Here is a 72089-nt window from a genome sequence, read left to right on the forward strand (position 1 = left end):
TTTAAGAGTAAAATTTAGAGGATAAACGACTAAGGTTAATTAGATGACTAAAGAAAATGCAAAATGACGCGCATAAAATATTTTAGAGCTCAAGAATTAAAGTAAATAAAAGAATAAAATGTGGCACATTCGAACGTGGATTTGATGCATCCAAACGGCCTTAAATGGTCGCGCGTCTGGACGCCAGACCAGATGCGTACAGACGACATGCTTTTGGGCGCACGTTCTAATGGGGCGCGCGTCCGGACAGCACTTGAGGCCCGTCTGGACGGGACCTGACTTAAAGAGTCAGGTCGCCTCTTTTCTTCTTGGCAGCTCGATTTTTCTCCCCTTTCTCTACGGTTTTTCACTTAAAACCCATGATTTCTCAAAATCCAGCCGTCCAATCTTAGATCCGACTTCGGTAACGTAATCCTCGAAGCCCGATCTATGTTTTGACTGAACGTTTTGAGGTAAATCGCTAAACTCACATTTTTAGAGATTTTTAATAAATCTTGTAGAAATGAGTTTAACTAGTGTTTTCTCTATATTTTGTGTGGTTTGGAGTTGCAAGGAGCTTCCCGAGCATTTGGTCTTGGCTTGGTGAACTTTTGGTAAGTTTTTCATATATAGACCCTAACTTTTGGGTATTTTGTTAAAATGTTATTTTTGTGTGATTAACCCTAAGTAATGCTTATGGGTTAACAATATTATGTTTAAGAAGTGATTAGGAATCATGGAAAAATATTTAGAAATTTTAAGATTTAATGGGTAAATTAGTAATGTAGCTTTTGAGCGATTCAAAATGCTACCCAGAGTGGTTATTGGTTAGAATACTAAATAATACAATGTATTGTATTTTTAGCGGTACTTTGCGGTTGAACTTAGAGTCGTTTGTAAGTGGGAGTACAAGCGATTTTCAGTGAGTATTCTACTCACTAAAAATATATATTTTTATATATTATGGATTTGTAAAATGTATATTTTTTTATAATTTCAAACCAACCATATGATGAATTATATGTTTTGGATAATTTGAATAGGTTTAATTACGTTCAAATTACATCAATGATGTTTAAGAAATAATGCATGAATGACGAGTGTTGAATTGATTTAAAGTGTTTGAGTGTGTGCAGCGGTTGAGATTTAAATTATGCAAATTGTTTGAGAACATGTCATGTTGAACTGTTTATATTTTATGAAGAAAACATGATTTGAATGATTTCAAAGTGTTTAATGAAATGTTGGATTGTTTAGTTTTAAGAGAACATGATTTAGCAAAGCATGATTTTACAACATGATACAGTAGTGAAACATATACTGATCAAGTACAGAACATAGAGCATGTAGATAGAGCATACATACAAAAGTAGCTTAACAGCAACAGAACGCAATAAACACAGTAAAATAGCAACAAACACAGTAAACAGTAAACAGCAGTTTATCAGCAACAGGGGGACCCAAGCCCCAATAAACTAATTTCATGTATAACATATATAGCATTGTTTTGTGAGTGCGATGTTTTTATACTATGAGCAGTTTTACTAGACGTGTTAGTATGTATAAGAGTCTTAAATGAAAAGAGCTTATGTATATTTCTATCGGATGGTTGCATGTGTTTAAGAAACTTTGAACTTGAATGTACAAGGATGTTCATGTTGCCCAAATGCGAGTAATGGCATGTCTATGAGTAAGTAGATTGACTGTTATTGTTATTCAGGAAAGATGTGCTAGCATAATAGAGTTTCACTCTAGTGCTCACATGATCTACTGACGTTCAAGGCATGAAGCTGAAATACGATTAGAGATGGTGTTGCGAGTATTTTGTTGAAGGATAATATCCTAGTATAGAAGAGTAAGATGCCATGTTTTCTTGCTTAAGACCTATGTGTAGGCGTGATATCAATAATGGAGTGATCGTGTGCACATATGTCTGAGCCACCATTCAAAAGTATTATTGTAGAGGGTTCTATATGTAGAAACTTCCAAGTGATAGACTGAAACTTTTACATATGTTCACAGCTATATAGTATATCTTAAATATCGTCTGGATTGTTGGTATTTACTGTATTAGCTATTGGTAAATTGTGGCTAATATAGTGTTTGCATAACTAAAAATAAAGGAAAGGTTGATTCTTTGTGAAAACTCAGTTAGTTTAATATCACTAAGGTCTTAGTATGTTTTATATTGAGATGGTGGACTCATTCTTTTATCTATGCGGATGTGGATACCACCACAACCGTGTAGATGATGCTCTTATGATTGTAGGTACTACTGAGGCGGATGATGATCCGGTAACATTCTATTTGGATTACTACAATTGAAGCCTGTAGCGACAATCGTAGTGGGATGGACTATGGTGTCCTTATTTTCAATACTTTTGTTTATGGCTTGTGACGTATGTGTCATGTATTCTTTTGTATAAGCCATTATTTTGTAATAGTTATATGTTATTAAGCCTTAAACAATTAGACTTGTGTTATGGCTCACTTTTGTATAGATAAAAGGTTTATTTATAGTTATGCTTTTCCGTTATGATTGATGGTATCATGATGTATTTCGCCGTAGATATAACTTTGTTTATCAGGTGCATGTTATGGGGCATGTGCCATATGTTGGCTAAGCGACAAGTAGTTGTGCCACTGTGGTGACTTGATTTACATTTGTATTAAAAAAAAAAAAAAAGGTTCGTCACAGAAGTAATTGCAAGATTCATAGTTGAATGTGCCATTGAAAAAATGCAGAATATTTGTGTAAGAATTGTTGGAAATCAAGATGTGGAACTACAGAAATTGAAGAAAGCAAAAAATACAAATTGTATGGAAAATCATTGAACTCTTAGGGTCCATTTGGGATTGCAATTTGAATAAGTGCAATTTTAAAAAAGTGCAATTTCAAAACGCAGTTTAGAAAAAAAGTAATTTTTGAAATCGCACTTGGCATTTGGTAATATATATTAAAAAGTTCTTTTTTCTGTCAATTGCATATTTGGATAACATTAATATAAAAGTGAGATTTTATAAACAAATTACCAACAAGGATATTTGTTTATAACAATAAAATAACTAACATTGTTAAGCATCCATTTCAACGCCTCTGCAAACTAACGTATGATTTATTAATTATTATTTTTGTGTACAAACTATTACAAAATATCCTCTAACTTATTTTTGTAAAGTGAGTATTTGATCCATTACCTTAAAATACTTCATCCACAGAGATTTCACAAAAAATTGTAGTAAATTGGACTGTCACAAATGACTGTACTGTTCTTGTTCAATGAACAATGATGTGAACAGTGACTTGCGCAGTGAGCCAGTGACCAATTGATTTTCAGTAAAAAGAAATTACTGTGCTGATCACTGTTTATAATTTAAAAAAAAAAAAAAAAAGTTCACGTGCTTCCTTCAACGTTCACTGAAAGCCTGTCTCTTCAAAGTTTAATCATTTACAGCATTTCAAGATTCAAGAGCATTTCACCTACCATTTTATCTTCTTTTTCAACATACACGCATATCAAAGCTTCTACCCTTCTTTCTCAACATCCGCACTTCTTTCTCGACATATGCCATTTCATCTTTCTTTTTCATGATATACGCATATCAAAGCTACTACCCTTCTATCCTTTCTTTCTTAACATATTTCTCAAAGCCTTTTCATTTGTTCAAACAAAACCAAGCCTTTTCATTTGTTCAAACGAAACCGCACAAACAGACAATAAAATGCTAAACTTTGCAAAAGCAGGATCAAGTGAGAAAGGGAACGGGAATCTGGAGCAAGCCAACACCGGTGCGAAAAAGAAGAAAGGCAGAGAGAAGAACAAGAAAAGAAGAAAAAACATGGGTTTTAACATATTTTAGGTTGGTATTCTTGGAATTTTTTTCTTTCCTAGTCGAAAAATTGATAACTGTGGCCCCAAATATTTGCTATGCGAAATCGTGGTTTTGGTTTAAATTCGTGCTTCTTCAATTAAGCACCTCCTATCCTGTTGCCAAAAATCATGTTTTTTTCCTCAATTTTAGAAAATGCGATTTTAAATCGCAATCCCCAAACGCTTCACTTTTTGCGATTTCCTTTAAAATCGCAAATTATTGTTGCAAATAAGCAATCCCAAACAGGCACTTAAATAATAAAGCGAATATTAATCTGTCTCTTAGATAAATATTGCCTCCCACTTAAACTATAAGTTTTGCAAAAGGGAATACGACAATTCTATCCTTATGATATAATACTGCCCGAATGTAATGTTCAGATTGTAAATTTTGAACACTACCCTGAATAAAAAATTTTGTAGCAGCAAAGAAGAAGAAGAAGAGAAGGAAAAAAGCTCCTATAAATTACAGAAACAGTTTATAGGAGTTTATTACATTTTCTAACTGTTGAAAAAGCAGTTAGAAAATATAGTTTTTGACAGTTGAGAAAACAATTAAGTATTCAAAAATATTAATGTTAAAAAAGCAGTTGTACACATAAGAAAAATACACAAGTAAACAATAAGCTCGTGTGTGACGATGCGCACGTGTGAAATGCTAAGTGTGACTAAAGCATCAAAGCGACAAAACGATACCCGTGCGTGCGGTGATCAGTGCTTCGCACTAGGTAACAAAACTAGCACATGTGTATTCAAAATCCTGTTTAGTATAAGAGCAAGATAAATGCTTATAAAGCACACAAAAAACTCATAGCTTTTCAATATAAGACAAAGAGTAATTGAAAAAATAGAGGGAAAGTTGAAATATTCAAATTAGAGATAAACTTAAATTTTTATGAAATAATTTTTAACAAAGTTTGGGTATGGCAAGGCTTTAAAAGCCCAATCCTTTATCAACTAAACTTATTAGATTTGATTTTACAACATTTAAGAGTGTATATAGTATCACAAGCGCATGCATAAAAGTACGGTTGAAAAAGCAAGCAGTTATTAACTGCCTTAAACTGCTAATCGCCAAACCACTTTTGTAGGCAGTTAGTAAAAAACTGCTAATCGCTTAGGACGGGGCGGATAGCGGTTTTAAGAGTAGGCGAATACGGTTCATAACTTCTAATCGCCTACCCATACATATAGAACGGCGTTGTTTCATATAGGGTTTTAGATAAGTCTCATACTCTCCTCGTTACTTTCTCATTCTCAATTTCTCACTTATGCGCCGCACAACCGTGCGCTGCCTCTCTTCTCTCTGCCTCTCGGCGTCGTCCTCTTCTCTTTGCCTCTCAGCGTTGTTCTCTTTACCTCGGTTACAACTTTCAAATAAGGTTCTCTTCAATCTCTTTGATCTTCACTTCCATTTCTCTTATTCTTGTCATTTGTCCTAAAGCTGATGTGGTTGTTTTTGTAACGTCAATAATAAATACCAATTGCAATAGTACGAATTATTGTAGGATAGTCTATAGAGAGGGTGTTGAACCTCAAGGACTGCGTTGGTTGTATTATCAAGTCTTAATAAAATTTACTCAAACTTAACTCCACAGAAAAATGATTTGTGATTTTGTTTTGAAACTAACTGCTGAAATATAAATTGAATGCAACTAAATGAGAGTAGAGGACAGGGAATTGATTTCACCACTAACCTTGTAACTATGGCTATCATACTTCATAAGGGAGACTCATTCTATGCATAATTTTACTTGTGTGTTTGTCAAGCACACATTCAACAATGTTGTCAAGAAGACACTATTATCGAAAAATAAGTATAACCCATATTCGATTTGCAGGAATTTTCTACCTAAGCATGGATTATCAAATTTCTCCACTTAGTTACAAAAAATCAAGGATTAAGCATAACTCATTTTTGGTTAGTACAAATCGTCTACCTACATTACACTAAACTAGGGTATAGTACGATTTGTCTTCCTTAAGTATGGGCTATCAAATTCTCGTAATTGCACATCAAAGAAAATTGTTGCATAACCATCATGCTCATATTCACAGAAAACAAGAATGATTTAAGTAAAATCAGGATAAAAAAGACCCTCTAAGACAAGATAAGTATTTCATCAAGATTGCATATAATCATTAAAACCAATCACAAAAGTTGCAATCCTTTAGGCTAAACAACCATCATGCATATATAGAAAATCCAAAAGAGAAAATACAATTTAAGCCATTGATACTTGGAAAGTGTTACATCAAAACTCTATGAAGAGATTGGCTATTCATGGAGGAGTTGGAATTCACTTTGGTTGAAGAGAAATCAATCAAAGAGTTGTTGCCCACGACTTTCTACAGAGAGAAGCTAAAAAAACTAAGAAAAACTGAAAACCCTCTCTTTTTTCTCTTCCTCTCCAACTCTCTCTCTCTAAAATTGTACGTTAATATTCTATTTAAAGGCAAATGAGATTTCCTCTTCATGAAGAAAGGCATATTCTTCTTTGTTTCTGCACTGTAGGAGTTCTAGATTCTTTGTCGAGCCTGTTTTTATTCTTTTCTTCTTTTTCTTTGCATTTCTGCAGCAGTTCTGCATTTCAGCGCTGCAAAATGCGCTCGATCACATTTTGACTACGCTCGAGCCCGAATTTTTGTGCGCTAGAGTCGACCACGCTGGCTAGTTGGATTCCTTACACTCGATCATATCGCTGTGAGCGCGAGCACGTGTGCTCGAGCCCTTCTAGTTGTGAACTTGAGCGTATTACCTTGGTAGAAAACTTGTTGTACTTTTAAGCTCAAAATTGATGGTTTTACTTGTCTTTCTTCTTAGAAACCTGAAAATGCTTAAAATGCAAAAGCGACGCAAATCATTATATTACAAAGAAGCTAAGGAGTTAACAAGTGTGAGTTAAGGGGCTTGAATATGCATTCAACGCTTATCAGAAATAAATTAGAGTTTTCAATTTTTCAGTTTCGTTTTTCTCAGACTCTCTGTGTCTATTTCTCTATTTCTCCACATTGGCTACCACTTCAAGTAAGGATTTCTTTGATCTCTTAAATCTTTGCTTTCCTTTCTCTTATTCTTGTTTTGAATTAAGTTACATTCATTGGTTTCAATTGATTTGCTTATTTCACTTTTTTGGTTGAACTAAGCAAAGTGATCGAGAACACTTTGGTAGTCGATGAGCTTCCTATATAAGTGAGACCCTATATAAGTGAGACCAATTTATATGTTTTTGGTATTATTTGGTATATGTTTCCCAATACAAAGCACAGAAGCAGGGAGAAGCATAACCCTGAGCAGTTTTATGTCAGCCCAAACAGAACCTGCCATTCTAAAATCGGCTGAGGTATGCTTTCCCTATTATTTCCCTGAATGTTTTCCTCAGCCAGTAGGTGGTGACAATTTTCTCACCTGGGTGTTTGTGTTTTTGTCTTAAAGAGTGAACAACCTACGACAAAACGCTTTGGTTGTAATATAATTGTAATGCTTTAGGTTCATACTTGAATCTGACTCCAGAAAATGTAAAGGATTTCTCTCTTCAGCCAGAAGGAGGCTGAAGAAGAGAATTGATGCAGGAGGAAATCGGACGCAACTATAGAATTAATTAGTCTATGATGTGGCGATGTGATTGGTTTGATTTAAGCAAGAAAAGGAATGGTCAACTACTCAAGAAAGAAATAAGAGACCTTTGACAAATTGTGATTTAGAATATATTCTCTATCGAGTTGTCAACATCCATCAAGAGAAAGACCAAGAAGGAAAGAAAAGACTATCGACAAATCTCTTGATTCATCTTTTAAAGAATTCCCATATTTATATTTACGTTGTCGTCAAGTAATATTATAGTTATTATTTTTTTTCCCCTAAAATATGGTCATTCTTTGGCACCAAGTATTTTCCATTAATTTGGAGATATTCTTTGGTACAAAGTATTTCCATAATATGTTTATTTGTATTTATTTCAAGTCTTAAGAGATTTATTAGGCTTTTCGGGATTTTGCTATTTTTGGCAAAATTCTTCTAAAGACCTAATTTTCAGCTATTTAAGCCCGGCTTGTGGGCATTTTTCAGGAGATTATTGTTATTGATTAATTATCAAAATTCAGAGTTTTCTCTCTGTTTTTGGGTGATTTTCTTGTTTCTTCCTTGCAAATTACTTGTTAATTAGCCTACAGAATAATCGCTATTTTGTTCCGGCGTCAATTGGTATCAGAGCTTCAGCACTTTCCTGAGACGATTTCTTCATCAATTTCGATGGCTGGTGGTTGTAGTCGTGGTGGTCGTCGTGAGCAAGTTCTGAATGAGGAAGCTCCGCACCATGATAGTTCTTCATCAGTTTCGATGGTTGGTGGTCATAGTCGTGGTGGTCGTCGTGAGCAGATTCCGAATGAGGAAGCTCCCCACCATGATCGTAACGTTCAGGATATGATGATTGAGGATTTGCAGAGGCAAGTTGCAGAGTTAGCCCTACGCCTAGCGGCGCAGGAAGTCGGCAATCGTGAGAAGAACTCCGATTCCGATTTCACCTTCGACATCCCGTATCACAATCCTGCTCTATACCGGGAACAACGTGGTCGGGATGAAGAAATTGTTGATGAAGAGTTCCAAGAAGACGAGTTCGTTGATGAGGAGTTCATACATGGAGATGTTCATGATGATGTTGAACATGAAGATGTTGAAAATCCTTCACAAGGATTTGTGGATTGGAATTCTTCCCCAATTTATGATGTCTATCATGAAGAAGAAGATTTATTGAAAGAGGTAAGTTTTGTGGGTGATACAATAAAATTTATTGAAGAAAATAATGACTACCATGTGTTTGATGAAAGTCCACATGACGAGGGATTTCAGTTGAGTAATGAGGAAATTAGTTATGTTGATTTTCTTGGGATTGAAAATTTTCTATCAAGTTCTTCTAGTAATAATTTGAATGTTAGTTTTGGTATGATGGATGACAATTTTAATTTTTGCGGTAAAAAAAGAATTGATAATTCATTGAAGACTTTTATGGAGCGTGAATTAGAGAAAATAAATAAAAGACGTGAGAAGATTGAATTATTTCAATTTAGTGTGAGGCTAGTTGTTGTAATGAGTTGCAATTTATTTATCTTCTGGTTTCAAGTTATTTTGGTATTGAGGAATACGAGATGGAATGAATTAATCGGCCTTCCAAAAGATCGAGGTAAAAAAGATTCGAATTCGAGGACGAATTCTTTCCAACCCGATGAGACTGATGCAGGAGGAAATCGGACGCAACTATAGAATTAATTAGTCTATGATGTGGCGATGTGATTGGTTTGATTTAAGCAAGAAAAGGAATGGTCAACTACTCAAGAAAGAAAGAAGAAACCTTTGGCAAATTGTGATTTAGAATATATTCTCTACCAAGTTGTCAACATCCATCAAGAGAAAGACCAAGAAGGAAAGAAGAGACTATCGACAAATCTTTTGATTCATCTTTTAAAGAATTCCCATATTTATATTTACGTTGTCGTCAAGTAATATTATAGTTATTATTTTTTTTCCCTAAAATATGGTCTTTCTTTGGCACCAAGTATTTTTCATTAATTTGGAGATATTCTTTGGTACAAAGTATTTCCATAATATGCTTATTTGTATTTATTTCAAGTCTTAGGAGATTTATTAGGCTTTTCGAAATTTTGCTATTTTTGGCAAAATTCTTCTAAAGACCTAATTTTCAGCTATTTAAACCCGGCTTGTGGGCGTTTTTCAGGAGATTATTGTTATTGATTAATTATCAAAATTCAGAATTTTTTCTCTATTTTTGGGTGATTTTCTTGTTTCTTCCTTGCAAATTACTTGTTAATTAGCCTACAGAATAATCGTTATTCTGTTCCGGCGTCAAGAATTCTCAAGAATTCTAAAAGATTAACCCAACCAAACAGCTAGAACATGTGATTTTCCGAAGCAAAGGGATTTCTCATTAAAAGGCTCTACTAAATTGGCCGGCTGAGTGCATGCAAGCATTGCATTAGATCGACTCCAAAGTTAGATACTTTAGGTAGAGAAACATATAAAAAAGAAAAGGGACATTCACAAATTACAAATGAGGGCAAAAGTAATAAATAACTTTGGTGTTAGATCATGCTTGGTGAATATTGTGGATTGCAGCGCTGATGCTTTTGCAGTCAAACTCCATGGTCTTCATCCAATTCTCAAAGTCTCCAATTTCCTATCACACAATCAAACCCACCACCAGAAGTCAATAATATTAACACATAAAGAAACAACAGAAAAATAAGTTAACTCCATATTAAACTTCGTAAAATCTTAATCATTATATCTTTTAATTTTTTTAAGAAAAATCTTCAGGATATTACAGTACTTTTTACTACTTCTTATTCCAAACTTACAACTCCTTACATAGTAGACCGTTATACAATTTTCATATAATTTAATGATGAGACATTGAAAAATCAGTTCTTGGATCGGTATTCGTAAAAAAAACAAAAGAAAAAATGATTAATTTTCATTACTTCGTCATCCTAGTTGTATAGCAACTGTATAACAGTCTACTAAATACTATTACTCTTAAACAACATAGACGATCAAGCAAACACATTTAAGCGGTTAACGTAATATATGACACGACTGTCACATCAAATTATAAACATGATAAGTGTCTTTAACTGCCATGGAATAGAATCCTCTTCATTTTAAATGAAATTGATATTATCCCTTTCAAATAAAAAGTCAAAATTTAAAGTTAATACATCTAATGATATAAATAAAATAATACCAAAATATAAAATCTACACCATTGAAAAATAATAATTATTAGGATTCGATCCGCTTCTCGTTGATGAAGGCCCCTTGCACTCCACCGTTCACAGCGTCCACCAACAGATCCGAAACTCGCCCCGCGTTTCGAATCGCTTCCTTCCTCGCTCTCTCTGTCCCAATTAGATCACAAAAATTAAAAAATTTGCAATTGGGGGAAAATTGTAAACCCTATCAGATCACAACTTTTAATTTAGGGATCGGACTGACCGGTGTGGTCGCGGAGTCTGAGAGAGGCGTGGTGATGGTCGTGGACTAATTGGAGCAGAGAAGCTTCTAGGCCTCCTGGGTCTGCGTGTGGTGACTCAGAGGAGGAGGAGGAGGCTCGCGCCAGTGGAAGTTGGGGTGAATACATGCCCAGAGGAACCGATCTGTGTTAAAGTGTGTTCTTTGAAAATTCTTCTTTAGGTGCTAATGTTAACGCTTCTTTTGATTCGTCAAGAAAACGCTGAAATAGATTGTCATGGAATGGAGAACACTGGTTCTTGGGCAGAGAAAAGAGTCAAAGAACCAGCTAGGAAGGAAGTAAATTAACGGACGGATTGCTTTTGCTCTTTCGCTACTAGATGTAAGGACGGCTAAGATTGGGCTTTAGTTTATGAAAGGTTGTGATTCAAAACTCAAAAAACTAGAAAGATAATGGGTGACACGTGGAAAGCTTAGGCCAAACTCAGATTTAAACCTTTTTATTATTATTATTTTTTTGGGAAATGCTTAGCTTACAACCCTACCCAACTCCCACACAACCTCCACTCACATATGTGTGGGACCCATGTGCATGGACCCACACACATGTGAGTGGGAGTTGTGTGAAAGTTGGATGGGGGTTGTGAATGTATCATCTCCCTATTTTTTTTATGAAAAATCATAGATTTAAATTTTGAATAACTTTCATATTCGCACTTCTTAATCACATCTGCCAATGTGATGTACTTTTATTAATTTTCATATCGATCACTTAAAAAAATTAAAAATTATATTATTAATTTTTGTGATTGGTCTAAAAGACAAATTGCACCATGTAGTATCAAAAAGAATCAGAGATGAGGAATGCTAGGAGTACTTAAACTTTTATAAAGAGAAGTTTACAAAGTGACATGGAGGTTCATGAGAGGCTCCACATTAACTTAACATTAAAATAAGTTAAAACAAATTTTAGTACATAAACAAAAATACCCTTTTATCTCCTTTTGAACCCAACTCGCCGGAACCATCATATCGCTGGAAACTCAACACGCCGACTGACCACGATTCCGACCCCGACCACCGGAAACCCAGCACCCCGACCCACCGGAAACCCAGCACCCCAAACAATCTCGGACTCGACCTCGACCCCGATCAAGCTTCTGGTCGGGGAAGAGCCGGATCCCGGCCGTCTGGCCGAGGATGGGCCGGATCCCGGACAGATGGCCGGGATCCGACCGTTCTGGTCGGGGGAACAGATCCCGGCCGCGATTGGAGAAATCACGAACGACCAGATTTGGTCGTTCGTGGCTGGATGACGCCACTGGCCGCCAGATCCTGGACAAATGGCAGACGTCCGGCCACAGAGTTCTGGTGGTCTTGAAACGGCGATGTAGATCCGGCCCTTTCACGTCCAGACAGACAGCGAGACGTCCGGCGAAACATCCTTTAACGGAGCAAGGCGGTCTTGAAATAAGGTTTTTGCTAAAAGGGCATTTCCGTCTTTAAATATATGCCACGTCAATTTGTAAAGTTTTCTTTGTAAAAGTTTTAGTACCTCTAGCATTTCTCATCAGAGATATCTGTGATTGACGTAATTTACATATTGATTTTGTCATTTAGGTCAAATACATGGACCAATGATTCAATTTTTTATAAAAAATTACAGTACTTAAAACATGTCTTATCAATCGATGTGACATGAGAGCATCTCCAACAATATTATGCATTTCAGCAAATAAAAAAGCATTATTTTCTATTTTTTAATACAAATTCCAACATATTTTTTTATTGCGATCTCTATTTTTAAAATATTATTTCTAAATATATTTTTTATTGTTTTTTAAACCATCAACAGAGTATAGAGAGAAATTATTGTAAGCAAAAAGAGAGAAAAGAAAGAAAAATGATTAAAAAAATAATACATAAATTATAGTCTTGGCCTAAAAGTAGTCAATCAAAAAATAAAATGGTTAAATATCCTATTGGTACCTGAGTTTTAGGCTTTTTTAAATTTAATACCTATGTTTTCATTTGTTTCATAGGTGGTACTTGAGTTAGGGGTAAAAACCCGTTCGGTACCTCTGTTACATTTTTTGTCCAAATATTAACGGTCCGCCTGAAATTGACACGTGACACTAAATAAAATAAATCTTTAAAATTTAATTAAAAAAACTAAAAAAAAAAATGAAAAAAAAAATGAAAAAGAAAAAAAAAGAAGAGGAGTGGCTCACCATGGGGGTGGCCTCAGCCACCCCCTTGGCCGATTTCAGGTGGCCGAACTACCCCATAGAGGGTGGTTTGGCCACCCAATGGCAGAAAAAAAAAATTAAAAAAAAAAAAAAAAAAAATTGATAGGTTTTGGCCCTTGGGGTGGTTCGGCCATCTCCATGAACAAACCTTCTAAATATTTTTTGATGAGTTTTGGCCATTGGGAGTGGTTCTGCCATCCCCAGGGCAAACGCTCTAATTTTTTTTTTTTTTTAATGGGTTTGGCCCTTGGAGGTAGTTCGGCCACCCCCAAGGGGCACAAAACCCATGATTTTTTTTTTTTTTTTTTGTTCTTTTTTTAATTTTTTTAATTATTTTTAAAATTTTTATTTTTTTTATATAGTGCCACATGTCAACCTTAGCGGTTGACAAATGGCGAACCATTAAATATTTAGACGAAAAATGTAACAGAGGTACCTAACGAGTTTTTATCTCTAACTCAAGTACCCACCTATGAAACAAATGAAAACTCATGTATTAAATTTAAAAAAAGCCTAAAACTCAAGTATTAAATTACCAATAAGGTATTTAACCCAAAATAAAATGTGTTCTAGATAAAAGAAAAGACATGCTACGGACGTGATTTTTTTTTCTTATACTAAGTAAATATACACAATACTAATATTTTTATAGAATCTCTCAGAGATGAACTGAGTGTGATAAATCGATGTGAAGAATAATATTACTTTTAAAACTTTAAAATTAGACTGATATTGATGTAGAATGGGACAAGAATAAATTAGTCATTTAATTTTATTTAAATTATTAATTTAATTTGAATTTAATTATGGGTTTGACCCAAAGTTTAAGTTATTTGTAATTCAATAATGGGCTTGGCCCAAAATCAATCATATTAGTTTAAGTTATTTAATAATGGGCTTGGTCCAAAGTTAGTCACATTAGGCCTTAGGGTTAGGATTAGGGTTTAGTCTATGAGCCTATTTAAGCATAATATTTTATTGTAATAGACAAATTATAGTTGAATAAAAATGTTTGTTTTTTGGAGGTAACTCCTCTCTTTTTTTGATGATGAGACGTTGCCAAAACCAGTGAGACTCTGGTTTGTTCTTTTCTATTATTAGTCTGATGAGACTCAAGTTAACAAAAAAAATTATTATCTATTTTAAATTCTGCTGCGTCAATTTGGTATAAGAGCTTCAAACTCAAGCAATCGACAATCCTCAGGCACCATACCCAACAGACATTTGATTTTCTCACTTTTGCATCAGCCTATACCCGGGTTGTGATTCATGTACAACCTTTAACAGAACTAGTACACAACCTCAAGGCACATTAGAGTGAGACTCATGTATAAGTTTCACTCGAATGTGTCTTGAGGTTGTGCACTAATTGCGCTAAGGTTGAATTTTTTTCATTTTCTCCTATACCCATACAACACTGTTACACACCCACTAGAAAATCCTCTTCGCGAAACTCCTATGCTAGTCAACACCCACCCACCTCTTTTTCTGCACAACCATCCCACTCCAATTCACAGTCTTAAGCTTTAATCATAAAATAATAATAATAATAATAATAAATAAATAAATAAATTATAAAAAAAAAAAAAAAAAAAAAAAAAAAAAAAAAACCCAATGCCCAATCACTGATCCAGCCATTCCAGCGTCTACAACATGTCCCCGACCTTACCCAAGCCCCGATTTGCCGATCAAACAAATATCCACACCAACTGTTTGTGCCGTTGCCTCATCCAAATTGACGCAGCAGATTTTAAAAAAGATAATAAATTATAATAAAACCGTTTTGCTAACTTTGAGTCTCACTAGACTAATAGTAGGGAAAAACAAATTAGAGTCTAATTGGCTTTGGCAGTGTCTCACAATCAAAAGAAGAGAGGAGTCACCTCCAAGAAGCAAACATATTTTTATTCAATCATAATCTATCTATTACAATAGAATATTATGCTTCAATAGACTCATAGACTAAATTCTAACCCTAATATAACTAACTTTGGGCCAAGCTAAATATTGAATTATTAATAACTCAAACTAATATGATTGATTTTGGGCTAAACCCATTAGGCTATAATAAAATTCAAATAAAATTAATAATTTTAAAAAAACTAAATGACCAATTTATTCTTGTCCCATTCTGCATCAGATATACCAACACATCGTATTACGACCTTAATTATTTAAAGATTTCTTTAAATATTTATCCTTCTATAACAAGTACGTTCATGACTATGTAAATTATTCTTCTTCCTCTGTGCATACATGTCTATGAAGAACGTATGGTGCAACTTAGCGTTTGAATGGAGGCATCACAATTATTAGACTAGTGATATATTTATGTTTTTTGTTATATTTTTTCTGTACATTCGACATAAAACATGTCAAATGGGAGTCATATAACATTAATTGATTTGGTCTAATATGACATATTTTTAATCAATTAGAGGGTAGGTTGATACGGACCTATTTTAAATCAAAGAAAAAAAATCTACGAATTTATTTGTCGAAATTGAAAACCTAAATTTTAAATTGAAATTGCAAAAAAAAAAAAAAAAAAATTAAATTGATTTGTTCCCTTCCATTTATCTCGTTGTGTCACCACAAAGAAAAAAGATACTAGTGCCTGGTTGGAGAACAAGACAAGTCCATGATCATTTAAAACCTTGGCACAATAATGCAACGCTAGAGTTGTTGAATGGGGACCGAGTGAGCAACCTCTCTATGCCTAAACCAATGTCTTTCAGCTAAAGCAAGCACCCTTTTTCTTTGTTGGTATACACTAGTAAGAATTTGGGCTCGTTTGAAAACGCATTTTAACAAACTTTTTACTTTACAATCTGGCATATGGCAGAACAGTGACCTACTCTTTTCTATGATTTGGGTTTGGTTTATAAAGACTTGGCCACTTAGGATTAAAATTTTTATTTTTATTTTTAAATTAAAATTTCAAGATATTTGGGGCAAAAGATTTGTTGACGTGGGTGACTTGACCTATCAAGTATAGTGGGGCTAAATCAATTACTTCTTTTTTGGTTTCGTTAGCCTACGTGTTGGAGGTCAGATCTACCCGTTTTCTAGATTGAGAGAGAGCCGTCAGTTTGCCTTTGTTGTTGGTCCTCTTAGCTTTTTAAGCTAAGATAGTTTTTGATGAAGTTTTGAGTCTCCCAACCACTAGGGTTGTGGAAGTTTAGTCTTCCCGGTGTGATTCCGGTGGGAGTTTAGTTTTATTTTATTGTTTTTAGTTTGTAGAGGAAGGGGAGTTCTCTGGTGAAGGTGCCGGAGGGGACCGGTCGCCCATGGAGTGTTGATGGCGAAAATCGTGGCTGAGTTTTTCATTGTCAGATTTTTGGAGGTCAGATCTACGAGTTTCTGTCGTCTTCTGGTGGACATGTTCCCTTCAATCCTTCTCGCCGTCAGTCTCTGGTGCTCCAGCCGCTCTTCACGGTGGTGCGGTCTCTCGGTGGTCGGAGCGTGGCTTTCACGCGCCTGGGTGGTTTTTCTGTGTGGGTTGCGCGTGATGTCAACAAACTAGTTGTTTTCGCTGTGTCGGTGGGGCTGGTGGTGATCGGAGGCTTTTAGTGCTTGAGTGTTGAAGAGCTTTTTCCTAGCAGTGGCGCGTGCAACACACGCGCCGCCACAGACGACGGCTCTCCCTGAAGACAGCTTCTCCTGGAGCTTTTCATGTGCTGTTGTTGTTTGAGTTTCCGTTGACAGTTTGCTTAGTGCGTAATTTAATCTAGTCTTTGGCTTTTGCCCAGAATGTGTGACCGACTCCCTGTTCAAGTAAAAGTGTATGTCAACGCAGAAGCATCATTCTGTTGGCTGGATTTTTCTATTAGCAACTGTCTGTAATAACTTGAGATGTATGTACACCTTTAGGGTGTCTAAGTATGTACACCTTTGTGGTGTTTGTTGTTGTAATGTTAGTTATTCTCAATGAAAGTTTAACTTTCCTTCAAAAAATAAAATAAAAAACACAATTTTCTATTTTACATATTAATTTTTTTAAGGTAACATATTTTAATTATTCACTTTCACTTTCCTTTCTTTTTTTTTTTTATTTTTAAAAAAAGTATATATTTTTTCTTTATCTACTTTCTCAATTCCTAAGGAAGAAAGAATAATATATAACTAACGAGAAATGTTAAAGCATCTTTTAGTGTTTTTTTGGTGTTCATCTGAAAGGACATAAATGTAATAAAAAAAAATTACATCTATGTCTCTAGATGATATGGATGCAATTCTGTAATTTTTTTTTATTATATTTATGTCCTTTCAGATGGACACCAGAAAAACATTAAAAGATGCTCTAACATTCCTCATAACTAATATAACTAAGGATTTGTTGAGTTACAATACCTATTGAGCACCGTAACAGCTCAACAAATTAGTAGTCATTTTGTTGGCCAATGTGGAGCATTTTTTTGCTACAAGCCTACAAGACTAGCCAAAATAGCAATGTTGCTGAGTCCAATGTGAGTAATCGTAGGTTTTGAACTAACTTTCCCAATTTCTCCAAGTAAGATAAGTAGGCGACCTTATTTGTATTTTATATTCGATAATGAATTTCTGTATGATCCTATTCGTATTTAGACGTTCTTAACATTGAGAAAATTATGTAAATTCAGGCAATTTTTTTTTTATTTTTTTATTTTTTATAAAAAAAAAATAAAATCAGGTTCCAAACGAGCCACGTTGGTGTTAATTAAATGGATCAACTAGCTAGTCATGATCATACATATGAGCATTATTTAATTTTCCCCAACAATTTTTGTACTTCGGCCATAGCTGGCTTCCTTTTCAACTTGGTCATGTGAAAAGGGGAGGGAGCTACGGCCTGTTTGGTCCCAATGCAAAACCAACTGCTCTTAATTACTTGAAAAATTAATGCGTTAGGGTAAAAATCCTGAATATTCATATAAAATTGTTTTTTCGTCTATTACGTTTGTCGGATGGAAAGATGAAGGCATTATTGTAATCCAAGCTCATAATCAAGAGAAGTAGACATATTTATGTGAAGCAAGCAATCAAGTGGCTCAATCCTACAAAAACATAGACTAATTAATGACACTTGGTGAAAGGAAACTGATTGAACAAATAATCAAAAACTAACCAACAATGAAAAGTTGAAGAATATCAAAAAGTGTTCGGGGTTGAAAATATTGAGACAAAAATTATAAGAACTCAAGAGATAAGGTCACAAGAGTTACAAGTATTCAAAAAATAACAGTACAAAAACTCAAGAGACAAGAATTAAAAGATGATAAATTAGATTTATTGTTATTAATGTAAAAGTAGAAGAGACTTGTAGGTTATGACGTTTATACTCTTTCTCTATAAATAGAGTCTTGTATACAATCAAATTTATAAAAATGAAAGATGTAGCCAAAGATAATACTTTGACGTGTGGATGTAGGTCATAAGCCGAATCACATAAAATCTATGTTTCTCCTCTTTTCTTTATCTCTCTTTAAATTATTATTAATTCTTATAATAACCAACTTCATAAATCATACATAGACTTTGACACCAACAAGATTAGAGTGAGATAAGTTGAATTGGATTAGAACGTTCTTCTTATTGTATTCTATTTAAAGGTCATTTTGTTGTTAATAGAAAATCAGAAAAAATATTTGTATAATCAATGATGTTTTCTCGCTCTGAGTAAAATCAGTGATCCAACTACAATATATATATATATATATATATATGTGTGTGTGTGTGTGTGTGTGTGTGTGATATTTTCTCGCTCTGAGTAAAATCAGTGATCCAACTACAATTTTTATATATATATATATATATGTGTGTGTGTGTGTGTGTGTGTGTGTGTGTGTGTGTGGGGAGGGGGGGGGGGGGTTAACCTCATCGGAACTTTTTATTACAATATAAATTAAATGATTAAATTCATTAATTTTTAACTATCATCTTAAGCTTTTGGACTCAATTTTATCGAAAAAGAATCAAAGGACAAAAGTTATCACCCAATATTCCAAAGGGATGTATTATTCCTACATCAATCTTATATCAAGATACATTGGGTGTGGAACCCACATAAATGGGATCCATATGCATGAGTCTCACACTATATGCGTCTTAGTGTAAGATTGATGTAGGGTAATATGATGTAGAAAAATTATTTTCCTATTCCAAAATAGTGCAATTGAATCATTAATACATTGCTTTTGAAGAAACTAGGATCAACCTCTTTCAAAATAGTGGACCATTTTGCTGCAAAATATTTAATGCATTTGCAAGTAGCATATATATATATATATATATATATATACTAGCGTGGCCTTTGTTTCATATCAAGATCAAAGATCTTCCTTTGAACACTCTAGACAGCTCCAGAGGTAAAGCTAGCTGTCAATTTTCTATTCTCCCAAATGAAATTGATAATTATAGTTCACATTTTCTTATAATATATATTGATAATTATTAATAATTATAGTTGCCAGTTGGTGATTACACTATTACAGTGACCATTAAAATATTATATATGTTTTAAGTTATCTATTAATATTTTTAGGGTTAATTGCACTATTAGTCCATGGAGTTGGCCTAAATTACGAATCACTCCATATGATACAAAAAGTTCATAGAAGGTTCTTGTGGTAAACTATAATTATAAATCACTAGCTGAACTCGTTTTCTGTCAATCAAGTTAACAGAGTCTGTGAATGGAATACAATACAAATGGTATTTAGAGGTTGTCTCATTATTTATATGACGTGGCAAACTAACGAATTCTGTTAATTTGGTGGATGGAAAATAGGTTTAGGGAGTGATTTGTAATTATAGCTTACTATAAAGACCTTCCATGAACTTTCTGTACCACAGTGATCGATTCGTAATTTAGACCAACCACGTACCAAAATCAATGATGCAATTATTTAACATTTTTATTTAAAAAGAGAAACCAGAAAGCAGGAAAAAGTAATCTGTCAATTTGTCAATTTATGGATAGCCTTTAATTCGTTTAAATGGTCAACTTTGATCAGTCGATTTGGTTGTAGCCGAAAGCCAAGTCTAATTATTAGGTAGAATTTTTTTTTTTTTTTTTTTTTTTCTAAAAATTTAAAAAATATAAGGTAAAAAATAAAAATTTAGCTTATTTGACCCCTACTAAAATTTTTTTTTTGGCCTTTAACCCCTACCCATAAGAACTTTTGGCTCCATTCCTGCTCACCGAAATGTACCAAGAAATGGTCCAACAAGAGTATTGATGATCCAATTAAAAACTGGGTCCCCAATCATCTGATCCGGTCATCGCCATTTTGGTGAATCATTAGTAGATTAAGATGTCATTAATTTCTTTAAACTTTTCATTAAGACCAAGTCACTGAAATGACCCTGAGAACGATGATATTGCTAAGACTACCATTCAAATTAAAATTTTTGTTGTAAATCAAAGTTTGCCCATACTCTGACAGTGGATCCCCATTTTTTTTTGGAATTTTTCCGTTCGAATGTTAAGAAATTCATGAGAAGTGACAAAGGGGGTACGGGGCTTGGGATGATTAAAAAGGATTTTGGATAGTTTGGGTTACAGAATTTACATGCTCTGATTCCGCACTCTCTTTCTCATTTACTGTCCGAAATTTTTGAATTTCATCTTATCCTCGTAGCAAAACCAACACACAACTTCTTTTTTTTTTTTAAACAATATATGTTATTCCATCCACTTTTCTTGAATTAGCAATATAATATTATACGAGAAAAGAATGCAATTGATGGTTTTAAGTCAGTAATAACAATAAGTGGGTGTTTTAATCTGGAATATACCAACCAAAACTAGCCTTAGGGGAACTTTAAGGAGAAGTAAAATACCTTCAAATATTATTTATTTCAAAAGCTTAAGTTGATAGAAAATTGTAAGTTTAACTATTTAATTTACACTTTAACACTTCTATTTACGTGCAAAACTGACAATTACAGGGTAGCTAGAATATATTAATTGAAATGAGGTAAATTGTGGGAGTCAAGGTTTGAAATCTCAAGATTTTTTTTTTTTCGATGAATAAAAAACTTTATAAAGCACAACCTCAACATCCAACAAACACTCCAGTGAAGACTGGAAGAACTCCTGCATAGGGACAAAGAAACCCCCTAGCTAGGACACCAAATACCAAACAACACAGCCTAACAACTAATAAAGCAACAAACTGCTACACACAACCAAAACAACAGAACAGAAAACAAAACACTGCAGCAACCACAAACACCAGAATCAAATATCAAAACCAAAAAACCTCCGGGAACTTCATCTAGTACATCCGGCACTCCATATTTGAAGACTGCAACACCATCAACTAAAGCTCTATAAGTCGATCTGCTGAAGTCAGTACTGGGTCGATCTGCTGAAGTCAGTACTGGCTGTTCAATCTCTTCGACTGGACCCGCAAGAAATAATACCCCCATCAGCTTCGAACACAACTCCTCTGTAATCAAAACAGCTGAAAACTGTATTCAAAAACCAACACAATGGACCAAAGACTAAAAGCCCTCCACTACTCAGCATCAGAAAGATCCATAAATCCAGAAATAGCACCACAGCAACAGCAGACAGCAGCTAAGACAGCATCAAATTCAAATTCCATCTATGCACAAGAGGTATGTGGTTTGATAGATTTTTAAATCTACCTTTAGCCAAGATCCGAGACCTAACTTCCCACAATATACAAGCCACAATAGCCTCTTCAGATTTGGGAGTATTCCCATGTAGAAGATCATTTCTATGTCTCCACAAATGATAAATCATAGCCCCAAAGCATAACTTCCCCAAGCAAGCCTTAAGATTTTTCCCCTTAAGCATAGCAATACCCCACTCAATAACATCCTCCCAAAAAACAGGAATATTATCAAATAAACATTCAGCCAATACTGTCCTCCACACTCTCTTGCTGAAACTACAAGAAAAGAAAAGGTGATCTCGAACCTCCATCCCTCCATGACAGAATAAACAATTCACATCACCCGTATACCCCCAGCAAACCATCTTCTGTTTAGTGACTAAAGCATCCCTACAAGCCAACCAACAAATAAAGGAATGCCGAGGAATGGCTAAAGAAAACCAAACCAATTTTCACCAAGAGACTTCCGGGAACTTAACCCTCAACCTATCCCAAGTTTCAGCACAAGAAAAAGTTCCCTTTTTTGATAACCAAATAGGAGTATCTACACCCCCAATTTTAATCCCCGGCAGTTGGCTTTGAATATCCACCAAAGCCTCTGATCTAACCCCCTGCCAAAACCAATCTCCATTAAGAATAATAGAGGAGAGCTTAATGTTAGTATGGAAACCTGAATCATATATCACCCTAAAACCATAGTGATCACACAAGTAACCAATAGGGTGCCAATGATCATGCCAAAGGAAAATATTGCTCCCATCACCAACTTGAAACCGGATGAAAGACTTAGCAATATCCCTAAGCTGAAGAATCTTTTTCCAGCTCCAAGAACAAGACTTAGGAATAGAGAGTTGCCACAAACTCCTACCCTTCAGCCAATTAGCTATTGAGAAACTAATCCTAGTTTCTCAATCTCTTTAAATGGGACCTTGGTGGGTTATTTCCAAGGTAAAAAAGGGCTTAGACAAGGGGATCCTCTTTCCCCTTATCTCTTTGTGCTAGCTATGGAGGGGCTTTCTTTGCTTTTAGAAGAGATGGCTAGTTCTTTTCCTTTCTTCTCTTTCCACCCAAGATGTTCTCTGATTCGGCTCACCCATCTTAGCTTTGCGGATGATTTGTTGATTTTCTCTGCTGCCTCTAAAGCTTCTGTCCAGAGTATCCTTGATGTTCTTAAGGAATTTGAAGAGTTCTCGGGGCTGAAATCCAATCCATCTAAGAGTTCTGTTTTCTTTGCGGGTGTTGCTCTTCCTGAGAAGCAGGACATTCTCCATCTCTTGCATATGCCTGAAGGGGCTTTACCTGTAAGGTATCTTGGGGTCCCTCTTCTCACTAAACGCATGTTTGCTGCGGATTGTGATTGTTTGATCTCTAAGGTTTCGTCCAGAATTGATTCCTGGTTGGTTAGGAATCTTTCTTTTGCTGGAAGGTTACAACTTCTATCTTCAGTTTTATTTAGTCTGCAGAATTTCTGGACTCGGGTGTTTATTCTTCCTAAGAGGATTATCTACCTTTTAGAGCAGAAATTTAACAGATTTCTTTGGAGTGGTGGTGATGTTAAAGCTCATGCTAAGGTATCTTGGGAAAGGATTTGTGTTCCTAAGAAGGAAGGTGGCTTAGGGATTAGAAGAATTGACCTTTGGAATCAAGTTTCAATGTTAAATCACATTTGGAACCTTTTTGCCAAAGCTGGTTCTCTATGGGTGGCATGGAAATCTCAAGATTTGTTTTTGTTGGTACAGTTTCCGGTACGGTGACGTGTCGCCTTGTAATTCGTTGCCTTCCTCGATGTTCGTTCTCCTCGTAATCTGCAAAATAACAAACGGCTCGTCGGGGGTGCCGACCGGACCCCCACTCCGATGCCTAAGTTAGTTCAAACTTATTTTCTGGAGAATATCAGTAATCTCAAGAGTTCAGAGAATCTGCCTGTTAATACCTGGTGTAGTAGTCTTATTTATAGGCTCACAGTTATAAAACTGCTAAAATACTTGGAGCATAATCTGATTAGGAGTCTGAGTCCTAGATCACATAGTCTTGAATCTTATCTTTCTGATTAGGAGTCTGAGTCCTAGATCACATAGTCTTGAATCTTATCTTTCTGATTAGGAGTCTGAGTCCTAGATCACATAGTCTTGAATCTTATCTTTCTGATTAGGAGTCTGAGTCCTAGATCACATAGTCTTGAATCTTATCTTCATAGAATTCAAATTGGGTAGTAGAGTCCTAACTGGATATGACACTCTCTTTAGCTAATGTTATTCTATTAGGTACCTTATCCCATATTTGATGGGATAGAAGTCTATCTTGATATACTCGAGATATACATCTTTTTGGAGATAACGAATGGTCTTATAAATTGAGTCTAATCTTGCTGGGCCGACCTGATGGGCTCGGCCCACATGTCTTTGGAGCTAATTATTTCTCCAACAGTTACCCCCTTAATTCTCTTATTTGAATTTAGAATGTAAGAGAATTAAATACCTCAATTTCTGAATCTGGATCTTCCATAATCTGTATCTGACAATTACTGCCTCTTTCAAAGTAATTATGATGAATAATGCCTCGAATCTCTGGAAGGATTAGAATTCCTGCTCTTTGTCGATTTAGAACTGCTGTCTAAGTTCTAATTGGACTCTGATCCTTTATTAGACTTCTAATCTGATATCTTCTTAGACTTCTGATCTGATCATTCTTCTTATCTGATTGGACCATAAGTCCTATCCCAATTCTACCAGGGATAACTGATACCTGATTTCCCTGAAGTAGTTGCTAAATGTTTATCTCCTCCTTGGATCGGGTTGAGTGGATCCAACTTGTGATCTGTCATAGTACTAATAGCAACTTCTCATAGATATCTTCTTCATAAATGCCTCTACATAATATTGTCGGTCGGGCCAAAGTTGTAAAAATGATCTCTTACTCTAGGTAGGAGATGGGTCAGACTGATGTAGTTGATTTCACCAAGATTGTGGTGAAATGTCACTATGAGAGAACACTTTGTGTACAACTTTCCTGAGATCAAGGTTCTGTCTGACAAAAAATGGTAAACCGTTGAAGAAAAGGCTTAACATACCCGAAGCTTCTTCATCGGTAGTGCTTCGTAGACCGCTTCCACAAAAATCTCTCTTGGGGGCTTCGGAGGCCCAGGCTAGCGCTGAGGCTTTAGTTGTCCGAGACGTATAACGATTAGGGGCTTCTGCCGGCCCGAGGTTTTGTGCTTGGCGTACCGAATCTTCTAATCTGAACACCATCTAGCTTGGTCTCACCTGTGAATATCTTTATTTTCGAACTTTGTAATGTTTGAATTCTTTGTTATGGAAAAACTTTCCATGACAAGTCAATTCTCACTTATCCTCTAATAACTTGAACAAACAATCGGTTTGCGTAAGTTAACTCCGAGGAGGGTAAGAAAAATCTTTTGTTTCAAAAATCTTTTTGTTTTGAACTCCGTGACTAGGAGAGAAAAAATCTTTTGTTTTAACCTCCGTGACTAGGAGAGAAAAATCTTACTTTGAGTTATCCTCCTTAACTTAAACAAACAATCGGTTTGTGTAAGTTATGACCGAGGAGGATATGAAAAAATCTTTTAGAAGCGATGAACTTACTTGGTTATTTTTTGTAGAGGTGATATCCCCGTATGGTTTGTTATAGGGGTTGTCTCCCCGTATCTTTGTTCGAGTTGCTCCTGAGAGATCTTAATTTGAGAGTTTGGTGTAGCTTCGGTGATTTTCCCTTTGTAGAAGCTTTAACTTTGTTGAGCTACCCCCCATAGCTTTAGTCCGCGACCGCGGGCTAAGTCGTTCGAGGCGGATAGTCAAGTCCTCTTGGTATCTTGATGATTTTTTAAAGAGGTTTTATCCTCATACCTTCCTGAAGCTTTTCATTCCTGAAACTTTTTCATTCTGAAGCTTTGTCATCCTAAAGCTTTGTCGTTCTGAAACTTTATCTCCCTGAACCTTTTCCTTCCTGAAGATCTGTCTTTCTAAACCTTTACCTTCCTGTTTGTTTTCCTGAAGCTTTTTCATCCTGTTTACCTATCTGAGCTACCCCCCATAACTTTAGTCTGCGATAGCAGGTTAAGTCGTTCGAGGTGGGTAGTCAGGTCGCTGAGCTTTACCTTTCTTTTCGGAAATCTTTGTAACCTGTAAAAGACTTTATATATATTACTGAAATGAAATCATAACTTGAAATCTTTACCTTTTAATTTCTTTATCTCTGAATGCTCCAATCTTTTAACGTCTGGAGACCTCCAACCGAGAGGTTTTCTTGTCTTGGTGTCCTTTCCATAACCATTTCGGGTCGTCCGAGGAAAAGACTCGGGCCGATTCTATCTTGGATGTTCTTGTCCTTCCGAAAACCTGCAATCCTGCCGTTGTATCCTAACCGTTAGGTTTTTCTTGCTCTCGGTGTTGGATAGACCGAGAGACTTTTTATTTTTCTGCTCTCGGTGTTGGACTGACCGAGAGACTTTTCCTACTCTCGGTGTTGACTGGCCGAGAGACTTTTCCTGCTCTCGGTGTTGACTGACCGAGAGACTTTTCCTGCTCTCGGTGTTGACTGACCGAGAGACTTTTCCTGCTCTCGGTTTTGGCTGACCGAGAGACTTTTCCTGCTCTCGGTGTTGACTGACCGAGAGACTTTCCTTGTTTAATTTGTTGTAGGGGTTGTCTCCCCGTATCTTTTCTGCAAAAAGGGTTAACGAAGCACTACATATACTAAAACAAAATAGCAGAGTGCACAGTAGCACCATATATTCTTTTTATCCGTTGAGATGATTTTGTGATCCTTTCACTCACGACAGGAGTGAAGCCTCAACACATGAGTCTATTTTATCAAAATATATATATATTTCGGCAAAGCGTACAAGTGCATGCATATATATATTTTTTCCTGGTTGGTAAAAACCAACATTTATCCATAAATCATGTTTGTAAAAGAAGAGTATGAACTTATCTGGTGAATTCGATGAAGATGAACCGTCTTACTTGGAGTTCCTTATCTTGCACGCCACTCGATATGGGGCTCTTTGGGAGAGTTCCTCAAGCTGGACCTTCGGTTTGGGTTGGTTCCTCGGCATGTGACTGTGCACTTCGGAGGATGGCAAATTTGGAGGGGTCCTCAAAGTGTGCTATTTGGAACTAGGAGCTCGGGCATAGTCTTCTCGGGATAGTACCCTCGGAATAATACTCTCGGTATGTGTCATCTCGGTACATACTTTTCGCCTCGGTAGAATACCCTCGGATCAAACTTCTCGCCTCGGTAAAACACCTCGGATCTAACTTTTCACCTCAATAAATCACCTCGGATCTAACTTTTCACCTCGGTAAAACATCTCGGATCTAACTTTTTGCCTCGATAAAACACCTCGGATCTAACTTTCCCCCTCAATAAATCACCTCGGATCTAACTTTTCACCTCGATAAATCACCTCGGATCTAACTTTTCACCTCGGTAAAACATCTCGGATCTGACTTCTCGCCTCGGTAAAACACCTCGGATCTAACTTTCCCCCTCAATAAATCACCTCGGATCTAACTTTTCACCTCAATAAATCACCTCGGATCTAACTTTTCACCTCGGTAAAACATCTCGGATCTAACTTCTCGCCTCGGTAAAACACCTCGGATCTAACTTTTCACCTCAATAAATCACCTCGGATCTAACTTTTCACCTCGGTAAAACATCTCGGATCTAACTTCTCGCCTCGGTAAAACACCTCGGATCTAACTTTCCCCCTCAATAAATCACCTCGGATCTAACTTTTCACTTGTGTAGAACACCTCGGAACTAACTTTCCGCCTTGGTAAAACATCTCGGATCTAACTTTCCCCCTCAATAAATCACCTCGGATCTAACTTTTCACCTCGGTAAAACATCTCGGATCTAACTTTCCCCCTCAATAAATCACCTCGGATCTAACTTTTCACTTGTGTAGAACACCTCGGAACTAACTTTCCGCCTTGGTAAAACATCTCGGATCTAACTTCTCGCCTCGGTAAAACACCTCGGATCTAACTTTCCCCCTCAATAAATCACCTCGGAATATTATTTTTTTTTTTTTTAGAGGGTGGCCACCTCGGGTTTAAACACTTCAAAGTTTACTTTCTTCCTTTTATCTCCAAAACATTGTGCTCTTTTTCTTCTAGGACACTCTGTGAAACTGTTTCATTATTATAGTTCCTAAAAAGAGCCATCCTTTGACATGGAACCTCAATGGAGCTTATTTATCTCAATCTCATTATTATAAAGTGAAAATTTCACGTAGGTAAAGCTGTAACCGCTTAGTGCTTCTGTCTCCTCCTTGTGGAGCTTTTTCTTCTTGCCTTCATCAACTTCTTCACTTCCATCACTTTCAACATATGACACCTTTCGAACTGACCTATTAGAAGTGCGGACCCGCTGTGTCGTCCAGATGCATTTGTTGACACAGTGGACCGACCACCATTTTTGCGGAATCTTCATCCAAAACTTCTAGATCATCAACACTGTCATCATCTTCGTCAGAATCTTCGCCATTCCAGGCTTTATCCTTGTTCCCTGTGCGACCACTCGTGACACCAGAATCAGGCTCAAAGTCTGCATCATCAGGATCATCCTCATCTTCCTCATCCTCTTCTTCATAATCTGCATCAGCATCAGCATCTTTGTCGTCATTATCACCATCTTCATTGTCATTTAAAACTCTGGGATTTCTTTTCACATGGCTACTGTTAGCAGCAGGCTTTGATTGTGGCCTAGAATTCAATCCTATAGAATGTTGAAACCCTCTATAATGCATAGTGTCTCTCTGTTCTTCTCCGTCCTGCTCATAATATTCATCAGATAACATCTCATCTGCAGGGACATCAGAATGGTCCCTCTGACCCTTGCCCACATCTTTTTTCCTATTGTCATCTTCTGACTCCAATCTATCTTCCCTGCCATCCAATGAATTGTCTTCTGACCCCTGTGAAGTGTGAACTGTATAAAAAACCGGAGCTACTAAACCAGCTCAACGATTTAATGGGGGATCTCCAGTCATTTTGTGCCCAGACCTGTTCGAGCATCAACTATCAACCCGTGTCGAAGGCTTTCAAGCTGGGCAAGAACAAGGCTGTGGAATACTCCGGATTTAATGGCTATATCAAGAATGTCGATGGCATTGACTAGGGAGGAACCGGAGTGTAGCTGAGCTCGGGACGAGAACCAGGAGTTTCTGGGTCGAACTATTATGACAGTGGAGCGTCATCGCTGCCCCTGAGGTCCGGGTCTGTAAATACACCCTCTCCGTTTGTAGTCCGACGTCGTACTGGGCAAAACCAAAAATAACGGAAGTTTGCCTTTGTCGTTCTATGGATCGTGTCACCAGGGCTTGACTTTCGTGGTGGCGAATTCTTCATCCTCCCCACCGGAATTGATTAGAAGGGGTTCTAATTCATAACCCCGTGGATGGAGGATCTGAACTTGACTCGAGATGAGCCGGCGTGAATCTTCCTCTGGAGCTCGAACTGAAACGAGCAACATGCTTTCGACGACCATCTGGGCTGTTGGGGAAGTCTGGATCCTGATCAGTTTTGTTTGGGCCTCTGGATAGCTGGAGAAAAGAGGAGGTGTCTCTAGCGTGAGACTCGTGAGAGTCTTGTTGCATTGTAGTATCCGGCCCCCCTTCCTCTAGAGCCATTATTTTATTTATTTATTTATTTTTTTGGGCCAACTTGATTGGGCTTACTGGATCAGGCCCTTTTGGGTTTAAAAAATCCTATCCAGACCCAAGCTTAGAGCCAGAGTCTCCTTTCTTCCCTTGGACTTCCTTTTTCTCTCGGAGTCAACGACGATTATGTCCATTGAGGCACTTGGGCCTTGAGATTGCTCCCCATAGATCCTTTCGTGCCATCCAATAGAATTCTGCATAGCAACCCAGTCGTTCAGCCTTTAGTGGGTATACAAGAACCTAAGTCTGGAGGATGGAATCATGGCCGTGTGATCAGTGTGATCAGGTTGTGATTGACAGCGTCATGGCCCTTTCTTTCTCGTCATCTCTTTACAGTTTTACGTGAAATCAAGGCTTCACAACTTCAAACCATCACTCTTCTTTTATAAACCCAATTATTTGTCTTGTAGTGCCAATAAAAAATATCAAAAATTAGCAAGTATTAGAAGAGAAGCATCATTCCAATTGATCTTTGTCTCATGTAGCCAAAGAAGATCGACCTGCACAGGAAGCTTAACAAAGCATAGGCATGGAGAGGTCGTCTCATGTTTTGCTCATAGATATTTTCTCACAAGTAGATATTTTCTCAGAATTTCTAACTCAGATCATTTTGGTGAGATCTCTATTCAAAAACATTAAACGCAACCTTTCATTCTAAGGTTCTCATTCATGTTATGGCAGGGTCTAACAATTAATAATCATGAATATGAGAAACTATGTAGAATAGCACCAAGACTTGGTCAAATTTCTTTTTTACTTTTGACATGGGACCTTGACGTGGTCTTCAATTCCATATCACTTTATTTAATTTTAGAAAACAGGAATTGAAAGGAAGTTTTCTAACGCCATGCTACTACCTTTTGTTTTTATCTTTGCAAAAAAGGAAATAGCAAAGCACTTGCGTATACTAAACTGCTAAAGCTAAGCAGTAACGTGCCCTTTTTTTTATTTTTGACATAATTGGTTGTTGTGAATCACAATAAAGAGATAGACAGGCCTAATCAGAATATTTTTATTATTCTTGAGATTGGATCTGACATCTCTTGAATATCAATTAAACAAAGGAGTTGCTGAGTAATTGCATAATGAACTTATCTCAATTTTCCGATGAAGACAGAATATGGATGCTTTGACTGCGTCGTTTCAAGAGTCCAAGGAGACGATCAGAGCGATATTACATGAAACATCCAAAAACTCTCGAATTTCATAGTTTTAGATCTGACTCCCACATCCATAAAGAACTTTGATTTTGTGTCAGTGGACGCATATTGAGGATCTTCAAGAAAGAAAAATCCAGCCAATTTGAGCCGTGATTTTTGAAGACAAGAATCGTCATTCCTCGTGATCTGATCGCGTAGTCACCGTTGCGGATTTTTTTTTTATGAGAAACGAATGATCGTTCCCACAGACGGCGCTAAACTGTTGGTACAGTTTCCGGTACGGTGACGTGTCGCCTTGTAATTCGTTGCCTTCCTCGATGTTCGTTCTCCTCGTAATCTGCAAAATAACAAACGGCTCGTCGGGGGTGCCGACCGGACCCCCACTCCGATGCCTAAGTTAGTTCAAACTTATTTTCTGGAGAATATCAGTAATCTCAAGAGTTCAGAGAATCTGCCTGTTAATACCTGGTGTAGTAGTCTTATTTATAGGCTCACAGTTATAAAACTGCTAAAATACTTGGAGCATAATCTGATTAGGAGTCTGAGTCCTAGATCACATAGTCTTGAATCTTATCTTTCTGATTAGGAGTCTGAGTCCTAGATCACATAGTCTTGAATCTTATCTTCATAGAATTCAAATTGGGTAGTAGAGTCCTAACTGGATATGACACTCTCTTTAGGTAATGTTATTCTATTAGGTACCTTATCCCATATTTGATGGGATAGAAGTCTATCTTGATATACTCGAGATATACATCTTTTTGGAGATAACGAATGGTCTTATAAATTGAGTCTAATCTTGCTGGGCCGACCTGATGGGCTCGGCCCACATGTCTTTGGAGCTAATTATTTCTCCAACAGTTTTAATACTATGTTAAATCACAAATATTTATCCCAAAAGCTTAATGAATACCTTAAAAAAGCCAGACGGTCAAAGTGTTCAGTGCCCTACCTCTAACCTCTCAACTCCAACAGAGGATCAAAGATTTAAACAAATAAAAAGATTTAATTTAATAATCTAACTATTCTTGTGGCAAAGTACGTTGAACCTATTATTGGTCGGGGATAATTTATATATATATATATTTCTTATTTATTTCTTATTTCTTAAACTCGAGTGACTGAGTCGTTGTTTCAAGTTTCACTAATATAATATAAAAGTTCTGGTTCGTTGCAGGCACTAACTTTTGCTCTAGTACTACTTGTGCTTCTTAATGTCAACCTTCAAAAACAAACTATATATCGTGATGCCTAAACAGATCTAATGGATCATGAAACACGTTATCAGGAACACCCACATAAAACTTATATTAAGGACCCGTACGTTTGGGTTTAAACGTGTGATTTGAAAACATTAGCTGTGTAGGAATTGAATTCATACCAGATGTAGTTAACAATATGTACCTAGGCACGAATCAGGATTAAGAGTCTGTACTGGGTGAACTCCAGTAGATTTTCTATATATAGGTTTGGTCCCGCTCAATATCTCATACACACAAAACTTTATTTTCATTAGTGGAAGAATTTTAGCTTCTCTTTAACGGCCGGCCGGCCACCTTAAGAGAAGACCAAGGCAAGGAAGACTTAATTAATTACCTGCTGATTATAATAATTTTGCTGCATGTGCACATCAAGACTTAGCAAAATCAAGGAGATCGATGACTTCTGCAAATATTTCTAAACTCTACAAATTATATTAATTATATGTTTACGTTTGAGTTGTACGGCATGTTTATATAGAATTAACATATTACGTACGCATGCAATTAGATTGCTTGTTTCCAGCTTTTCATCATATATTTTAGTTGACATGACGATTCTTGAAAGCAAATTAAGCTGATCTTGTTTTATGTATATAGAGTAATTGTTTTAGTTGAAGAGAAAAGCTGTATGTGGTGCATTTTTTTTTACCATTCTTCTGTCAGGAGAAACGACTGGAGATTACACTTCCAGTATTTGAGGCAGTACAAATAATTTTTTTCTTTTACTTTTTTCCCCGGATGAATAAGAAACTCATTATTTCTTCGTAATTTTTCCCATTGCTTTCCTAGTAATCCAGGATATGGTCAAATACGATTTAAGTTGACGTAGAGGATAACGTGATAAGAAAGGAACAATGCAACAACTCCTTAACTATATATATTTTAAAAGCTTGAAATTGAAAGAAACAATAAAAATCTCAATAAAAAATACAAAATAAAACACTCATAATTTGTCTGGAAAGCAAATGATAAAGCTAGCCCGTATTTGCATCTACATATGTGATCAACGTACAATAGGATCATTGAAATGATTATTCCAAAAAAAGAATAGGTTAATAAGAAATAATAAATTTAATCATTTAATTAATATTCTAATACTTCCATTTATAACATGTGAACATAAACTTTTCCTCAATATATATGTGAAATATTTAATTGAACTGAAAAATTATACTACCATATTAAATCACGAGTTATCTAAAAAACTTAAACTGATAAGAATTAATCAATTTAATCATTTAATTATACACGAAATACCTAATATATATTTTACAAGCAAAATTTATAACTTTGCGTATACCTAGCTAAATGTCCCATTCTCCCTTTGATTGATCTTGCATTTTTGGCGGTTTTGGTGATTAAAAATAATAATTAAGGTATCTTCTAACTTCCTTTCCATTTCATTTAAAATGGATATGAACCACTTCATGGTCCAGAATAAATTTTAGAGCATCTAACGTACGGTGTACATAGTGCCACATCATTTAAAAATTATAAATCTAATTTGGACTATGATCGAAATAGATTTTCTCCATTTCACTTGAAATTGAGAGGAACCTATTCCGTCAAAGCCTGACAAAGAATTATAAACATTGTTCATAAACCATAAAACCTAGTAGAAAGTAGAATCACAATAAATATTGTTGTTTCATTATTTTCTCAATACATAACAATATAGTAGAATCACACTTAATTTGCTCTCTCATTAACACTGAAATAAGTAGAACAAAACCTCATAGAAAGTCGACGACGCCACACAGGTGGCGGCCAGACTAAACAAATCACAACAACAGCTCCAACCACAAAGAAAAACATTAATTTGACCCGTTAACATTACATCTTCATGTAGGAGTTCACCAAATTAACAAATGAGATACGAGAATGTTGAACAACAAACTTCCAGTTTTCTTTTCATGGAAAGTAATTAATTAAGGAAGAGTACTTCTAATTGACTTTCCTACAATTCAACCTAACTTCTCCTTGATTACCAGTGAGAGGTTTGATATTACCCATCTTGATAATGGAAGCAGCAAAGTCTCTGGCGAAATTAAGGTGATGGGTACTGTAGAGTTGCACCAACTTATCGCTTTCACTGCCATCACCCTTGAAAAGCTCCTGGTCGGAATGGAGAAGACCCTTTGATTTTATCAAAGACCTAAAGTACACTGTATCAAATCTCGTCGGAGTTGCATCAAGCGGCTCTGTGTTGTTATCTCCCCCAATTAAAGGGCATTGTTGCTGCCTGGAGGCTTTAAAGGCAGGGTTAATATTGGTATCATTATAGATCCTTCCTCGGAAGGCGATGCACCGAGCGAGTCCAATGGTGTGGCCGCCTGAGAGGGCAACAAGGTCTTTCAAGTTTAGTCCTTGAGCTTGAAAGTTAGAGAGAAGCGTGGTGAAGTTGGATAACGGGGAAGGAAGATCGTTATTTGCATCATTCCTGCTTGCATTTCTTGCATCTCTTCTGCCTAACAATACTTTGTAGTAGTAGGAATAACCTCCCAACTAAAATACAAGCGCCAAAGTTAGTAAGATCTCAATTAGGAAGTAATTGTATTGTATGTGAAAAGATGGGAAAACTTCACTCAATCCTTATGAATTTTCGTTGTCTTTGCAATTACTCTCATAAACTTAAAAAACTCTCAATTTAATGTATTCATCTTTCGGATTTAACGAAAAATCTTAACGGAGGAGTGAAATTGAAATAAATTGAAAGATGGATACGCTAATTAAATTGAGAGTTTTTAAAGTTTAAAAAAGTCATCAAATGTGATTAAAGCTTAGGAAAATTAAGTGAAGTTTCTCCGGAAAGATTTATTGACACTCACAATATCAACAGAGTCACGAGCTGCCACAGCCAAGATATCCGCGCATGAGACTACATTGTAACCGCAAGCTTTGTTGACAGTAATTTTTATTTCATCAACCACATCAAAAGCCGCGGGATTGAGTGATTGGAAATTTGGAAAGGCCGTCTTCTCGCCAATGAAGTTGGCGGTGTCATCTAGCAGAACTGATCCATCGCAACCCTATCATTCCAACCATGCATGCATGAACATTTCATAGATTACTTACATGGCACGAGAAATCTTGAATCTCTCACATATCTTATGTATATCTATGTCTACTCTCTAGCCCTAGTGCTCTCCTTATGTAAGCCTCGTGTCATCGATCTTTTGATGAGGTTCAGAGCATCTTATGTTGAACTTGATCCCAACAATTAATGTTTTATCAAACACTTACAGTAGATACGTGCCTAAACAACATATGTAATGGATTAAGAAACACGTTTGGAGAAAACCCAGATGAAACTTACATTGACAAAGCAGTCATGGAAATGGAGGCGTAGTAGTGATGCGCCTATGCGTGGCTCACGATTAATAGCGTTTTGCACAACTGATCTGATTGTAGGCAGTGCGTCAGGGCACAATTTGGCATAGAAATCAGGACAGAGTTCCGCACATGTTGGGCTCACAACAACAGCAAAAGCAACTATCAAACACACTACAAACGACTGAAAAGCAGCCATGCTTACTACTGTAGCTCGATCAGGTTCTTTTCTAATCAAAACTGCTGTGCAAACAAAGCTAAGAGCAATGAGTTTATATAGAGGACTATTGCACCATTCAGTACTTTGCCGTTCCCATCATTTTTCATAATATTTTAGTTGATATGAGAATTCTTCTAAATATATATATATATCATTGACCCAGTATATGAAATCATTTTACTCTTTTATTTTCCAGATTAATAAGAAACATACTCTTAATGATCTCTTCGATCCTAAGGCTATAATTGGCCAAATATGTTTGTGTTCGTTGGTTGTAAATTAAAACCCACAGCTGAAAGCATTCTTTTGGTTATGGTTGCAGTGATGTGGTTGATCTGTTTCTTCACTCCTTCTGTTTGTGAACCGAGTCAGATCTGATTATTTTAATGATTTTGCTGAAGATGAAACTGACCCGACCGTTAAGCAATTGTTTTCGGTCGATATAAAAGTCGATAATGTGACAGCATTATCAAGTTGAACAAGTTTGGTAGGAACCAATATCCTGTTAATCACTTGGTGGTCAACTTAATATTATATTCCCATTGTCATCACCGAATGACACCTTCTCAAATATTTACTGCTGTCGGAGGCGGTAGAGGCAGAAGCGCCAGTAGTAGTGCTGCCGGCAATGATAGTACTGTTAATTATGGTGGTGGTGTAAGCAGTAGTGGTTCTCGTTTTACAGCTTTATCACGTTACCCTTGTAGGGATGATTGATCCGGTGTTTTCCACTAGAAAAAATGGAGAAAAAGATTATAATATATATCTTATACATGTACGAAACTATATATATATATAACGCACGAGTGATGCGCACGCACATCACTATCATGCAAACGGATACAGACAACCTCCATGCAGGTGTACATGATTTAAAAATGTCAATAATAATAATAATAATCACCTTCTCAAACCATAGGCAAGAGTTACACTTTCTAAAACACATGTCGAATTCGATCTGAAATGATTGTAAAGATCCAACTGCAGTTTTTTCACTTAACTGTATTTTTAAAAAATTATATTTTTATTAATTATATTTTAAAATTACTATTTTTCTAAACCATACATTTTAAAACTGCAAATCAAACAATCGCATCAAAATTCATTTGGACAGGGACATGGACATGGCCGAAAGGAAAAGATTGAAAACGCTTTACGTGAAGCTAGGTATGGGATTGGAATCTCTAATAATTTGTGAGCATATTGTGAAAGAGCCCACATGAGACTTATCTGTCTAAATAAATTTTGAACTGTCTACCTATTTATTCCGGTAGATGGATCTCAATTAGGCTTTCTTACATGCTTTGTCTAAATTACTAAAAATCCTTAATTATCCCTGTAAATGTCCGGAAGTTATTCTTTCCAATAGAAACAACATACGAGGCCTGCTTTTGTAGAGGTCAGAGCTTACAGGGCCAGAGCCCATAAACCAATCTCTTTCATTCATCAGTACGTAGGGCCTTGAGCTTGAGCCTCTGTGCAAACGCAATCTGGTTGTTCTTGATAAATTCTTTATGGGTTTTCGGTTGATTATTTTGTAGAAATTGTTGATATTGTGGGAGTAGGCTTTGTTTCTATTCCGGTATTCCCAATAAATGTATTTTATTCCTAAACTTTGAGAATTTTCAAAACAATAAAGGTGTCTTGCAACTTCCTTTCCATTTCATTTAAAATGGATATGAATCCCTTCAGGGAAAAAAATAAAAATAAAAGAAAAAAAGATATTAATCATGTCATGGTCCACAATAAATTTTCGAGCATTTAACGTACGGTGTGTATAGTGCCACATCATTTAAAAATTATAAATTTAATTTAGACTATGATCGAAATATTTCTTCTCCACTTCACTTGAAATTGAGTGAATCTTATTCTGTCAAAGCCCGACAAATAATTATTAACACTGTTCATAAACAAAAAACCTATGTAGCAGAAAGTAGAATCACAATAAATACTGTTGTTTCATTATTTTCTCAATACATAACAATATAGTAGAATCACACTTAATTTGCTCTCTCATTAACACTTAAATAAGTAGAACAAAACCTCACAGAAAGTCAGCAACGCCACAAGGGCAGCGGCCGAACTGATCAAACCACAACAGCAGCTCCAACCACAGAGAAAAACAATAATATGACCGGTTAACATTACATCTTTATGTAGGAGTTAACCAAATTAACAAATGAGACACGAAAATGTTGAACAACAAACTTCCGGTTTTCTTTCATGGGAATCAATTAAGGAAGAGTACTTCTAGTTGACTCTCCTACAATTCAACCTAACTTCTCCTTGATTACCAGTGAGAGGTTTGATATTACCCATCTTGATCATGGAAGCAGCAAAGTCTTTGGCAAAATTAAGGTGGTGGGTACTATAGAGCTGCACCAGCTTATCGCTTTTACTACCATCACCCTTGAAAAGCTCCTGGTCGGAATGGAGGAGACCCCTTGATTTCATCAAAGACCTGAAGTACACTGTATCAAATCTCGTTGGAGTTGCATCAAACGGCTCAGTGTTATTATCTCCTCCAGTTACAGGGCAATGTTGTTGCATGAAGGCTGCAAAGGCAGGGTTAATGTTTGTATCGTTATAGATCCTTGCCCGGAAGGCGATGCACCGAGTGAGTCCAATGGTGTGGCCACCCGAGAGGGCAACAAGGTCTTTCAAGTTTAGTCCGTGAGCTTGGAAGCTAGAGAGAAGCTGAGTGAAGTTGAAAAACGGGGGAGGAAGATTGGTATTTGCGTCATTCCTGCTTGCATTTCTTGCATCTCTTCTACCTAACAATACTTTGTAGTAGTAGGAAGAACCTCCCAACTAAAATACAAGCACCAAAGTTAGAAAGATCTCAATTAGGAAATAATTGTATTGTATGTGCATGAAAAGATGGGAAAACTTCATTCAATCCTCATGAATTGTCGCTATCTTTCCAATTACTCTCCTAAGCTTTAATAATAATAATAATAATAATAATAATAATAAAAAAAAAAAAAAAAAAAAAAAAAAAAACCTCTCAATTTAATGTATTCATATTTAGGATTTAACAGAAAATTTTAATGGATTGGTGAAATTGAAATAAATTAAAAGATTGTTACACTAGTTAAATTAAGAGTTTTTAAAGTTCAAGAAAGTAATCAAATGCAATGAAAGTTTAAGGGAATTAAGTGAAGTTTCTCTAGAAAGATTTATTGACACTCACAATATTGACAGAGTCACGAGCTGCTACAGCTAAGATATCTGCACATGAGACCACATTGCAACGACAAACTTTATTAACAGCATTTTTTATTTCATCAACCACATCGAAACCCCTGAGCGATTGGAAATTTGGAAAGGCCGTCTTCTCGCCAGTGAAGTTGGCGGTGTCATCTAGCAGAACTGATCCATCGCAACCCTGTCATTCCAACCAAGCAAGCATGAGCATTTCATAGATTACTTACATGGCACGAGAAATCTTGAATCTCACATATCTTATGTATATATAGTGTCTACTATCTAGCCCTAGTGCTCTCTTTATATATGTAAGCCTCGAGTCATCGATCGATCTGTTGATGAGGTTCAGAGCATCTTATGTTGAACTTGATCCCAACAATATTGTTTTATCAAACACTTACAGTAGATGTGTGCCTAAACAACATATGAAATGGATTAAGAAAGACGTTTGGAGAAAACCCAGATGAAACTTACATTGACAAAGCAGTCATGGAAATGGAGGCGTAGTAGTGATGCGCCTATGCGTGGCTGACGAGTAATAGCGTTCTGCAAAACTGATCTGATTGTAGGCAGTGCCTTGGGGCACAATTTGGCATAGAAATCAGGACTGAGTTTCGCACATGTTGGGCTCACAACAACAGCAAAAGCAACTATCAAACACACTACAAACGACTGAAAAGCAGCCATTCTTACTACTATGTATAGCTCGATCAGGTTAATTTCTAATCAAACTGCTGTGCAAACAAAGCCAAGAGCAATGAGTTTATATAGAGGACTATTGCACCATTCAGTACTTTGCCGTTCCCATCACTTTTCATAATATTTTAGTTGATATGAGAATTCTTCTAAATATATATATATATATATATATATATATCTATCATTGACCCAGTATATGAAATCATTTTACTCTTTTATTTTCCAGATTAATAAGAAACATACTCTTAATGATCTCTTCGATCCTAAGGCTATAATTGGGCCAAATATGTTTATGTTCGTTGGTTGTAAATTAAAACCCACAGCTGAAAGCATGCTTTTGGTTATGGTTGTGATGTGGTTGATCTGTTTCTTCAATTCACTCCTTCTGTTTGTGAACCGAGTCAGAGCTGATTATTTTAATGATTTTGCTGAAGATGAAACTGACCCGACCGTTAAGCAATTGTTTTCGGTCGATATAAAAGTCGATAATGTGACAGCATTATCAAGTTGAACAAGTTTGGTAGGAACCAATATCCTGTTAATCACTTGGTGGTCAACTTAATATTATATTCCCATTTTTCATAATATTTTAGTTGATATGAAAGTTCTTCTAAAGGACAGTTCTTTGATCTACACAGAGGTATTATTTTAGTCGAAGTCTAGGGAGAACTATATATATATATATATATATATATATATAACTTGCTCAGAAACGCCGGCATGATTGGTGCAATTTGTAAATATAATATTTTCTGACAGGGAAGAAAATTATCATTGACCCAGTAAATTAAATCATTTGTCTCTTTTATTTTCCGGATTAATAAGAAGCATTCGATCCTAATTAAGGCTATAATTGGCCAAATATGTTTGTGCTCGTTGGTTGTAAATTAAAACCCACAGCTGAATGCATGCTTTTTGGTTATGGTTGTGATTGTGATTGATCTGTTCTTCTTCACTGCTTCTTTTGTTTGTGATCAACTGAGTCAGATCGATCTAATCGGTGCGATTATTTTTAATGATGATTTTGCTGAAGATCGATGAAACTGACCCAATCGACCGTTAGGCAATGGTTGTCGACAAAAAAGTCGATCAATATGTAACGTGACAGCATTATCAAGTTGAAGAAGTTTGGTGGCCGGGAACCGATCCAGTTAATCACTTGGAAGTCAACTTAATATTATATTCCCAATGTCATCGCCGATACGCTCGCATGTCGATCCGCTGACCGTAATCTTATCGCTTGCCCTTTCTTACCAGTGATGCGCGCGCACATTACTATCATGCAAACGGATGCACACAACTTAGCTCCATGCAGGAACATGGTTTAAAAACGTAAATAATAATAATAATAATAATGATAATAATCACCTTCTCATACCATATTGTGAGAGAACCCAAGTGAAATTTATCTGTTTAAATAAATTTTGAATTGTAAAACTATTTATTCCGGTAGATAAATCTCATATAGGCTCTCTCACATATACCGTCCAAATTATTAAAAATCCTTAATTATCCCTGTAAATGTCCCAAAAGTAATCTTTCCAATAGAAACAACATACGAGGCCTGCTTTTGTAGAGGTGTGGGCTTAATTACAGGGCCAGAGCCCATAAATCAAGCTCTTTCATTCGTCAGTAGGGTTGAGCCTCTGTGCAAGTGCAATCTGGTTGTTCTTGATAAATTCTTTATGGGTTTTCGGTTGATTATTTTGAAGCAATTGTTAATATTGTGGGTGTAGGCTTTGTTTCTATTCCCAATAAATGTATTTTATTCCTAAATTTTTAGAATTTACGGTGAGAAGAAATTGGTCGACAGAGATAAGAAAAAAAGGTAAGGGTGGGGGTGGGGGTGGGGTTGGGCAGGGGAGCAGATTATTCCATTGACATTTGAGGCTAGGACGGAATCCGTCTCGGTTTTGAAATTTTTTAGATAGACTTCATTTGGATTGTTGAATGGGTATTTCGTTAAAAAAATAAATAGTTATTATTAGAAATGAAAGAGTGTGTAATAGAATAGTTATTTTCATTCTTTAGTCTGGTAACAAAAGATATGCCCTAATTCAAATTAAATTAAAATTACTAAAAACCACATGATTTTCTTTTTTCCTTCTAAAACAAAAAAATAAATAAATAACAATAAAAAAAACATTTAATTATTGTGGATGGTTGGCCACCCATGGTACCATCGGGGTGAGCCCCTTGGCCATCTTGGAGTTCTATTGTGGGTAGCCTGTCATCCACAACAATTCAACGTTTTTTAATTTTTTAAATGGTTGAAGGGTAAAATAAAATATATAGTTTTTTTTTATTATTTTTATTTTATCTATTCTTTAAGGAATAGCTATTCTTCTAATTTTTTAAAAGAATTGGTATTCCTCTTCGTAAGGGAATAATTATTCCCATTAGAATAACTATTCATAAGAATAAGTCCCTACCAAATAAATAAATGAAAATAAATAGCTATCTCATTAAAATAGTCATTCTATTTCAAGAGCCTATTTTGCAAACTAAACGATCATTAGTCTTGTCCAAAAAGTCATAGGCTATGCCCCAAGCTGCCGCCGGATCCGTTTCTGCCGAGGCAAGAACAGAAAATGGGTGACATGTAAAAAAACCAGTTCAGTTCCATCCATGAGCCTAAATCCTCCTGCTTCTAAATTGTCACAATTATCAGAACTGAAATGAGTCTTCCCGTCATGAGTTTCCGTAGAGACGCTACTAAGACCAAAACAAAGGCTCAAAAGCTAGAAAGAACTCAAGCTCTGACTTTGATCAATGGAGAAGAAAATGTCTTAATTAGGCGTGCAATTCATCGACCAGACGTGATGGCAAGTTCTAGTGCAAAGACCAATTCTAGGTTGTCTTCTAATATGGATAACAACAGGATTTTGAATAATAGTGTTAGGTAGGTTTGGGAATTGCAGGACATCTTGTCAGATTAGATTTTACAACATTTAACGGTATATATAAATTTGTCTTCAAGAGTGAACAACCTACAACAAAACGCTTTTGGTTGTAATCTAAAAGTAATGATTTGGGTTAGGAAGAGAAACAGACCACCATGGGAAGATGCTCTGAACCTCATTAGATTGACTCCACCATGGCCGGCTGACTGCCGAGTGCAAGCATTAGATCGACTCCAAAGTTATGATACTTAGGCAGAGAAACATATAAAAAAGAAAAGGGGCATTCACAAATTACAAATGGGGGCAAAAGTAATAAATAACTTTGGTGTTAGATCATGCTTGGTGAATATTGTGGATTGCAGCGTTGATGCTTTTGCAATCAAACTCCATGGTCTTCATCCAATTCTCAAAGTCTCCAATTTCCTATCACACAATCAAACCCACCACCAAAACTCAATAATATTAACACATAAAGAAACATCATAGGAACATAACCATCAACAGAAAAATAAGTTAACTCCACATTAAACTTCTTAAAATCTTAATCATTATATCTTTTAATTTTTTAAGAAAAATGTTTAGGGTATTACAGTTATTACTACAACTTCTTCCAAAATTACAACTCCTTGCGTAGGAGGAGTTTACATTTTTAAAAAGAAAAGTAATGTTATTTGGTAAACTGTTATAAGACTGTCATATAACATAATGATAGGACACTGACAAACCAATTCCTGGATAAGCATTCGTGAAAAAAGAAGAAGTAATAATAATTAATTTTCACTACTGCGTCATCCCAGTTATATAGCAATCGTATAACAATATAATAAATATCATTTTTAAGAAATAAATACAACGTAGACGGTTGAGCACAAACACATTTTAGCGGTTAACATAATAGATAACTAATGACTGTCATATCAAATTGTAAACATGATAAATGTCTTGGATTACGACCTAAGAACTAACCATCTACGTTTTAATGGCTTACGTGTAGTGCCACGTGGATTGCTAGAGTAGTTCGTAAGTGACACTAATAAAAGGTTTTTTTTTTTAGCTCACCCAAATAAAAGTTATATTCCATTTTAGTACTCTCCTTTTAATCAACATTTTTTTATTAAAAAAAAAAAAAAAAATCTTAATTCATTATATCTTATTCTGACCTGCAAAATCTAAATTATTTAATGAAATAATACCAAATTATAAATCTACACCATTGAACAAAAATAATTATTAGGATTTAAGAAATGAAGCATGTAATCCAAAAATAGGAATAAAAATATATTTAATTATAGAAAAACCAATATGCAAAAAGCAATAAAAGAAAACAAAGTGGTACCGAACCGAACCGGACCTTGACAGCGGAGTTTATAGCATGAGTCGCGGCGAGCCACTGATCGGTCTGCTTCATGAACCGAGCTATCGTCACCGCTAACGCTCGAATCTCGAGTTCGATCCGCTTCTCGTTGATGAAGGCCCCTTGCACTCCACCGTTCACAGCGTCCACCAACAGATCCGAAACTCGCCCCGCATTTCGAATCGCTTCCTTCCTCGCTCTCTCTGTCCCAATTAGATCACAAAAATTAAAAAATTTGCAATTGGGGGAAAATTGTAAACCCTATCAGATCACAACTTTTAATTTAGGGACTGACCGGTGTGGTCGCGGAGTCTGAGAGAGGCGTGGTGATGGTTGTGGAGTAATTGGAGCAGAGAAGCTTCTAGGTCTCCTGGGTCTGCGTGTGGTGACTCGGAGGAGGAGGAGGAGGCTCGCGCCAGTGGAAGTTGGGGTGAATACATGCCCAGAGACACCGATCTGTGTTAAAGAGTGTTCTTTGAAAAATCTTCTTTAGGTGCTAATGTTCTTCTTTTGATTCGTCAAGAAAACGCTGAAATAGATTGTCATGGAATGGAGATCAATGGTTCCTGGGCAGAGAAAAGAGTCAAAGAACCAGCGAGGAAGGAAGCAAATTAACGGACGGATTGCTTTTGTTCTTTCGCTACTAGATGTAAGGACGGCTAAGATTGGGCTTCAGATTATGAAAGGTTGTGATTCAAAACTCAAAAAACTAGAAAGATAATGGGTGACACGTGGAAAGCTTTGAGGCCAAACTCAGATTTAAACCCTTTTTTTTATTTTATTTCTTTTTATAAAAAATAATAGATTTAAATTTTAAATAACGTTGTTATTCATACTTATTTATCACATCCGCTAATCTCATGTACTTTTAGTAATTTTCATATTAATTATTTAAAAAAATTGGTCTAAATGACAAATCGCACCATGTAGTATCAAAATGAATTAGAAATATTTGTGGTAGGCCTAATTTACAAATTGATTTTGTCATTTAGGCAAATCACATGAACTAATAATTCAATTTTTTATAAGAAAATTATGGTACTTAAAATATGTCTCATCAACCAGTGTGACATGAGAGCATCTCTAACAATATTATGCATTTCAGCTAATAAAAAAGCATCATTTTCTATTTTTCAATACAAACTCCAACATATTTTTTTTATTTCAATCTTTGTTTTTCAAATATTAATTCTCAATATATTTTTTATTGTTTTTAAACCATCAACAGAGAATAGAGATAAATTATTGTAAGCAAAAAGAGAGAAAAGAAAGAAAAATTATTAAAAAAGAGTCTTGGCCTAAAAGTAGTTAATCAAAAAATAAAAAGGTTAAATACCCTATTAGTACCTGAGTTTTCATTTGTTTCATAGGTGGTACCTGAGTTAGAGGTAAAAACTCGTTCGATACCTCTGTTACAATTTCCGTCCAAATATTAACGACCCACCTGAGATTGACACGTGACAATATATATATATATATATATATATATAATTTAATTAAAAATAATAAAAAAAGAAGAGGGGTGGCTTACCATGGGGGTGGCCTCAACCACCCCCTTGGCCGATCTCGGGTAGCCGAACTATCCCATAGAGGATAGTTTGGCCACCCAATGGCATAAAAAAATAAAATAAAATAAAATTGATGAGTTTTGGCCCTTAGGGTGGTTTGGCCACCCTATGAGCAAACCCTCTAAATATTTTTTGATGAGTTTTGGCCCTTGGGGGTGGTTCTGCCACCCCCAGGGCAAATCCTCTAATTTTTTTTTATTTATTTATTTTTATGGGTTTTGGCCCCTGAGAATAGTTCGGCCACCCCTAATAGGCAAAACTCATCACTTTTTTTTTTTTTTTTTTTTTGCCATGGGTGGCCGAACCACCTCTAGACCGGCCAAGGGGATGTCTCAGCCACCCCTCTTTTTTTTTCTTTTTCTTTTTTTCTTTTAAATTTTATATTATTATTTTTAATTAATTTTTTTATATAGTGCCATGTGTCAACCTCAGCAGATAACACATGGTGGACCGTTAATATTTTGACGGAAAATGTAACAGAGGTACCTAATAAATTTTTACCCTTAACTCAGGTATCACCTATGAAACAAATAAAAACTCAGGTATTAAATTTTAAAAAACCCTAAAACTCAGGTATCAAATTACCAATAGAGTATTTAACCCAAAATAAAATGTGTTCTAGATAAAAGAAAAGACATGCTACGGACGTGATTTTTTTCCCTTATATTAAGTAAATATACACAGTATTAATATTTTTATAGAATCTCTCGGAGATGAACTGAGTGTGATAAATCGATGTGAAGAATAATATTACTTTTAAAACTTTAAAATTAGGTTGATATTGATGTAGAATGGGACAAGAATAAATTTGTCATTTAGTTTTATTTAAATTATTATTTTTATTTGAATTTAATTATGGGCTTGACCCAAAGTTTAAATTATTTGTAATTCAATAATGGGCTTGGCCCAAAATCAATCATATTAGTTTAAGTTATTTATAATTTAATAATGGGCTTGTCCTAAAGTTAGTCACATTAGGCCTTAGGGCTAGGATTAAGGTTTAGTCTATGAGCCTATTTAAGCATAATATTCTATTGTAATAGACAGATTATAATTGAATAAAAATATGTCTTGAGATTGTGCACTAATTGTGCTAAAAAAAGTTTGAATTTTTATCATTTTCCCCTATACCCATGCAACACTGTTACACACCCACTAGCTAATCCTCTTCGCGAAACTCCTAAACTAGGCAACACCCACCCACCTCTTTTTCTGCACAACCATCCCACCCCAATTCACAATCTTAAGCTTCAATCATATAAAAAATAATAATAATAAATTAAAAAAAAAAAAAAAAAAAAAAAAAAAAAAAAAAACACCAATGCCCAATCACTGATCCAACCATTCCAGCGTCTACAACACGTCCCCGACCTTTCCCAAGCCCCAATCTGCTGATCAAACAAATATCCACACCAACTGTTTGTGCCGTTGCCTCATCCAAATTGACGCAGCAGATTTTAAAACAGATAATAAATTATAATAAAAACGTTTTGCCAACATGGAGTCTCATTAGACTAACAATAGAAAAGAACAAACCAGAGCCTTATTGACTTTGACAGCGTCTCACAACCAATAGAAGAGAGAAGTCACCTCCAAGAAGCAAACATATTTTTATTCAATCATAATATGTTTATTACAATAGAATATTAATATATTATATTCAAATAGACTCATAGACTAAACCTTAACCCTAATGTGACTAATTTTGGGCCAATCCTATTATTGAATTATAAATAACTCAAACTAATATGATTGATTTTGGACTAAACTTATTATTGAATTACAAATAACTTAAACTTTGCGTTAAGCCCATAATTAAATTCAAATAAAATTAATAATTTAGATAAAACTAAATGACCTTAATTATTTAAAGATTTCTTTAAATATTTATCCTTCTGCAACAAGTATGTTCACGACTATGTAAATTAATCTTCTTCCCCTGTGCATACATGTCTATGAAGAACGTATGGTGCAACTTAGCGTTTGAATGGAGGCATCACAATTATTAGACTAGTGATTTATTTATGTTTTTTGTTATATTTTTTCCGTACATTTGACATAAAACATGTCAAATGAGAGTCATATAACATTAATTGATTTGGTCTGATATGACATATTTTTAATCAATTAGAGGGTAGGTTGATACGGACCTATTTTAAATTACGAATTTATTTGTCAAAATTGAAAAACTAAATTTTAAATTGAAATTGCAAAAAAGAAAAAAAAAAATTGATTTGTTCCCTTTCATTTATCTCGTTGTGTCACCACTTAGAAAAAAGATATTAGTGCCTGGTTGGAGAATAAGACAAGTCCATGATCATTTAAAACTTTGGCACAATAATGCAACGCTAGAGTTGTTGAATGGCCGGGGACCGAGCGAGCGACCTCTCTATGCCTAAACCAATGTCTTTCAACTAAAGCAAGCACTCTTTCTCTTGTTGGTATGCAATAGAAGGAATATGAACCTCGTTTGAAAATGCTTTTTAACAAACTTTTTACTTTATATTTTTTTTCATATTGCAATTTGACAATCTGACATATCGCAGAACAGTGACCTACTCTTTCTTATGATTTGGGTTTGGTTCATAAAGACTTGGCCACTTAAATGAGTTTGGATCAACATTTTTAAATTAAAATTTCAAGAAATTTGGGGCAAAAGATTTGTTGACGTGGGTGACTTGACCGATCAAGTATAGTGGGTGGGGCTAAATCAATTACTTCTTTTTTGGTTTCGATAGCCTGCGTGTTGTTTCAAAAAAAAAAAAAAAAAAAAAAAAAAAAAAAAAAAAAAAAACAAATATTTAGCCCAAATTTAATAAAAAACACAATTTTCTATTTTACATACTAATTTTTTCAAAGTACCATATTTTAACTATTTACTTTTACTTTTTTTTTTTAATTATTATTTTTTTTTATAAAAATAAAAAAAAATATATATTTTTTCTTTATCTATTTTCTCAATTCCCAAGGAAGAAAGAACAATATGTATAACTAATGAGGAATTCTATAACATCTTTTGGTGTTTTTTTGATGTGAATCTGAAATAATATAAATGTAATAAAATAATTACCTCTATGTACTTTTGGATAACACGAATGTAATTTTATAATTTTTTTTTTAATATTTGTGTCCTTTCACATAGACACCAGAAGAACATTAGAAGATGCTCTACTATTTCTCATAACTAATATTGTTAAAAATTTGTTGAGTTACAATACCTATTGAGCACTGTAGCAGCTCAGCAAATTTGTAGTCGTTTTGTTGAGCCAATGTGGTGCATTTTTTTGCTATAAGACTAACCAAAATAACAATTTTACCGAGTCCAATGTGAGTACTCTTATGTTTTGAACTAACTCTCACAATTTTTTTAAGTAAGAGAGGTAGGCGACCTAATTTGTATTTTATATTCGATAATGAATTTCTTTATGATCCTATTCGTGACTAGCCAACCTGAATATTCATATAAAATTGCTTTTTCGTCTATTATGTTTGTCGGATGGAAAAATGAAGTCATTATTATAATCCCAGCTCATAATCAAGAGAAGTAAACATATTTATGTGAAGCAGGCAATCAAGTGGCTCAATCCTACAAAAACATAGACTAATTAATGACACTTGGTGAAAGGAAACTGATTGAACAAATACTCAAAAACTAACCAACAATGAAAAGTTGAAGAATATCGTAAAGTGTTCGGGGTTGAAAATATTGCAACAAAAGTTATAAGAACTTAAGAGGTAAAATTATAAAAGTTATAAGTATTTAAGAGACAACAGTACAAACACTCAAGAGACAAGAGTTGAAAGATGATAAATTAAATTTATTGTTATTAATGTAAAAGTCGAAGAGACTTGTAAGTTTTGATGTTTATACTCTTTCTCTATAAATAGAATCTTGTATACAATCAAATTTATAAAAATGAAAGACGTAGCAAAAAAAAAAATAGTTTGACGTTTGGATGTAGGTCATAAGCCTAACCATATAAAATTTATGTTTTTCCTTTTTCCTTTATCTCTCTTTAAATTATTATTAGTTCTTATAATATCCAACTTCATAAATCATACATAGACTTTGACACCAACAAGATTAGAGTGAGATAAGTTGAATTGGATTAGAACATTCTTCTTATTGTATCCTATTTAAAGGTCATTTTGTTGTTAATAGAGAATCAGAAAAAAATATTTGTATAATCAATAATGTTTTCTCGCTCCGAGTAAAATCAGTGATCCAACTACAATTTTTTATTTTATGTATATGTATATGGTTAACTTCAACGGAACTTTTTATTACAATATAAATTAAATTATCAAATTCATTGATTTTTAACTATCATCTTAAGCTTTTGGGATCAATTTTAACGAAAAAGAGTCAAAGGACGAAAGTTATCACCCAATATTTCAATGGGATGTATTATTCCTACATCAATCTTATATCAAAACACATTGGGTGTGGGACCCACATATATGATACCCGCATGCATGAGTCTCACACCCTATATGTCTTAGTGTAAGATTGATGTAAAGTAATGTGATGTAAAAAAATTATTTTCCTCACTATAAAAAAATCGGCTTTTAAAGCCGTTTTTGTTGGAGCAGTTCTAACAAAACGGCTCAAATTGGAGTCTATTTGAACTAAAATGGCTCAAACGGCTCTAATTTGAGCCGATTTAGTTCAAACCGGCCCTAATTTTAACTGTTCTTGTAAAACGGTTCCAATTGGAGCCGTTCTAGAATGGCTTCAATTGGAGCCGCTTTATACAAACGGCTCAAATTAAAGCCGTTTTAATCGAAATGGCTCAACATGGAGCCACTTAAACAAAACGGCTCCATTTGGAGCCACATTAACTAAAACGGCTCTAATTGGAGCTGTTTTTCTAAGGTGTCTCGAATTAGAGCCGTTTTTAAACGGCTTCAATTTGAGCCGCTTAATGATAAACAGCTCTAATTTGAACCATTCTAACGAGACGACTCCATTTGGAGCCGCATTGAATAAAATGACTCCAATTGGAGCCGTTTTTCTAAGGCGTCTCCAATTTGAGACGTTTTAAAACGGCTCCAATTGGAGTCGCTTTATAAGAAATGGCTCTAAATTGGAGCTGTTTTATTGAAAACGGCTCTAAATTGGAGCCATTATATTGAAAACGGCTCCAATTGGAGTCACATTGTTAAAACGGCTCCAATTAGAGCCACTTGTATAAAAGTGGCTACAATTGAAGCTGATTTATAATAAATTAAAACGGCTCTAATTGGAGCCGATTTAAGGAAAGCAACTCCAATTGGAGCCGCTTTACAGAAAACGACTCCAATTAGAGTCGCTTTCCTTAAAACGACTCCAATTGGAGCCAATTTAAAAAAGCCTCCAATTGAGGCCCTTTTTGTTAAAACGCTTGTAATTAGAGTTGTTTTTGTTAAAACACTTCTAATTCAAGCATTTTTGTTAAAACGACTCCACTTGGAGCTGTTTTGAAAGTGAAGTCGTTTTAAAAAATAAAAAGAACTCCATTTATAATAACCCTAACCCTAGGATTTAAGAGTTCAAGATTGATTCGTTTATGAGTTGAGCTTCATTGAATAGCTGATCTCGAATTACAGTCGATCCATAAAATGTGTGTTCAATCTCGTTGAGAATGCCCCATTCGAGTCGATCTAATTCAAGCATTTTTGTTAAAACGACTCCACTTGGAGCTGTTTTGAAAGTGAAGTCGTTTTAAAAAATAAAAAGAACTCCATTTATAATAACCCTAACCCTAGGATTTAAGATTTCAATACTGATTCGTTTATGAATTGAGCTTAATTGAATAGTTGATCTCGAATTAGAGTCGATCTATAAAATGTGTGTTCAAGCTCGTTGAGAATGCCCTATTCGAGTCGATTCGGGTTACTCGACAAACTCAGCTCAACTAGAGCTCGAGCTAGGTTATTTAATTTTTTAAGTTCAAACCCGAATTTGAAAATAACTCGTAATTATATCATGTTAGAGTTCGTTATATATATATGGTACAGTATATGTATCATGTTAGAGTTCATTATATATATAATGATATATATGGATAATTTTTCAATCTTGAATTAGTGCTGATTTATAAAATGTGTGTTTAAGCTCGACTCACTCGTTTAAAACCTGGGCAAGCTCAAGCTCGTTGAGATTGCTATTCGAGTTCATAAACTAATGATATATGTATAATGTGAGCAAGTAGTTATAAGTCTATTATATTTTATATAACTAAGTAACTATAATATAAGTATAATATATATATATATATATATATATATATATATATATATATATATATATATATAGACACACACACACACTAATTATATACTAACTATATTTACAATATATGTTATATATATACTAAGTATTAATAATTTATTAGTATGTTAGTTTAACATATATATATATAACTTATTCAAAATATATATATAGAAAATGACTCCAACTGGAGTCGTTTTCTCAAAAAAAAAAAAAAAAACAGTTGTAGTTGGTTTAGGCGTGCGCGCGGGACAGGAAATTGTCCTGCGCACACACCCCTTTCGCCAAATCACAAAACTTTCCCACGTCTCACAACACGTATGGTTAGTTCCTAGTTCTCCTCTAATTGTTTTGAAAGGAAATAAACTCTATCTAGTTAGGTTATTCACAATCTCCCGAACCCTCTCAATCTCTCTTTTCACAAGCTCGCACAATCTCTCACAAACTCCATCTAGGAACGTCTCTTTCACAGCACAAGGGTGTACCGCCTATCCACCTCCAGTCGGCAGCCGCTCTCTTGGTCACTCTAGAGGATAGCATTTTGCAGGTAACCCTCAGCTCTCTTCTCTCCCATTTGTTGATTCCCCTGTTTTTTGAATCGTACCCACTACCCAATGCCTGTTGTTTGGTGTGGAAGGGGGGGATGAATGTAAAATATATTCCAACATGTAGGATAAATTGATTTGTTTATTAATGTTTAGAGGAGATGTTATTGAGAGGGTTACCTATAAGCCATGTGGCTTATACTTCGGTCATTCACGGGTTATGTATGAGGTCTAAGTTTGATTCTGCACTCCTGTTCACCAAGAAGGTGCGTGCTGTCAAGAAACTCTAGACCCAATGATGGGTTGCTGACCACATTGGTTGTTGGAATTTGTAAATGTGGTTAAGCTTTAAGAATTTGTTATGATAATAAATTCTACTACTTCTAGTAACATAACAGTTTCTGAAGCGTTTAACTTGTGCCTAGGCATTGTGAATTCCAAAAAGCACATTCAAGATTGTATTTAATGTCAAAAACATTATTCAATTAAACAGAACACAATGATCTCTCTTTCAAACGCATGGATAATTAAAATTATGACATACTTGATGGGAGGATGGCGAGCTGTGAACACTACCTGCAGATCCAGCAAAAGCATTCGGTATAGATCTCCCAAGGGAAGCATATATTTTGGTCTTACTAGTGGGGTCTGTACATATGGGGCAAGGGATGAACGTAGTATATGAGTGTAGACGAGAGTGGATATGGCTCAGGAGTTCTCCAATAAGGATAGGAAGCAGAAGATCTTCTGGGAGATCTAGATGATGATCCTCTTGAAGATCGTAGGTTGATTCTAATTCTGGAAAAAGAAACAGAATTAATAAGGCCAAAGACACTTCAAAACCAGCAAACTGGTCTAGGGTGAAACAACATCTAGGACAAAAAAAATGTCCATTACTCACTTGTTGTGTAAATCAACATATTCATCGGTTTCATCCAGAATACCTTCCTTCAATACAGAACAAAAAGCATTAGCTTTCTTACAACATAATAAAACAAAAAAAAATAAGAACAAGAACCATTCGACCTTAATCTTTGATAAACACAATTAAATTTAATCTTTTCATAACACCTAATCTAGTAAATCCAAAAATCAGATCGAGGGACTCTAACCCAAGATGGTCCTTCTCCTAAATCTATTCCATGACGGTCCTTTCATGGAATATTAGAGGTCTAAATCAGGCCTTTAAACAAAATGAGGTAAGGAATTTGATTCGGAGGTTGAATATATCCATTTTGTGTTTAGTTGAGACTAAAGTTCGAAAGGAGAATATGAATAGAGTTGTTTCTGCTATGGTTCTAGGTTGGGAGGTTTTAGGCCCAAAGTGGGAAGTTTGTGGGGCTAAGCGCCCCAAACTGGAGGACGGTAAATCCTCAAGCTAAGGAAGACCTGTGGGCCGCCCTGATGGTATGTAAAACAAGTTAGTTACAGATTTATTACGTTGAACATATATTACATGTATATAGTATCTAATTGGTTTTTTTTTATTATTATTAATTTATAGAAAAAATTTTACATCATGCCCGATGTACCGATTGATGCGATCAAACGGATTGCAATGATGGACCTCGGGCATAAGCGAAAAAATTTCAAGTACAGAGTGAAGAAAGGTTTTAATTTACAAAACAGTGATACTCGCGAGTCAATTATTGGTGCGACGCCCAACGTCACAGAGTTTGATGTAGAGGACATCGAGATTACCATCGACACATGGTTGACTCTGGGAGATAAGGTAATTATAACAACAAATGTCACTAATTATTAATATGATATGTCTTTCAACTTTCAAAAATGCATGATACCGTATTTGTTTATAACAAAAATTGTGTAGGTAAGTGCTGAAAAGAAAAGACAAATCTCCAAAAGTAGCAATAAGATATTTCATACATCTGGCTCGAAGAGCTACGCCAGAGTCGCAAAAGAGCTGGTATGTTTACTGATAGAATTTGGGATTGATTTCACGTTCTCACATTCATAATTAACTTTGGTTAATTTATAATGAACACATTTAATATATATATACCGAAGACACTGAAAGAACGAACCCTGTATGTCCGCAGGGTTCAATACTGTGGGCCAAAGATGATGCGCTTGCAATGGCAATGGGAACAGCAGAATACTCAGGTCGTGTTCGTGGAATGGGGCTTGGGCCACTACCGGTTAGACCCACTTTTCGCTCACCTGCATCATTAGCATCACTCTTGTCCCAAGAAGCTACATTCAATAATTGAATGAATGAAGTGATGGAAAAATGGGAGGAAGAAAGGAGAAAAATGAATGAACGATTGGAGGAAGATAAGAGAAGAGCGGATGAAGAGAAGAGAAAAGCAGATGAAGAGAGGAGAAGAGTAGATGAAGATAAGAGAAAAACAGATGAACAGATTGCAGTACAGAATCGAGTGATAGAGAATGTGCAAAAGATGATTGAAAGTTTTGCGTTCGACAATGCAGCACTAGTGGGCAACGGTTACGCAAGGCACTAAGTCACCTAATGTCGTGAGGGTGAAACCTTCAATAGCCAGTTAACTAGGTTAGCTCCCAACATGATTAACTAATTAACAAAGTGTAATTTTTTTAATCTATACGGTTGAAAATGTTACATGTATCATTACTAGTTTCCTATATATATATAGTTGCATAATGTACATTTTATCCGAATCACTAATGTAGGTGCCGTGCCCTCAACCCCGAATGATAATTCGCATGAGCGTCCGTTGTCACATACATAATCTTGATATAGTAAGTGACAATACTATTAAGACTGTTTTGTCATTTAAAGCGTATTTCTTATTCTATAGACGCATGAACTTTTGATTTGTTTAATGTATTTACTTATATCTTTTAAAAAAATTTGTTTGAGGCTTCCAGGTGGTTTGAGCATGGTTGTGTAATAGTATGGTAGACTTATACAGCAGCTCTAGTAGTTGTTAGGACCATGTTACAAGTATTTAGCAATGCGATTGTTTTTATGCTCATGACATTCTAGGTGCTTCGGCCAATGGTAAAGAAGTTGTATGGTAATTATTGCAATAGCAACTGTTGGTGCTCTTTGGGTCGTGTAATGTCTTTTGAAATTCTGAAGGAGATGCATGTTGTAGTTGTTGAAATTCTAAAGGAAGTGGAGTTCAATACTATAAGTAGCGCTTTTATGCAGCATCACAGATTGATTTGTTTAAGTTTTGTCATGTCATTCTAAAATATACTGTGTCACATGCAGGCAACTTTATCTAATATTCTCAGGCTACTTGGTATGGTTAGCCTTTGTTTATTTGTGGTAATGAAGATGGATGTAGAAGGGACTGAGTTCGATTTGATTCCGAGGTTGTTTTGAGACCGGGCAGATTTGTTTGATCGACAAGATATTTCTAGAGTGTCTTTACAATAGGTGGTAGAGATGTTGCCCTAGTGATAGGAGTTCCAAGTATGAAAAAACCTATGGCCAATGCTTGGAGCTTTTCACTTCCTTGAGGCAAAGTGGGAGTTTTTGTTTATCAATGGTGACAATAGCAACTGTGTGTGCATTCTCTTGTGACATCTTTTTTCTTTGTTTTTTACTGTTGAAATGTCGTAGTTTTCTTGTTTTTTCAGATTTTGATGTCAAGGGTTGTAGTTGAAAATAAAATTTTATTTGTAGTTGAACACAATTTGAAAGTACTTTCTTCTTTAATTAAGCTTTAGATTTCCTGATAACATCCATTTTGTTCATGTTATAAGAACGCTATTTTCTGCATTATATTACACCTTGCCGTCAAGGAATTGGGGTTGAAGTACCAGGTATTAACAAAAGTGAAAAAAATAATGATTTAATTTTTTTTAAAAATTTTTTTAATTGTTTTGAGTCGTTTTGAGTCCTAAACAATTCCAATCATTTTGAGTTGTTTTGAACCTAAAGCGTTTCAAAACGATTTGAGCCGTTTTGAGTCCTAAACGGGTCCAATCATTTCAAGTCGTTTTGAACCTAAAGCGTTTCAAAACGATTTGAGCCGTTTTGAGCTGTTTTAGACACAAAACGGACAGCTCAAAACAGCTCTAAACAGTTTGAACCGTTTTAATAAAACCGTTTCAAATAGCTTTGAACCATTTTAGCCAAAACGTCGTAAAACAATTGCAACCGTTTTGATTAAAACGGCTGAAAACGTTTTGAGCCGTTTTAAACAAAAAATGGCTCTAACTGTTTGGAGCCGTTATGGATCTAAAACGGCTCAAAACCGTTTGAGCCGTTTTTGTTTAAAACGACTCCAAACGGTTAGAGCCGTTTTTGTTCAAATGGCTCTAATTAGAGCTGTTTTAGTCAAAAACGGCTCAAAACCTTGATTTCCACACCCCATGTTCTAAGCCGTTTTCAAAAGACTCAAAATAGTTTGAGCCATTTTTAGGCCTTAAAACAGCTCCAAAAAAGAGACTCAAAATGCCCCTTTTTTTTTTTTTTTTTTTTCTCGTAGGGCCTATTCCAAAATAGTGCAATTGAATCATTACATTGCTTTTGAAGAAACTAGGATCAACCTCTTTCAAAATAGTGGACCATTTTGCTGCAAAATATTTAATGCATTTGCAAGTAGCACATATATATATATACACTAGGATGGCCTTTGTTTCATATCAATATCAAAGATCTTCCACTGAACACTCTAGACAGCTCCAGAGGTAAAGCTAGCTGTCAATTTTCTATTCTTCCAAATGATATTGATAATTATAGTTCACATTTTCTTATAATATATATTGATAATTATTAATAATTATAGTTGCCGGTTGGTGATTACACTATTAATTACAGTACCCTATTTGTCTCTGAGTTATTTCCGATCTCCTTGACAGTGACCATTGAATTGATCCACGAGCCTTTGTATATATATATATATATATATCTTTCTTGTATATTTTTATTTTTTTATTTTGTTAACAAAAGTATTTTGATGTGATTTAAAGATTTTATATTTTGAATTAATTGTTAATATTTTTATTTTGAAAATAAAGAACATACAAAAACGAGATGAAAATAGTGTTAGCAAACAAAAATTCTTGTTTCGAATAAAGTTAAATAAATTTTTTTCAATTCAATCTATAAACTTGATAGATATCTTAAGAACATATAATTCTTATATACTTTTTTAATATAGCATTTAAGAATTACTTGCTCTAATATCTAGAATAGGGTGATATCTAGTATTCCTTAATAACAAATATTAAGCTTTAACATACTGATTTAAAAGAAAACTTTTCAATTAAAGTAATCTACAAGCATTAGTTAATTATGGTAAGATATTGTCAATTATGGTCAGATATTGGCTCTATTTCTTGACCCTTTTTAAAGGCTGATTTTTTAAATAAAAATAAAAATATTATATATGTTTTAAGTTATTTATTAATATTTTAGGGTTAATTGCACTATTGGCCTCTGAGATTGGTCTAAATTATGAATCACTCCCTATGGTATAAAAAGTTCATTGAGGGTTCTTGTGGTAAACTATAATTACAAATCACTCCCTAAACCTATTCTCTGTCCATCAAGTTAACAGAATCCGTTAATTGAATACAATACAAATGATATTTAGAGATTGTCTCATTATTTATATGACGTGACAAACTAACGAATTCTATTAACTTGGTGGACAGAAAATAGGTTGAGGGAGTGATTTGTAATATAGTTTACTATAATGGATCATTTTTCCAAATGATAAAAATATATTTCAATATTGATAAGCATTTTTTTAACTCAACTATATATAGTTATTTTTTTTTTGGTGAAACTTGAGTATAGTTGTTACATTAGTAATTCTTACAAAGATAATGTACACGAATTAAATGGAATTTGTAATTCTCATGAATTTTGCCAGATTGACAACCAAATTTTTATGAATTCTTAAAAAATGACTTCCAGATTAAATTGAAGTTATGTTTAATTGTTTTTATTTAATTCAGACACTACTAACTTTATGCCCATAGCCTTTTGAACAAGAATCAATAGAGAGAGTACGCCCCATTTAATAACCTCCTCCCCTTATTTTCATCTTTCCCAAAAAAAATCAACTCAAAACATTTTTAACCTTTTTTACTTTTTATATCACATCAATAATTTTTTATTATTATTTAAATAAAAAAACTCACTACAATATAAATTTTTTTTTTATTTTTTCATATAAATTTTCTATATTTTATATCACATCAATCACTTTTTACTTTTATTCAATAAAAACATTCTCTCACAAAGAGAGGAAAGGGGAGGGGAATTACTAAACTTATTGTAGGTCCACATTTTCCACATGGCCTTTAAGGGTTCTGCCAATGGAATCAATTTTGACAAGCAAACTGCTTCTTTTATAAAATGCAAATATTTGAGACTTTTCAAAACCAATTATTAATATTAAAGAAAATATTATAATTGAACTGAAAAGTTACGTAAACCCAATGCAAAAAAAAAAAAAGAAAAAAAAAAAGAAAAAAGGGCGGGGTGGGGGGGAGGGTTGGGTAAACCGTACTCCTTCATAATTCTCCCAAGTCCCAAGAATTATGAAGTTTTTTTCTTTCTTATTTTTGGTATAACTAGAACTTCAAAAAGTTGTAAATGAAATCAAAACAACCTATAAAATATTTTGTTAATACATTGACAATAATGTTAAACCACATGTTTCAATTATAGATTAATTTTTATGCGGTAAGTATTTGATGTGAAATTAAGTGCTTTGTAATTACGTCCTAATGAAAGTATTTTTATGTTGAGGTCATCGTAATGGTTGACGCTCATTACGTGCTCATATCATGCATGTTAGGAAGATCCATATAGACTTTAAGCATTCCATTGATTGAGGATTAGATAAGATCAATACTCTAAGTTTTCTTTTAAGTTTGTTTTCATTTTTCGCTTTCCTTACTTTACTCGTTGTAGCTTCAATTCTACAACTTTACTTTGTTTTTATTTTTAAGTTAAGTTAAATACGTTCCTTTGAATATCCCGTTACGCAAAACAATCCCCCAATCTCTGTGGATCGATAACCCTTACTATAGTATAATTGATTCGTACTATTGCGAAGTGGTAAAACTTACAAATTTAAAATCCACATACGGAGTCGTCTAGACTCGAGCCTACCATGCAGCATTTTGCATTCATTTTAACGCCAAACATAAATTGATTCGTACTATTGCGAAGTGGTAAAACTTATAAATTTAAAATCCAAGTATGGAGTCGTCTAGACTCGAGCGTACCATGCAGCATTTTGCATTCATTTTAACGCCAAACATAAATTGAGGGTGTGTTGCTACGTGGTCTAGTAGGAAGTTGAATTTACAAGTACAATAACTAACAATTCTTCCACAAATTCAAGAAAATCAATGAATTTCTAAAAAATTGAAAAAATGAAAAAAAAATCTCCCTACAATGTTTCTTATTAAAAAATCTAAAAATATACCAAAGTCAAGTAGCCATTCCATCTTTATTAGGCTTAAAAACATTGAATGCTGCGAAAAGCAAATTACAAAACTACGTATCATGCTGCAATCTCGATCGAACACACATTAAATTCGGCCCAATGAGGCAAAACATTGTATACATTCTCAATCAAACGAAATTCAACAAAAGTATTGAGAATTAGGACTTGCGAATCTCATCTCCTTAGTCTAACAAATTTTGACCGAATTATAGACCCAAGCTCTCAGAAATTTGCACTAAGGAGAGGAATTTGAATTCACATAGTTATTGGCTATTGGATGTACATCATCTTACCCACAAATTGGAGAGGAATTTGAATTCACATCATCATTAAAAGAATCATCCGTACATATAAGAAATTAGATGCTTAACATTAAACACATCCAACATCTTGGACTGACTCCAAAGCTTCAACGGCTAAGCATAACGACACCACCACATGGCAAACTTTGGTGGAATTAACGGCTCATAAATTTTTTAATCTGACTCTCTGTCATTCATCCCAAAAAATAAAATAAAATAAAGAAAAAAAAAATCTGACTTTCTCAATATCTTTATAATTATGTGCTAAAAGGCAAGACCAAATCAAGAAAAATTAAACGTAAGCGTGGCAAGAAATTGTCCAACCAACAATGTTATTACTGACTTAACATCGTCTTCTCTCTACGTGGCCATACTAATCCAAAGTCGAATTATGTATGGTGCAATATTTTACATTATTACACCGGATATTTAAATGAACAGTCTAAATTTAAACAATGTATAAAAAAGAGAAAAATGCAAATCATAAAAGTGGCGTGCGAGCCACCGTAACGGCCACTTGGAGTGGTCAGTCACCCTTTTTGTCACTTAGATGGTCCGGGCCGTTCCGCGTTCTCTGACAACCAATTTGTGAGTGATGAAACTATATACTAAAACAAAAAAAAAAATGCCTGACGATTATAATTTGAAACTCAGCCCTAAAATCCTCACCATTAATAGCTTAATCTGTGTGACGATGACTAGTTTGCCTTTATCAGTCACAAGAGAGCATCTTCTTATTAGCTCTTGCACACACTCATGGAGTATCTTCGAAGGATTCGTTCAAAAGGATAATGTGATCATATCCATATAGTATCAGAGCCGGAAAGATATATTGTGGGCCTATGGCGACAATTTAAGACAAAGCCTTTATATATATATATATATATATATATATATATATATATTTAATAATTATTTCCCTTGCTTTAAAGATTTAATATTTTAATGCTAGTAATAAATTTGTCTGTGAAACAGCCACACCTTCTTCATCTTATCACTGAATCCTGACAACACGTTTTCTTTGAAATGACTGTAGGCATTTAATGACTATCAAAAAAGATCAAGTTCTGTACAAAAGATCTAAAACAAAGGAAAGAGCTCTTAAAAAAAAAAAAAAAAAAATAGAGCAGAGATAAGTTCAATACCTCACTTTAACTGGCTGCGAGATTGCCGAATGGAGCAGAGTGGATGAGAGAGGCCGGTTAGCTGGAGTTTAAGCGGGCTGCGCCTCCTAGCTCCTACTTCTTGTCCCCAAGGGGTACCTTTCTCAAATATAATTATCAGATATTAATCACTCAATAACACGCTGATTTGTTTTTAAAAGTAATTCAGTTAGTTGGAAATTACGCTATGAAGTAAAGACTATTAATTCGAATTCTCCCTTCCCTTCCCTTATTAGATGCACATGTCAAAAAAAATAAAAAAAAATAAATAACCTACTGATTTGATCCATGCCATGCAAATATATGAAATATCCACAATTTTTTCCTTATATAACCGAATATCTCCACCACCATTTTCTTAGCACACGCCACAACGGTACACCGGCCATCTAAAGGAAATGGCTTCTTCTTCTTCCTTTTCTTTGACAGCCATAATCGCATTCACTGTACTACTTGTGGTGGTTTTCACGGGGAGCTCCTCTGCTCAACTCTCTACACATTTTTACTCTAAAAGTTGCCCCAAGGTCTTTACCACCGTGAAATCGACTGTTCAATCTGCGATTTCACAAGAACCCTGATTGGGTGCTTCTCTCCTTCGCCTACATTTCTACGAATGTAAATTTTTCTTTGTATCTATCTACGTACCATTCTACGTACCCGGTTGTAGTTTGCAATTAAGGTGCATGGTGTATAATAACCCTTTTTAAGAGGTATTTTTTGTGTTTTGGTTGTAAAAATAAATTACATTCTTTAATTTTTTTTTTTTCAATCTCAAATTATTAAAATTTCTATATATAAATTTTGTATCTCGAAGAAAAGTTTAGAAAGGACAACAAATGTAGTAGCTCATTGTTATACTTTTATAACAAGTATTATTCTATGCTATACGTTGCACTACAAGTCTATATCTTTATTTATTTTGTTTGTTTATAAACATATTTTACACTTTTACTATACTCAGGGCCGGCTCTTCCACTAGGCGGCTTAGGCAACCGCCTAAGGCCCCCGTGTGGAAGAAGGCCCCCATAAGATAAAATAGGCTTGTGAAAAAAAAATATTAATTAAATTAAATAAGGCCTCTACAATTATCTTAGGGGGAAAAAAAAATTAAGGCCCCATAAAAAACTTTGTAAAAAGAGAAAAATAAATAAAAATTTAAGGCCTCTACAACGATTTTGACAAAAGAAATGTTCATTATCTCTACGTGGGACTCTTAAACTTCCACAGAAAAATCAATAGTTTTAGGGGCTCAAGAACACAACATTAATGCCAAAAAAAAAGAGTTCATTATCTCTCACAAAAAATCAACTGCCTACCAACACAACAATTCCAAAAAAAAATTCTATTATCACACCGGGAGGCTCTAGAACTCCCGCATTATAAAACAAATTGTCATGCCAAAGAAAGACATTTTACATTTTTTTTAAAAAAAATCACAAATCTTATTCAATCTCTCCAGAAAAAGTACCAAAATCACTTCCTGAAATGCTCTACAATCCTCGGCAGTCAAGCGGTAGGAGCCCAAAACCGCTGCTAGGACCACACAACTTGACCATCAGCCTACGCTGCCTACCAGATCTTGCGTCCGACTTCTGGATCTCCCTCCGGTAATCTCTCACAGCTTGACCATCAGGATACCAAATCTGCTTCTTTCTTTTTTGGGTGTGCACCGCATCAAGAGATAGTCATAAACGGGCCTTTTTTTTTTAGTGCTCTTCACTTTCCTTGAAGGGAACACTGCACCAAGAGATAAGGCGAGACGTGTGGCTCAGTTTCCTTCGGCTTTGTCTCATCACGTCACTGTAGCTGAGGGTGTTTAATAAAAAAGAACTCAGGCCGGCAGGTTTTTTCCTTCTTCTTTTTCTACCTGTCTGATTGATCTAGTCTTTTTCCTTCTTTTTTTTTTTTCTCATCAAGAACATGTCCACATCCGCTGTACGTCCACACGTTTCCTTTCTTTTTTTGTTTTTGAGGTTTTTTTTTTTTTTTGGTGCCTAGGTCATTATGATTTTTTTTATTTATAAATATTTGTTAGAAATATGCATTTAAATATATAAAACACTCTAAAAAATAAAAAAAAAATTAACAAATTAACTGAAACTCAAAATAAATTATATAAATTTGATACTAACAATATAATATTAAATTTCAAAGCTATAAAAATTAAAATTAATTATATTTATATTTATATAAAAAGGCCTCATTTATAATTTTCGCCTAAGGCCCCAGAACATATAAAGCCGGCCCTGACTATACTCCAAAATATATACCATAGCCGACAAAATCTTGTGTGGGCCCATGAATTAAATACTTAGTTCGATTCACAAATGTAATAACTTATTTTTATTAGTTCAAAAATTCATTTTTCTACTTAATGACTACAAAATACGCTATACTTATTCTTCAGTCATGAATATTGTTAAAATCAGACTTCGCAACAAAATTAAATGTTTTTCTGATTGATTCTTTGATGTTGTACATTGAAAGAGAAATTATTGCAAAATTTAGTGCAAGTTCAATCGTAGATAAATTTTCTAGATCTAAAAGAACGTTGAGTTCCATTTTGATACGGAACAAGACCTTAGAACTCAACCACCGAGCATGATTAGCACATGCGTGCTATGCAAGTAATAGTCATGTGAGTTTAAAAACTCTAGAAAGCTTCACTTGTTTTATAGCTATCTCTCCTCCTTCTTCACAGGGTTGTGACGGGTCTTTATTCCTGGATGACACTTCCTCCTTTCAAGGTGAGAAGACAGCACATCCCAACAATAGATCCGTTAGGGGTTTCAAGGTTGTTGATAGCATAAAGTCAAAGATGGAGAAAGTATGTCCGGGAGTTGTGTCGTGTGCAGATATCTTAGCCATTGCTGCTTGTGACTCTATTGTAACTGTGAGTTCTTCTTAATTATGTCTATATATATATAAACCCCAGTTTTACAAATCTCTACAGATTATACTTAATTAATCTTGTTAATGGAAACATGGTTAAATGTTATTCAGCTTGGAGGTTCTAACTGGGATGTTAAACTTGGAAGAAGAGACGTCAAGATAGCCAGCTTTTTGGATGCTAATACTGGGAACTTGCCTTCTCCTGCTTCTAACCTTAGCGTCCTAATCTCTGGATTCAACGCTAAAGGTCTCTCTACCACAGACATGGTTGCCTTATCTGGTATTCCTCTCTCTCTCTCTCTCTCTCTCTCTCTCTTTGATTCCATAAATCACTTCTCATTTTAATTAAATATTTTACGTATTAAGGTAATTTTTGGACTAAAAGAAAGCATTAGATAATTAAATTTAGACTTTACTATAAATTTAACCTTTTGAATAAGTCATGATTTCACATAAATATCAATACTTGTTAATTCCACATCATCACATTCTTGTATACCTGATCACAGAAGGCCACACAATTGGGCAATCGCGGTGTTTAGTTTTCAAAAATTGCATATATAACGATACCAATATTGATTTTTCATTTGCCAAGATGAGGCAGGATCAATGTCCAAGGAAAACAGGCGGCCGTAAGAATCGTGCGCCTCTAGACCTCCAAACCCCGAATACTTTTGATAACAACTACTTCAAGAACCTCATCAACAAAAAGGGTCTTTTCCACTCTGATCAAGAATTGTACAATGGTGGATCCACTGATTCACTGGTTCAAACATACAACAACAATGCTAAGACCTTCTATGACGACTTTGCCGCGGCAATGATCAAAATGGGAGACATGGAGCCCCTCACTAGATCAAGTGGTGAGATTAGGAAGAATTGTAGGAAGGCCAACTAGTTCATGGTGCATGATATAAGTAAGAATTTGTGAGGATTATTTCTTTTTCCATTGAAGAAAAAATCCAAGTGGTTTATTTATTGTTGGTGTGAGTTATTTGTGGAAAGCTAGCTATCTTTGGGTTATTGCAATAAAAATTATCGGATCAGAATCCCTTATAGATTTTCCAAAATTCTTACGCCGTTTTTAGGCGTTAGAGCGGTTGAAAAATGTCACCTACTAAAGATGTAGCATGTTACAGTTGAATATTGAGTATATTTTTTATTATTAATAATTTAATTCTGCTTAATATTTAGTGACGTGCTAACTTTGGCATGTCACTAATAATTTAAAAAATTATATCGGCTAAATATTTGGTGAGGCGCTAAATTTGGCACGTCACTAAATATTTTATTGACGTGCCACATTTTAACACGTCATTAATTAGTGACGTGACAAAAGTTGAGTACTGTAGACACGTTAGTAAAGTGCTTCTCTCTTCTTCTTTTTTGGGTAGTGATCGTTGTGTTTTTCGGGCTTCTTGTTTTACTGCGTTGCTTGATGTCGTTGTGTAGCCTTTTGAAATGGTTATTTGTGTGGGATTCCAATTTTTACATATATGACATGATTCAATGTGCTATAACCGCTTTTAAAGATCTGGCTTAAGTTGAAAAATTATAGCGATGTAATTATAAAATAACCGATAACTGCTTGAGACGGTGTGGATGCAGTTACAATTAATGGTTTGAGGCGATAATTACTAACACTAACCGCTTTTTCAACCCTACAGAAAAGAACATAAAAGGGAAGTGTGTGCAAGAAAGATGAGGGAAAGAGAGAAACATGTACAAAGCCACATAGCCCACACGGGCTTTGGAGCTAGGGTTTACTTGTTACAAATGAGGGCAATAGTAATAAATAACTTTGGTGTTAGATCATGCTTGGTGAATATTGTGGATTGCAGCGTTGATGCTTTTGCAATCAAACTCCATGGTCTTCATCCAATTTCCTATCACACTGCACAATCAAACCCACCACCAAAAGTCAATAATATTAACACATAAAGAAACAACATAGGAACATAACCATCAACAGAAAAATACGTACGTTAACTCCATATTAAACTTCTTAAAATCTTAATCATTGTATTTTTAATTTTTTAAGAATCTATTTGTCGAAATTAAAAAACCTAAATTTTAAATTGAAATTGCAAAAAATTAAATTAAATTGATTTGTTCCCTTTCATTTATCTCATTGCGTCACCATAAAGAAAAAAGATATTAGTGCCTGGTTGGAGAACAAGTCAAGTCCACGATCATTTAAAACCTTGGCACAATAATGCAACGCTAGAGTTGTTGAATGGGACCGAGTGAGCGACCTCAATATGCCTAAGCCAATGTACTCTTTTTCTTCTTGGTATACAAAAGAAAGAAATAAATATGGACTCGTTTGAAAATGCTTTTTAACAATTTTTTTACTTTATATCTTTTTTCATATCTGGCATATGGCAGACCATTGACCCACTCTTTTCTATGATTTGGGTTTGGTTCATAAAGACTTGGCCACTTAAAGGAGTTGGATTAAAATTGTTATTTTTTATTTTTAAATTAAAATTTCAAGAAATTTGGGGCAAAAGATTTGTTGACTTGGGTGACTTGACCGATCAAGTATAGTGGGTGGGGCTAAATCAATTACTTCTTTTTTGGTTTCGATAGCCTGCGTGTTGTTTAAAAAAACAAAAAACAAAAACAAATATTAATTTAGCTAAAATTTATTAAAAAAACACAATTTTCTATTGTACATACTAATTTTTTGAAAGTTTCATATTTTAACTATTTACTTTCTCTCTTTTCTTTTTTTTCTTTTTTTTTTTTTATAAAAAAAAAAGTATATATTTTTTCTTTATCTACTTTCTCAATTCCCAAGGGAGAAAGAACAATATATATAACTAATGATGAATGTTATAACATCTTTTACTGGTTTTTTTGTGTCCATCTGAAATAACATAAATGCAATAAAAAAATTACCTCTATGCACTTCTGGATGACATAGATGAAATTTTGTAATTTTTTTTTTTATATTTATGTCATTTTAAATGGACACCAGAAGAACATTAGAAGATGCTTTAGTATTCCTCGTAACTAATATTGCTAAGGATTTGTTGAGCTACAATACCTATTGAGCACTGTAGCAGCTAAGCAAATTTGTAGCCATTTTGTTGAGCCAATGTGAAGCATTTTTGTATTACAAGACTAGCCAAAATAGCAATTTTGCTGTGTCCAATGTGAGTACTCTTAGGTTTTGAACTAACTTTCACAATTTCTCCAAGTAAGAGAAGTAAGCGACCTTATTTGTATTTTATATTCGATAACGAATTTCTTTATGATCCTAATCGTGACTAGCCAGCCTGAATATTCATATAAAATTGTTTTTTCGTCTATTATGTTTGTCGGATGGAAAAATGAAGTCATTATTATAATCCATGCTCATAATCAAGAGAAGTAAACATATTTATGTGAAGCAGGCAATCAAGTGGCTCAATCCTACAAAAACATATACCAATTAATGACACTTGGTGAAAGGAAACTGATTGAACAAATAGTCAAAAACTAACCTACAATGAAAAGTTGAAGAATATCATAAAGTGTTCGGGGTTGAAAATGTTGAAACAAAAGTTATAAGAACTCAAGAGATAAGGTCACAAGAGTTATAAGTATTTAAGAGACAACAGTACAAACACTCAAGAGACAAGAGTTGAAAGATGATAAATTAAATTTATTGTTATTAATGTAAAAGTAGAAGAGACTTGTAAGTTGTAACGTTTATACTCTTTCTCTATAAATAAAGTCTTGTATACAATCAAATTTATAAAAATGAAAAACGTAGCAAAAAAAAATACTTTGACGTTTGGACTTTGGATGTAAGTCACAAGCCGAACCACATAAAATTTAGGGGTACTTACCTTTTTCCCCCATCAACTACCAGCCATTGTCAACATGGTTCCATGAACTGACACTTCGACCAAAAGAGAGCATCCAACTACCAGCTTTACATACTTTGTCCCCTTCCGTCAGTTTAATTCGTAAAAAGACTGAAATACCTTAACTTAAATTCAAAAATGACATAAATGCCCTCAACTTTTTTAAACATATTAATTTTAATTTTTTTTTATTAATTACTGTTGAAGGGCATTTTGGTCTTTAAACCAAAATTAATGCTCAAAAATGGAATATTCCGTCCAAATTAACGGGATTTCCTGACGGAGGTGGGCAAAGTATGTAAAGTTGGTAGTTGGATGCTCTCTTTTGGTCGATGTATCAGTTCATAGAGGCATGTTGATAATGGTTGGTAGTTGATGATGGGAAAAGGTAATTACCCCTAAAATTTATGTTTTTCCTCTTTCCTTTATCTCTCTTTAAATTATTATTGGTTCTTATAATATCCAACTTCATAAATCATACATAGACTTTGACACCAACAAGATTAGAGTGAGATAAGTTGAAATGGATTAGAATGTTCTTCTTATTGTATTCTATTTAAAGGTCATTTTGTTGTTAACAGAGAATCAGAAAAAAAAAAATAAAAAAAAAAAAAAAAAAAATTGTATAATCAATAATTTTTTCTCGCTCCGAGTAAAATCAGTGATCTAACTACAATTTATTATTTTATATATATATATATGGTTAACCTCAACGGAACTTTTTGTTACAATATAAATTAAATGATCAAATTCAATAATTTTTAACTATCATCTTAAGCTTTTGGGATCAATTTTAACGAAAAAGAGTCAAAGGACAAAAGTTATCACCCAATATTCCAATGGGATGTATTATTCCTACATCAATCTTATACCAAGACACATTGGGTGTGTGACCCATATATATGGGACCCACATGCATGAGTCTCACACCCTATGTGTCTTAGTATAAAATTGATGTAGGGTAATGTAATGTAGAAAAATTATTTTCCAATTTCAAAATAGTGCATTTGAATCATTAATACTGTTGGTACAGTTTCCGGTATGGTGTGAATATGTACGTTCTTATGATGTTCTTCACGATTTTCAATAATCCTGCAAAACAATAAAAACTAGGGACCCTTTTGGGGATCCCGCTCCAACGCCTAAATTAGCTTTTGTGATAAAATAATGCTCTGTGCATAAAGAAATTGAGTCTTCGTTTATACTTGGGGTATGGGCCTATTTATAGCCAAAGAGGTGAACTCAATCCTGAATTAGGACTACTGCTCCTTGTTGATCTAGAACTGCCGTCAGAGTTCTAATTAGACTCTGACCCTTTATTAGAATTCTAATCTAATATCTTTTCTTAGACTTCTGATCTGATCATTCTTTTTATTTGATTGGACCATGAGTCCTATCTCAATTCCACCAGGGATAGGACTGATTTCTCTAAAGTTGTTGATAAATGTCTATCTCCTCCTTGGATCGGGTTGAGTGGAACTTATCCCCAACAGTTACCCTCCAATTCCCTTATCCGAAGTTTGCTTGAATAATGGGAATTCCATGTCTAAGGAAACCCGAGCTTTGTCTCCTTTTGAAAACCTGCTAACCTGCAAAACTTGAGGGTTAAATCTTACCCCCTAGCTCTCTTTATTTCTTTCTCTCGGCAAGGATTGATCCAAGAATGCTTTTTTTGTTGCTATCGGCTAGGACTGATCCAAGAGGTTTTTCTTGCTCTCGATTAGGACTGATCCGAGAGGTTTTTCTTCTTCTCTCGGGTAGGACTGATCCGAGAGGTTTTCTTGTTGCTCTCGACTAGGACTGATCCGAGAGGTTTTCTTCTTGCTCTTGGCTAGGACTGATCCGAGAGGTTTTTTTTCTTCTCTCGGCTAGGACTGATCCGAGAGGTTTTTTTTTTTCTTCTCTCGGTTAGGACTGATCTGAGAGGTTTTCTTCTTGCTCTCGGCAAGGACTGATCCGAGAGGTTTTTTTTTCTTCTCTCGGCTAGGACTGATCCGAGAGGTTTTCATACAAAAGAAGTGACATCAACCGGTTCCCGGTCCCTAGACCGGGAACACTCCGATGCTTAAGTCAGCTCTATTCTTTTATTCTAAAAATACTTATCCCAAAATCTGGGGAATCTTCTGTCTTTTATTATAACTAGTCTGAGTTAAAAATAAAAGTCTAGTTCTTTGCAAACATAAATGCTAAAAATAAAAGTCTAGTATGAAATTCCCGAGAATCCTTTCTATGGGATCACAGGCAGATTCTGCTGTTGCCTCGGCTCTCTATGTCGTGGGCTTCTGCTTCCTTGGTCTTCTTTTCTTTCTATGTCATCTCGAGGATCATTCTCTTGATGCCTCTCGCCTAGCTGAGGACGGTCTCAGGGATAGTAATCCCGTGGCTGCTGATCTCGGGGCTGATTGTCCTGATGATTCCAAGGCCAGTTATTTCCCTGCTGGTTCCGTTTTTCTCCCAAGAACCGAACCAGCTTGCCATTCTTTATGAATTCTTCTATTAACAACCTTAGGGTTATGCACCCCTCGGTGTAATGACCTGTTTGTTTATGAAAATCACAATACTTACCTGCATTCCTGTAAGGAGGATTACCTGGTATCTTTTGTGGTTCACGAAACGCCGGATCTCTCTTGATCTCCATGAGGACTTTTGATATCTCGTCATTGAGAGGTGTGAAGTTGTAATCTTTGAACTTCTTTACCTGCCTCTGCTCTTCCCCATCAGCTTTTCTGAATTCTTTCCTTTTCTTTTCTAGAGCTGTCTCTCGGGGTAGCCTAGAACTGGTTATAGCCTTAAACGTCTCTTCCTAATTAATGAATTTTTCTACCTTATCCATGAGGCCCTGCAAGGTACTCGGTTGCTTCCGGACCAACTTCTTCATCAAAGGCTCATCGGGTGAAATTCCTTGATAAATGGCAACAAAGACCATATCCACGATCGGATCTTCGACCGTTACCTTCTATCGGTTAAACGGAGCCATGAACTCCTTAAGACTTTCGTTACTTTGCTGGTGCAATGATAGCAAATATCCCGAAGGCTTCTTCTTTGTCCAGAAAGCTAGAAATTTCATTAGGAATATTTTGGACAACTCCTTGAACTGATCAACAGAATTCGGGGGCAGCTTCCTGAACCAATCTCGAGCATTCCCCGAAAGAGTAAGAGGGAAGGCCCGACATGCTACTTCATCGGGTGTCCCGTGAAGGTCTAGATGAGCTCAGAAATTCTCTAGGTGATCCAAAGGATCTCCGTCTCCTGCATAACTTAGAATTTGGAGTACCTTAAACTTCTCGGGAAGCCGATAGTCTGCTACCCGTCTGGTGAAGGGTGAGTCTGTACTCATTAGGAGCTTGTCCACCACTAGGGATCTGCTTTTGTCCTTTCTTTTCCATCTCCATGTACGTGCACCTTCTCTCCAGCTCGGCAATAACTCTGCTCAGATCTCCTTGGCGGTCATCCTCCCTCCGAGGATTAGTGTTGCTGTTGTGATCTTCTTCCTCACACTCATCCCTGTTCATCTCAGGATTGGGCTATCCCGGCCTCCTGCTCAATAATTCAGCATTCCGCTGTGTTAAGGATTCAATATGGGCTTCCAACGCTGTTATACGATCTTGATCTCCACCCCCCGGGGTAGGGTTCGGTAGAGGCTGCGGATTATTCTGAATAACTGGCTCCATTCGAACTATGGGTTCACGGTTGGTCTGGCTTCCGGAACGTGTGTTCACTACGATGCTAGATCTTAGATGGCGCCAAACTGTTGGTACAGTTTCCGGTATGGTGTGAATTTGCAAGTTCTTCTAATGTTCTTTACGCTTTTCAATAATCCTGCAAAACAATAAAAACTAGGGACCCTTTCGGGGACCCCGCTTCGACGCCTAAATTAGCTTCTGTGATAAAATAATGCTCTATGCATAAAGAAATTGAGTCTTCGTTTATACCTGGGGTATGAGCCTATTTATAGGCAAAGAGGCGGAGTCAAACTTGGATTAGGACTCCTGCTTCTTGTTGATCTAGAACTGCCGTCAGAGTTCTAATTGGACTCTGACCCCTTATTAGAATTCTAATATGATATCTTTTTTTAGACTTCTGATCTGATCATTCTTTTTATTTGATTGGACCATGAGTCCTATCCTAATTCCACTAGGGATAAGACTGATTTCTCTAGAGTTGTTGCTAAATATCTATCTCCTCCTTGGATCGGGTTAAATGAAACTTATCGCGATCCCCAACAAATACATTGCTTTTGAAGAAACTAGGATCAACCTCTTTCAAAATAGTGGACCATTTTGCTGCAAAATATTTAATGCATTTGCAAGTAGCATATATATATATATATACTAGCATGGCCTTTGTTTCATATCAAGATCAAAGATCTTCCTTCGAACACTCTAGACAGCTCCAGAGGTAAAGCTAGCTGTCAGTTTTCTATTCTTCCAAATGATATTGATAATTATAGTTCACATTTTCTTATAATATATATTGATAATTATTAATAATTATAGTTGCCGGTTGTTGATTACACTATTACAGTACCATATGGTACAAAAAGCTCATGGA

The 72089-nt window shown here is 35.1% G+C and overlaps 4 protein-coding genes and 1 pseudogene across 5 annotated transcripts in view; 2 read left to right on the top strand and 3 right to left on the bottom strand.

Annotated features, from left to right (window-relative positions):
- Nucleotides 1-9848: 9848 nt before the first annotated feature.
- On the bottom strand, nucleotides 9849-44147 carry LOC133877329 (biogenesis of lysosome-related organelles complex 1 subunit 1). 2 transcript variants are annotated; one of them, XM_062315587.1, is made up of 3 exons: nucleotides 43830-44147; nucleotides 43532-43737; nucleotides 9849-10042 (listed from the first exon to the last, which is right to left on the bottom strand). In XM_062315587.1, exons 1-3 carry the CDS (start codon nucleotides 43972-43974, stop codon nucleotides 9953-9955), a joined length of 441 nt encoding a protein of 146 aa, XP_062171571.1. In that variant the 5' UTR covers nucleotides 43975-44147; the 3' UTR covers nucleotides 9849-9952. The 2 variants fall into 2 exon arrangements, with proteins under 2 accessions (XP_062171571.1, XP_062171570.1); XM_062315586.1 differs by lacking the exon at nucleotides 9849-10042 and adding an exon at nucleotides 42314-42603 and having other exon boundaries at nucleotides 43830-44145.
- Nucleotides 33450-35427, bottom strand: LOC133877324 (peroxidase RIP1-like). The gene is made up of 3 exons (XM_062315582.1): nucleotides 35138-35427; nucleotides 34650-34850; nucleotides 33450-34326 (listed from the first exon to the last, which is right to left on the bottom strand). The coding sequence occupies exons 1-3, from the start codon at nucleotides 35348-35350 to the stop codon at nucleotides 33766-33768; spliced, it is 975 nt and encodes a 324-aa protein (XP_062171566.1). The 5' UTR covers nucleotides 35351-35427; the 3' UTR covers nucleotides 33450-33765.
- Nucleotides 37306-39327, bottom strand: LOC133877326 (peroxidase RIP1-like). Its single transcript, XM_062315584.1, has 3 exons — nucleotides 39053-39327; nucleotides 38565-38759; nucleotides 37306-38182 (listed from the first exon to the last, which is right to left on the bottom strand). The coding sequence occupies exons 1-3, from the start codon at nucleotides 39263-39265 to the stop codon at nucleotides 37622-37624; spliced, it is 969 nt and encodes a 322-aa protein (XP_062171568.1). The 5' UTR covers nucleotides 39266-39327; the 3' UTR covers nucleotides 37306-37621.
- Nucleotides 44148-61187: 17040 nt separating the features above from the next.
- Nucleotides 61188-64705, top strand: LOC133878242 (peroxidase 4-like; annotated as a pseudogene).
- Nucleotides 64706-71216: 6511 nt separating this feature from the next.
- The window catches only part of LOC133876954 (peroxidase 4-like), a 5273-nt gene continuing 4400 nt past the window's right edge, over nucleotides 71217-72089 (top strand). The window contains exon 1 of the mRNA XM_062315176.1: nucleotides 71217-71309. Within this exon, the coding sequence (XP_062171160.1) occupies nucleotides 71217-71309 (93 nt within the window). The remainder of the gene's footprint in view (nucleotides 71310-72089) is intronic.

Source organism: Alnus glutinosa, chromosome 9 (assembly GCF_958979055.1).
Source record: "Alnus glutinosa chromosome 9, dhAlnGlut1.1, whole genome shotgun sequence".
Classification (NCBI taxonomy): Eukaryota; Viridiplantae; Streptophyta; class Magnoliopsida; order Fagales; family Betulaceae; genus Alnus; species Alnus glutinosa.

Coding starts and splice junctions, on each gene's coding strand:
- LOC133877324 (XM_062315582.1), bottom strand. CDS start 35,350: ATGGCTGCTTTTCAGTCGTTTGTAGTGTGTTTGATAGTTGCTTTTGCT. Junction 34,851..35,137: donor TCCATGACTGCTTTGTCAAT/GTAAGTTTCATC, acceptor TTGGAATGATAG/GGTTGCGATGGATCAGTTCT. Junction 34,327..34,649: donor CTCGTGACTCTGTTGATATT/GTGAGTGTCAAT, acceptor CTTGTATTTTAG/TTGGGAGGTTATTCCTACTA.
- LOC133877326 (XM_062315584.1), bottom strand. CDS start 39,265: ATGGCTGCTTTTCAGTCGTTTGTAGTGTGTTTGATAGTTGCTTTTGCT. Junction 38,760..39,052: donor TCCATGACTGCTTTGTCAAT/GTAAGTTTCATC, acceptor TTGGAATGACAG/GGTTGCGATGGATCAGTTCT. Junction 38,183..38,564: donor CTCGTGACTCTGTCAATATT/GTGAGTGTCAAT, acceptor CTTGTATTTTAG/TTGGGAGGTTCTTCCTACTA.
- LOC133877329 (XM_062315587.1), bottom strand. CDS start 43,974: ATGTATTCACCCCAACTTCCACTGGCGCGAGCCTCCTCCTCCTCCTCC. Junction 43,738..43,829: donor CAGACTCCGCGACCACACCG/GTCAGTCCCTAA, acceptor TAATTGGGACAG/AGAGAGCGAGGAAGGAAGCG. Junction 10,043..43,531: donor CTATAAACTCCGCTGTCAAG/GTCCGGTTCGGT, acceptor ATTGTGTGATAG/GAAATTGGAGACTTTGAGAA.